This window comes from Miscanthus floridulus, chromosome 7 (assembly GCF_019320115.1).
Source record: "Miscanthus floridulus cultivar M001 chromosome 7, ASM1932011v1, whole genome shotgun sequence".
NCBI lineage: Eukaryota > Viridiplantae > Streptophyta > Magnoliopsida > Poales > Poaceae > Miscanthus > Miscanthus floridulus.
Window position 1 is genome coordinate 106,508,916 of NC_089586.1, and position 72,089 is coordinate 106,581,004.

The 72,089-nt window shown below is 47.1% G+C and overlaps 2 protein-coding genes across 2 annotated transcripts; one reads left to right on the forward strand and one right to left on the reverse strand.

Annotated features, from left to right (window-relative positions):
• Positions 1-15,823: 15,823 nt before the first annotated feature.
• LOC136464145 (uncharacterized) lies at positions 15,824-31,601 on the reverse strand. Its single transcript, XM_066463105.1, has 3 exons — positions 31,502-31,601; positions 16,145-16,369; positions 15,824-16,042 (listed from the first exon to the last, which is right to left on the reverse strand). Exons 1-3 carry the CDS (start codon positions 31,556-31,558, stop codon positions 16,001-16,003), a joined length of 324 nt encoding a protein of 107 aa, XP_066319202.1. The 5' UTR covers positions 31,559-31,601; the 3' UTR covers positions 15,824-16,000.
• A 503-nt stretch (positions 31,602-32,104) lies between these two features.
• Positions 32,105-36,316, forward strand: LOC136467487 (serine/threonine receptor-like kinase NFP). The gene is made up of 2 exons (XM_066466204.1): positions 32,105-33,595; positions 35,299-36,316. The coding sequence occupies exons 1-2, from the start codon at positions 32,387-32,389 to the stop codon at positions 36,046-36,048; spliced, it is 1,959 nt and encodes a 652-aa protein (XP_066322301.1). The 5' UTR covers positions 32,105-32,386; the 3' UTR covers positions 36,049-36,316.
• The last annotated feature ends 35,773 nt before the right edge of the window (positions 36,317-72,089 follow it).

The following is a 72,089-nucleotide window of genomic DNA, read 5'->3' on the forward strand; positions in this document are numbered from 1 at the left end:
AATATCGAAACTACTTTAGGCATATAAGATATACTATAGGGATGCATTTGTGTAGGCATGGTTTTAAGGAAGGCTATGAAACTTGGACTGAGCATGGTGAGGGACTGATTTCACATGATGGATATGATGGTGTGGAAAATAGATAGGGCACTGATGAAGTTGATAAGATGGATCAAATATTGGTTGACCATGCTGGGCACCATCCACCTATACTAGATGCTGAACCAATAGCATATGACAAAGCTTTCTATAGGATGGTTACTAGTGCAGATGAGTTGGTGCATGATAGAACCGCACACTCACTCCAGTCTGTTGTAGCTCGCTTGTTTGCTCTGAAGTCACGGTACAACATGTCCGTCGCAGAATATGATGATATACTAGGCATAGTACATGAACTCCTTCCTCCTGACTCTAAGTTACCTAATGACTTCTACCAATCTAGAAAATTATTAGAGGGTCTTGGTATGCAATATATCAAAATTGATGTTTGCTGTAACAATTGTATGCTATTCTACAAAGATAACAAGGACAAAGAAAAATATGATTTTTGTGGTGCTAATCGGTATGTGGAAGGGCGAACAAAGGTTGTACGCAAAGTTTTGCGCTATCTTCCAATCACAGATGGGCTGCAAAGGCTATATCTACATGGGGAGACAGCCAAGTTAATGAAATCATATAGTCCCACAACATGTGGTAAGATGGTGCACCCTTGTGACGGAGAGGCTTGGCAATAATTTAATGTGGACCATCTAGAATTTGCAGAGGAAAAAAAGAAATGTGCGTCTTGCAGTAGCAACAGATGGTTTCCAACCATTTGATGTGAATGCTGCGCCTTACTCATGTTGGCCAGTCTTTGTGACCCCATTGAACCTACCTCCTGGTTTCTTCAATGTTATGCAACATCTCATCATACATCTGCCTTATGAAGCACGATTAGGTGGTTCTGTCCTAGCACGTTGGTGCTATCCATATGAGAGGTAAATCTAGAAATATTCAAATAACTAGTTTATTTATGTCACTCATCGTAAGTTAGCTATCTGTAATACATTGCTCTCACTTTGTAGGTGTATCCAAAAACTTAGGAAAAAAGTAAGAAATATGGCTCATGTTGAGGCATTTCTTGTTGAAGAGGCTGCAAATACACTAAGTCTATATTTTAGATCCCATGCTCCATCTGTTAGAAATAAGGTGCCTCACTATGATGATTGTTCATCTTCATTTCAAGGTACATGTGACCTTGACATTTTTAAATGCCTGGGTCATTGCATGAGCCCTAGAGGCGTTCGTGAACTCTCAAATAAGGAGTACAAGGTTGCTTTTCTATACATATTGACAAACATGCCGGAGATGGATGCTTTCTTCACGTATGTTCTGCCAAAAATGTCATTATTGTTCTGTTATAGAATTTTTATTATCTAGGCATAACAAGAATTTTGTTCATGTAGACACTTTGATAATGAACAATGGAAGAGCCATATAGCTCCCATAGACTAGCAACGTCGTGATTTAAGGTTAAATGGTTGGGAAAATAGCCATGGTATACAATCTGGTCTAATTTTTTTTATTAGTTAAAAGAGCAAGTAATTTTCTCATACACTTCAGCCTTTGTTCTGTTCCAACATTGTGAATTATGATAAAAAAAACTTAGCACATAATTTGTGTCTTTTCAGTGCTTGAAATCAGCTAGCATTCACAATGCTCTGTTCCAAATGTCCTATGGTTACTGCCATCGAGTTAGGTCCTATGGGTGTTATGATGTCAATGGCTATAGATTACGTTCAAAGAAATATGAGAGTGGAAGAGTAGGGTTAACAACTATCAATAGTTTTGTGTAACTTCTTTTGATGAATCAGACAATGCCCTAGAGTATTATGGAATCATAGAAGATATAATTAAAATTGAGTGGGAAGGCAGCATGAAACTAGAGTTGGTGTTGTTTTATTGCTCCTGGTTTGATCCAACACCCAATGGATTAAGGCGTACTGAAGATCTAGGCTTGATAGAGATCAATCATACATTAAGATTATCAAATTTTGACCCATTTGTGATGGCTAATCAGGTTACTCAAGTGTACTATCTGTCATACCCGTGTAAGAACAGGGAGTTGTCTCCATGGTGGGTTGTCTATCATGTTGCTCCACATGGATGTGTGCCTATGAATGAAAGCAGTAGTGAAGCTATGAATATGGAAGGGGTAGTGCTGGATGTCTACCAAGCAGATGGTTTGGATGGCACCTTTGTCATTGATTTGAGTGATGCCTTTGACTCCATAATTGCAACGGGATCAGATGAGGTTACTGACCCAAAAGACTTGGAAGCAATACAGAAACAAGTTGTTCTAGATGTGGAATATGATGAAGAAGCTATTGAAGAAGAGGAAGAAGAGGAAGAGGTTGATGAAGCAATGGATGAAGAAGATGAAGAAACTTATGATCCGAATGATTTTTGAATATGCGGTCCAAAATATATGTTTTAGTTATGCTATTTGTTATGCATAAGATCCTATGTAACTATTTTTGAATATACAGCCAACAGTCTAGTATTATTAATATAGCAGTTTGCATGTGTGCTTCAGTATTACTAAATCTAAATTCATGTTGTTTTCTCTCCAATCCTTTATCTAATGCAATATGCAGTCCAAGTATATTTAAATATATGCAGTCCAGTATTTTTTGTGAATATGCAGCCATCAGTCCATAATTATTGATATAGCAGGTTCCTAGTTTGCTGCCCCTCCAATAATTTGTTGTCTGATGCACTATTTGTTTTAAGATGGATCTAACATATTGTATCAACTGCAGATGGTCTGTACACGCAACAAACGTGTACCCAGTTATCGTGCAGCCAAAAGGAATGATGGTTCTGAAAGTGCAGGTGGTTCCATGGTCCATTCCATTCGACACGCACGCCGTGTAGCCAACAACAATGCAGCTCAAACAAATGAAGTTTTTGAAACTACAGGCGATGCCTCACAAACGACAACAGCGGTTGAAGCTCCCCCAATAGAGGCACCCAAAAAAAGAGGAAGAAAGCCAGGGTCTCGAACAAAATTTAAACAACCTCCATGTAGTGTTAAAGTGGCTCTTAAACCAAGTGGTGACGAGTGAGTGCATGCTAATCTTATTGGCTTATTAGTACTCTATTTTACTAATTTCTAAAAGTATGTTAATATCTTGCTGTTCACAAAGGCAACAGAACATATGTACACCAGTTCAGTGTGTTGTTTAGTTTCAGGTTTGCACTATGCAATTTGATTGAGAGCAGTAGCTTGGCATGCAATGTTTTTATTTTGTGAAATGTCATTTCTTGCTACAGCAGCATCAACTTTCAGTTATTCCAATGCTGAACATTTTGGTTCTTTGGCTCCTGATCTATCACTGTCTCAGTTAAGTGTGTAGTTTTTTTGTATCTACTAGCAGCTGCACATGATGTCCTTTTACTAGCATATGCACATAATCCTTGCAGCCAACCTTTTGTGCTGACATTTTACTATATAATATTTATTTACAGGCAATTCAGTTATATTTACTACCTGCCACCTTACAAATACACTACTCAGCTTGGGGTCATACTTAAAATAGAATATCCAGGTATGATTGTAGAGGTGGATGAGAACGTTGATGAATTCAAGCGCCCAGCTCTAGATTGGGCTGATTATTTCCATAAAAATCCTGTTGCTAAGGGAATGACAAGGGGGAGAAAATGTGGTTTCCAAATTTTGGGTAAGATGCTCAATCTGAAATTTCTGAGCAACATCTAAAACTCGAAATTTCTGAAATCTATACAATCTGAAACCTATGTTCATGGTTCTGTACACATGCAGCGTTTATTCCAAGTTACAGCAGGAGATTAGCAAGATACAGACTGTGTTTTAGAAGGCCTTTTGAGGAAAAGGGTGAAGGACATTATGTATCAAGTCCGTGTGGATGCTGTCAAGCAGTACTACAGGTTAATAAAACACATAGAATTCAAAGATGCAATAGCGTGCCATATTGACCTTGAGTATGAGCAATACAAGCAAGGAAAGCTCGAGTGGTTGAATGATGAGGTGTGGCTCCTCCTTTGTGCTTATTGGTGCTCAGATGACTACAAGGTAAAACGTAAGAGGGGGCAAACATCTCGCTCAAGTAATGAAGATATTTCTCAAAACCGAGGAGGATCTAGACCATTCACAGAGACACAACAAGTATTGGTATGCATGTGTATATTCTTTAATGTCTTTTTAGGAACTTAGTAGCCTATCGTATTTTCATATCTCATTTGAAAATTTACTATTTTTTAGGAAGCTAACTTTGGATAGCAATGGTAGATGTGGTCCAATCAGTAGCCGCAAAGCACAAACACGGATGGTATGTATGTGATATCTCGTTATGAAAATTGACATCTGTGCTGAATATTTCTGCTTGTATAGTTCTAGTGTGTATACTACTTCGAGTATTTAAGTGACATCTTTTGTGGAACTTCTTAATACAAAAATTGTAGATAATTCAAGTATCTTCACTGTCCTAAAATTTCATGACTTCAGGTCGTCAGGTTTGGGAGTTACAATTTTCTGAAGTTTCCTATCAGGTTATGTTCATATCTGTGCAACAATGCTTCTTTGTGCTTTTTCACCCTGTTAACTTAAGAATCAGGTCTATGTTATAACTAGAAAGATGTGAAGAACTTCTTAAGCTTTGAAAGTGTTAAAGAACATAATTTTCTATGATCTAGAACTCTAGTTATGATTTATTTAAGTGACTATCTTGCTGCTGTCCAGAAAATTCAGAATACTTCATTAGCATGTTTTGGCTATCTGTAGAACATGTTTCCTTGATCTTGTCTTTGTAGGATGACTACCTTGCTGCTATTAAGAGGATAGAATGTGCAAACATAGAAGATGGAGATGCTGCAGACATGGAAGTGGATGGGCATGAGGTTGAGCAGCAACAATATTTGAATGAAAAGGCGCTATATGATGTGTCTAGTGGTGGCCCGAGAAAACACGGGTGACTTGCCATAGCAAATGGTGCGGTTAAGTCTTCAGATGTCAGGGCAGCCGGAAGGGAAAGAAGTGTGCGTCCATCAAATTCAATGACTATGCAAAACATGTCTTGTGAAATAGAACAACTACGTCTTGCAAATGAAAGGCTAGAGCAAGAGAATCACGAAAAGGACAATGCACTTGAGCAAAACAAAGTTCTTGTAGACTTGGTACTGGTATGTGCACTGCTCCTATAAACACTTCACTAATATTATATGTGAATTATCTAATGATTTGAATTTGAAATATCTGTGCTTGCAATACACTTGTAGAAACTTTATCAGGACTCAGGAAGGATTGTACCAGAAGAAGCGTTACGACGCTTGTCCGCTACGCAAGCAATTGTGAGTATATCTTCATTCTGCTATCAACATGTTTTGTAGCTGTCAGATTCATCACTTAGAGATTTTAATATGGAAAGGAAGTAGAAACTAATTAGTATTTTGTGGGGTACTATTAAGAATGGCAACACACAGTGCAGTAGTGTGGAAGTGGCCTCATGTTGATTATTGTATAGCTACTACAATGAATTTGCATGGCTATTGCAGTGAGGAAGTGGCCTTATGTTGGTTTATAATGTTTCACACCTTGAAAATCAGCAGTTTGAACACTTTACACCTTGTCCAATTCATGGTACCACATTCCAATGACTTCTAATCAAATTTAGAGGCTTTGCTAAAAGTGTTATATTGTTGGGGGATCATTCCACTTACTGTTGTAACTTTGTTCACATTTAGGCAACTGGTTCTTCTCATGCTGCCTCACAATCTGCCAACAATGCTAATGATGTTGGACACACTAATGGGGATCTTCATGCTACAAACATTGGCAACAAGCAAGGTTCTTACAACAATGGAGATCATGCATCGATAATGTGATGGTTGTGTTTAGTTGCAAAACATGGATGCGGTGGTGGTTTCTTCTTTTGTAGAGTTGTGCTTTTGCACATTAACTAGTAGGTGGCTCTAATCTGTTAGCTTTAGTTTTAGCTATAATATGACTCAATGATGCATGCTGGTATTTTATTCATCTCGGCTGAGACTTGAACTGCTGAGTTGAGATGGTAATGCTTTTGAATGTATTGATGTAGGACCATTTATACATCATCTATATGTAACCCAGATGCTATGAATGAATGTGCTAAACATTTGGAACTTTATACGTATGCTATTTATTATGTTGTGATGAAATTACTGTATGGATAGTCCATATTTTAATATGTTGTTGCTACTGTTTCTATATAATTATTGTATCCAATTTGCTACATGGGTAAGTGTATTTATTCTATCAGTAGTATGTTAATGCCCCACTGCGTTCATCTTTAACCGACAGAAAAATACAATTTTCCTCTGAATGCACCTCTGCAGCTCTGTCGGGACAAACACATAGAAAAAATCATTTTTCTGTTGATTTTTCTTTTTCTGTGAGGATTAACATATGAAAAAATTATTTTTAATCTGGGTGAACGCAATTTTTCTGTGCATGTGAGACCCACAGAAAAATTGTTTCTGATGGAGCACCCACGGAAAAATTCGATTTTTCTGTCATTCTATTTCTGTGGGCTATTTTCTGACGGTACACCGTCAGAAAAATATTTTTCCGTGGGTATTCATATTTTTCTGTGGATTTTTGCATACACCTTTCCAGTAGTGTTGACGAAATCACCATAGTATGGACATATCATCTATTACTTAAAAAACAATGGTCAAGTCGAGGACTTAGAGTTAGGGAGTGTTTGGATCTAGTGACTAAAGTTTAGGAGGTGTCATATGGAGGTATCGTATGGGATGTTTGGATACTAATAAAAAAACAAATTACAGAATCCGTCAGTAATCCACGAGACAATTTTATTAAGTCTAATTAATCCGTCATAAGCACATGTTTACTGTAGCACCACATTGTCAAATCATAGACTAATTAGGCTTAAAAATTTTGTCTCGCAAAACCGTTTTAATCTATGCATTTAGTTTCGTAATTAGTCTATATTTAATACTCCATGCATGTGTCCAGATATCCGATGGGAAAACGACTAAAGTTTAGGAGGTAGAACCAAACACGCTCTTAGATTAGCAGGCACCCGAACCAAGTTGAGAACTTAGATCTGGATAAGTAGGTTGTATTGCAAAGAATCTAACCAGCCGAGTCCGTGCCAGAAGCCGGTAGTCCACTTCATGAAGCTAGAGTCGTCGACTCGTCGGCATCCTCGGGTTCGTTGAAGGAGAACAAAAGCAAGCTGATGAGTTGTGAGTTTGACCTTGTGTTTGCCGAGCTCGAGTGGAGGCATGTACAGTTGTATTTGACAACGACCTTGGGGAGGTGACGAGTTAGGCCGCCGCGCCTCTCCTACCCGGCGGAGCTCATTGATGCCAGAGTAGCACACATCACTGGAGCTGCTTGGGCCGCCCAATTTGCGCACCATCCACCTCAGCAGCCTATACTGCCTGATTCGCACCAGAGCAACATGGTTCAATTCGCCCACCCTATTTGCACCGCCCGCCGTAGCCGTGTTATATTCCATGGCCGGTCACGCGGCTGTAGAGACCTCCACTGACGCGCAAATCGCCATGGCCAGTCACTGTCGATGCTATGTTGTAGCACATCTATACATGTAGTATAGGAGACGTAGAGGAGGCATGTCAATTTCCTTCGGCTTAGGCTAGCCCGCTAGGGGCAACAACACCTGCGGCATGCTAGTGATGGTATATGATGCTCGCGTTCTCCCGTTCTTGCGTTGTGTGGCTCAACTCAAAGCGTGGTGGAGGGAGATGACGGCATGAGAGAAGAGAGCAAGGAAGAGGCATTGGTGTGGGAGAGTATTGCCAACCTGGACATTGAGGATTGATGATGGCCGCTGACCGGCTATGGCGGCGGGCGAGAAGCCATGGCCCAAGCTCCCAATTAGAAATGTACCTAAGGACCTATTTGGAAGTTTGGTTTTGTGTCCAAAAACTAGTGTAAAATACCAACCCACATATTTTCCAGGCTAGACCTAAAAACACTACTTGGATGGCCTATAGTGCAGACCGGTAGGTATCCTTTACACCCAGAAAAAAATAATCGCCTCACCAACCCACGATAAATATACTGTCGGCACGAAATTTCGTCCCGTGCCGAGGGCACACGAGAAGCCGGAAGGGTCCGCTTGATAGAGCTGTAGATCCGTCTGGCTTCAACGCAGGGATGGTCTGTACTTCTCCCAAGACGTGCCAGTCAATTTGACCCTGCAATTGACAAGGAGAGAAAGCTAATCAGTAATTTAAGGCGGAACATGCCAGTGTTGCCAGACAGTCCCGAATGTGTGGCTCTTAGAGCCGATATGGAAAGAGATCGACTAAATAGTCGATTCTAGCATACTCATAAGAATAAATAAATTAAAGCTCGTGGAGTTATGGAAGGAAAATCGATTATCATTCAAAATGAATCTCATTATTTAGACAAATATTGATCAATGGTAATAGGGTGTCAACAATAATCAGTTTATGCTAAGCCAATGACTGTAAGTAATCGAATCCCTTTTTATATAAAAGAAGCAGCTCATCATCATTTAACCATTTAATAAAGATAAATATAATGAACATATTAGGTCCAAAATATCGAAATGCAAGCTTGTTTGATGATCTGGTTGCAATATGGCTGAAGCTTCACATAAACAGAATCACCAGAGAATTCTCGGAATGTTCTCTTTTGATCTGCATGATGTTTCATTTTGTTCTGGGCCCGAAGCAGATGCTGATGAACAACCTGCTGCATAAGATCTCTTTCATTGAGCCGTTGTTGCAGATCAATATTTTTGCAAGTATCAGCTACATCAATACCCATTTGAGTAGGATCATGACCATAGAGCACCTTGAATGGAGTTTGACCCAGTGATGAATGGTAAGACGTGTTATCCCAGAATTCAGCAAATGGCAGCCAAGAAGACCATTTAGTTGGACAAGAGTGAACAAAGCATCTTAAGTAGGTTTCTAGGCATTGATTGACCCTTCCGTTTGTCCATCGGTTTGAGGGTGGTAAGCACTACTCATCAACAACTCTACCTTGAGCAGCTTAAAGAGTTCCTTCCAAACCTAGCTGGTGAATATTCTGTCCCTATCTGAGATAAGAGCTTTGGGTAACCCATGCAATTTATAAATTTGTGTGATATAAAGCAGGGCTACTTGAAATGTTGTGTAGGGGTGAGATAGAGGGACAAAGGCATATTTTGAAAATTTGTCAACCACTACCAAAATGCTATTATATTTGTGGGACCTGGGTAATCCTTCAATAAAGTCAAGAGAAATAGTTTGCCAAGCTCCACTGGTAATAGGTAGGGGTGCTAAGAACCCAGGATAAGCTGCTCTATCATATTTTGCTTGCTGACAGATAGAACATTGAGATACATATTGTTGGACAACTTGTTTAAGTTGTGGCCAAGCAAACAACTGTTTAACTCGATGGTAAGTTGCTTCAATACCTGAATGTCCACCAGCAGGACTAGAGTGGAGAGCTTGCAGGATTTGTTGTTGAATGCTCTGTGAGGTTCCCACCCAAATTCTAGTCTTATAATATATAATGCCTTCCTTCAATGAAAAATGACCAGATGGAGACTTGATAGCCAATTCTTGTAGTAACTGACAGGATTTGGGATCTTGAGCATAAGAAGCTTGAAGATCAGCAAGCCAAGTTGGCTGGAAAACAGATACTGCAACTATCTCTTCTATGTCAGCATGCGAAGTTCTGGATAATGCATCAGCCACTTTGTTTTCTTTACCTTTCTTGTAGACGATTTCATAATTAAGCCCCAACAATTTTGTTAGTGCCTTGTGTTTCCAAGGAGTGTGCAGTCTTTGGTCATCCAAATGGATGAGACTCTTCTGATCAGTCTTGATAGTGAACTTAGACTACAATAGATAAGGTCTCCAATAGTCCACTGCTAAAAGAATGGCCATGCACTCCTTTTCATAGGTTGATAAACTTTGTGCCTTGGGACCTAGAGCCTTGCTGACAAATGCTATTGGATGTCCATCCGGTTGGAGTACAGCACCAATTCCTTTATCTGAAGCATCAGTTTCAATAGTGAAGGCTTTGGTGAAATTTGGTAGAGCAAGAACAGAACTGGTAATTAAGGCCTTTTGAGGGTTTCAAAAGAATTTTGATGGTCTTGAGTCCAAACATACAACTCCCCTTTCTGAGCAGGTTGGTTAAGGGCTTGGAAAGAAGACCAAAATGCCTCACAAATTTCCTATAATAACCTGCCATTCCAAGAAAGCTTTTGAGGTCTTTAACACAGTTTGGAGGTGGTCAATCTGCTATAATTTGAACCTTTCTTGGGTCAGTTGCCACACCAGCAGAACTGATAACATACCCTAGATAGTGTAGTTGTTGCTTAGCAAATGAACACTTGGTCAATTTGACATACAATTGATGTTGTTGAAGGAGCTAAAAAACTTTGGTGATGTGGGATAGATGTTCTTCCCAAGTCTTGCTATAGATAAGCACATCATCTATAAATACTACCACAAATACCCTCAAGAATGGAGCCAGGAGATCATTCATAATCCCCTAAAATGTTGCTGGCCCTCCAGGGACTCCATAAGGCATGACACAATACTCATAATGGCCATTGTGAGTTTCAAATGCTGTTTTATATTCTTCACCCTTTGCCATTCTTATCTGGTGGAATCCTAAGCACATATCCAACGATGTGAACCATGAAGCTCTATTTAGTTCATCCAGTAATTCATCAATGACAGGCAGTGGGTATTTGTTCTTTATAGTGAGTGCACTTAATCTTCTATAGTCAACACAAAGTCTCCAGTCGCCTGTCTTCTTTTTGACAAGAAGTGCTAGGGAAGCAAATGGACTAGAACTAGGTTGTATCAGCCCTTTTTGCAGCAACTCCTTGATCTGTCTTTCTATCTCGTTCTTTTGGAAGGGATTGTATCTATATGGTCTCAACCTAAAAGGTTGTGCTCCAGGTATGAGAGGTATAGTGTGATCTCCACTCCTGGATGGGGGAAGTTGTGGCAATGATTGAAAAATGGTATGGAATTGGTTGATCATAGTTTGGATGGTAGGTGGAATGGCGGTGGTGGTGGTGGTGGTGCTGTCAGAGGTATCTGATATAGTGTCCTCAACAGGGTTGAGCTGGATGATGTACAAGATAGACTCTCTTTTCTGCATAGCCTAGAGCAGTTGAATAGTGATAGGTAGCCCCGTGATAGCTGTAGGCTGAATGCCATACAGTTTAATGGGTTTAGAATCATGGTAAAATTGGAGCCATTTTTGTGCCCAGTGAACCTGCATTGGGCTGTGCTTAGAGAGCCAATCCATTCCGAGTATAACGTCATAGCATCCCAAAGGAAGGACCTTAAATGTGCTCTGAAATGTATGTCCTTGTAAACTCCAAAGCATATTAGGTATCTCATGTGAACAAATAATTTCATTACCATTAGCCACCCTAACTTTAGCAGTTTGTTCCAGTGCCTTCCACCTAGGCAACCCAACAATAGTCTGCTGACTGACAAAACAATGAGAACTTCCAAAGTCCAGCAACATATAGATCTCCTTGCCCTCCAGATAACCTCTAAATCTGATGGTTTGAGATCCCTCAGTACCCCTTAGTGCTTGAATAGATATTGCCATGAGATCATCACTAGAGTCCTGTTCATCACAATCAACAACATGATTTTCAGAATGATCATCATAGAGATACTGCCAAACTTCTTCCATGACATGGAGTGAGATATTCGGTGGATATTTGTGTCCAGGGACCCACTTCTCACCACACTTGAAACACAATCCCTTGGATCTTCTATAGGACTTGAGAGTTGACAGTTTATCATCAGGTGGCTTGTATCTTGACTCATCTGCCTGCTTCTTTTCTTCGGTATTGAGAGTCAGCTATCTTGGTGGTGTATACATTGTTCTAGCCTTACTTGTATCACTATGCTTGTAAGAATCACTAGAATACCTCATGGAATGATCCCATTTCCTCAGCTCTTTATTGGAAGAATCCAACAGAGCTTTCTCCTACAAAAGGGCAAGGGAACTAGCAGTATCCAGGCATTGAGGCCAATGAACCATTATAACTGCACGTATTTCTTTCTTTAAACCATCTACAAAACGGTTGGCAATAACAGAGGAGCCTAAGCCCAGATCATGAACAAGCAGTTGGTGTAAGATGTCACTAAACTGCTCTATATACTCAGTAACATAGGCACTCTACCGTATGTGGAAAAAGGCTCTGAGAAGCTGGTTATGTTCATCCTTATCAAAACGGAGACAAACAGCAGCAACAAATTTGTGCCAGGACAAGGTCTCTATTGGGTTTTTCAGGGTATGAAACCAAAGCTTGGCAGATCCCGCTAAATTCATGGAAGCTATCTTAACCCATTTGCTAGGCTCAACAGAAAAGACATCAAAGTAAGTCTTTTTTTTTACGGTCAACGGGGGGGAGGCATTCCCCACCTGATTTATTTGATTGGAGAGGCTCTGAACGTCCTCATAATTTACAGATATAGTTTTTGAAGGAGGAAAAACAACATCGAAGGATTGCCCCGGCATTAGGGCGAGAAGTGGCAGAACCACATACAACAACACAGCACTACCACCACCGAGACACATGAACTCTACGACGATGCCTCCAAGGAGGTGAACAACGCCGCAACGTAGTCATCGTCAGCCAAGAAGCTTGGCAGGGCTTTCGCCCGAGTCATGTGCCAGTGCTGAGCGGGTCGAACCAGGAGACTGCAGCAGGAGCTGAGGTTCTTCAATGACGCCTTCAGGAAGGAGATCTCGTCACTGGCTCAGATTGAGCTAGGCTTTCGCCCAGAGCCTTTCAAGTAATCCCGTTGACTCGCCCAAAAGGCGGTGGGACGCACGCCGGCATGGACGCGGAGGGAGGGGTGAGGCCGGTTGCCTCCACACCTCATGGAGCCAAAGCCGGACTCGCCCGCGACAATGGGAGGCACGCACCGGCTGCGTCCACACCTGGATGGAGGAGGGGGCCGGGGTGCTTGCCAGCCGCCACCACACCTCGCAGAGCCGTTATCGGACTCGCCCGCGAAAGTGGGAGGCATGCACTGGCAAGCGATCACGCCAAGACAGAGGGGGTTGCCGGTCACCGCCACACCACGCGGAGCCATTCCTGGACTCGCCCGCGATAGTGGGAGGCGCGCACCGGCCAGCCTTTGCCGGCCGCCGACACACCGTGTGGAGCCTTTCTCAGACTCGCCCGCAACGGTGGTAGGCGCGCACCGGCAAGACAGCCACGGGCATGCAGCCCCGCCGTCGGCAAGCCCGCGGCCAAACTATGCGCACTGCGCCGCTGTTGTCCCTGCAAAAGAGAGCGAAGGATGCGCTGCCTCACCGCCGGCAAGCCCACGGCCAAACTGCGCGCCTCGCTCCACTGCATGACCATCCCAAAAAACTGACCGTCGATGCCGCGGGAGGCGTGACCAGCGCAGCAGCACTATCGGCTGCAGGTCAGGACCGCGCGACGGACAGCCACGGTCCCTGGCCCCCAGTCGAGGTGCGGGGTCGGAGAGGGGCGGATCCAGTGGAAGGTGCAGCAGATCCGAGCCGGGACGGCCAGATCCGGCCGCCGACCGCCGGATACGAAGGGGAGAGGAAGGGCGTCGCCATTCGTGTCGTCGTCGTCATGCTGATGTTGGGGACGCAGGGTCCGCACCACTGCCCAGGCAGAGGCTCGCCAGCCTCCACCTGAACGCAGGCGAACGCGAGCCCGGCCGCCGCTGACACGTGAAGGCCGGCCCGGTAGGCCGCTGCGCGGGGAAGAGGAGCACCTGACCACCACACGCATGGATCCGGTCAGGGAAACGGCGGATCCGGGCACAAGGAGGCCGGATCCGCACTCTGGCCGTCGGAGTTTGCCGGAGGAGGAGAAGAGAAGCGCCTGGCCACCGGGCTCATTCCCCGCACGGAGAGCTTGCGACCTGCCTTCGCGAAGAGCCTCGCCGCCGCCGTCCTAGGGGGCCGCACGGGCATCCCGGCGGCAGCACCCTCTAGCAGTGGCGAGGAGAAGGGAGGGGAAGGAGTTGGGGCGGCGGCGGAGAGTTTCGCCCCTCAAAGTAAGTCTTAGCTCCCTTAACCCGCAGCTTAGGATTCAAACCATCGAATTTGGGAAATTCAAGGTTGGGCAGAGCGCTAGATGGAAGCAGGTTAATAATACTCTGGTCACGGTGCTTAATATCTTCTCCCTTAACAGTAAACAGCGGGCGGGGATGAAAAATTTTCGCACCTGTGACCGAAGGCGGATCTGGAGTGGTGTAAACCACCCCACATCCGGCGCTCCGATGCTGGGTTTCATGGTGGTGGCCAAATTGCCCAAACGATGCCTCGAAGGAGGTCAACCCTAGATGAGCATGGTCCGTCGTCTTCTTCCCCAAATCCAGGTTAGGATTTGGATCGGGGTGCTCGATCACCGGTTCACCGTCGGAGATTGGATGCTTGGAGGAATCCCTGAACAGCGTCTCCTTGCGCTTGCCGAGGTAATTCACCTCATGCTCGAGGTTGGCGATGCAGGTGTTCACCTCCAGCTTCCACTGCTCGAAATCCGCCTTGGCAGAGGTCACTTGCGCCATGGATTGCTGGAGGTCAGCAATCCCCTTCGAATTATGGGTCAACAGCACCAAAATTTGCCCAAGCTATTCTTCAGGCGATGTCATTGTTATCTGGCTCCTGGTGCAGTACGGATGAAACACCAAGATTTTAGCTCTGATACCAGTTTGTCACTGGAATTAGGGGTAGATAGTGGTAGTGGAGTTTGTTTGGTAGATATCGGTCGTCGGCAAGCCACCTAACGATGCCGCCGCCATGGCCATTGGCCGGGTTCAAAGTACAGAGATGATCAAACTCAAGTTTGCTATCTCTCGTCTTCCCCTTTTACAAGGCAATCGATGCCTGGCCCGTTACATGGGCTGCCATGGGCCGTCGGTCTTCATTTCCATTCCGTGCCAATCACTCTCCTGTTGGGCTTCAGCGCTCTTCTGGCTCGCCTACGCTCGTCAGCTCTGATGTCTTCTGTTTTAGTGTTTTCTTCTCCAGCTTCAGCAGGTGCCGCCCTTCCATGGTTGGTGACAATCTTGTCCTCCTCCGACTGCTTTTTCATGTTCGTAGGCCATTGTGTTTTCAGATTTGTTTTTCATGAATCATTTCCTACAGACTATCAAATAGCAGGCCATGATTTGGCAATCGGACAGCACCAGCAAAAGTATAATCACACGATCCTTGCATTGTTCTTCATTTTTCTCTGTATCCAACCTATTATGTCACAATCGTATCACACGGCTGAGCCCTAGAATTAGTTTCTACCCAAACAGTAGATCACAAGCACAAATAGTTTCCTAGTGCACAAGGGATTACAGGTGCTTAAATTTTCATTTGTAAAATTTACTAAGTTGCCAAACAGGCCCTTAGTGCATTAGTGTCATTCTAAAACCCTCTCTTCCCTCTCCTAGGCTAGATTCTATATTTTAATAGGTTGAATGTGTGGCAGACCAAATTGCGTTTTTACAGTATGCTAAAATCAATGAGTCCAGTGTGTTGTGCACAAGATCAAGGCCCTTTCAATTTTGTAAAATTTGAGTGACATGGCTATGAATAGACGAATTGTAATGCCATTTATCTGAATATAGGCACATTTGCAATGACATGGATCAAATTAACCCTAGAAAAATATGGTGTCCAACATGCCATTGATATGGTAAATATTAGTGGCCTTCTATGGCAATTGACGCAGCCATGACACTTACACAAAGGTTCAATAATAAGATTGGACACAACTGTGCTGAAAGAAAATAGAAATTCATTGCATAATGGACTACTGTAGACCGATGCAGCAGCATAAGAAAGATCAGAGATAGTTTGTCCTAGAGAAATTCATCAAAAGAAAACAACTGATATATTTGGTCTCAGCATGCATTTAACAATAAAGTTTCAAGCAGTCTTCATCGCAGCAATCCCCCTGGCATGCATTTAATGATAAAGTTTCAAGTAGTCTTCATCATAGCAATCCCCCTGGCAAGAAACAAAAACCATACATGTGAGTCAACTGTAGCATGAGATTGATATCTCCATGGAGTAAAATCAAGATCATATTTTTCAGAACATACACCATACCATGTAGTTGTTATCTTGGCTTTCAGCGACATCATCATCACTCTCAGAGGCCATTTCAATTTCACTGCTCTCCGCATTTCCCCACGCATAACATGGTTCAAGCTCATCAAACTTTCCCCACACAAAATCTAAGGCAAATTGTCGAATCTTCATGGAGGTACTAATGGATTTACCAGAATTACACTTCAAGTTCTCAATCAACCACTCAGGCTCCTTTCTGATACCCTGATGGTGCAAATAAATTGATCAAAGTCATGTAACACAAACTTCAGACAAGTGTACCAGAATGTGGTTACGTGAAGGCAGGCATGCACGCACCCGAAGGGCAGCAGCAATATGAGAAGATCACTTTCGACAGGTAATAAAAGGTTCAGCGGTAGCATCCCGGATGTTATGGCACAAGGTGTACTCATCATCGGTAAAAATACGGCGCCCACGCCTCAGCCATTCACAAATCAACTCAGCCTCCTTAGCAAGACACTTGAAACCATCCATCATTTTTTTGCAAATAACCAATACAAGAAACTAGTGAGCCTCTCTTTCAATCATTAAAACAAAATCAATATGGTAATGAATCAATCAAACTAAATAGCCAGGAGATTGAGATGTACCTCAGCAGCATCGAAGGCATATGGATGTTCTATTTCACCTTTATCTTTAATCGCAATATGCATATAGCTAACAATGCATTTATTCACTATGGAACCACGAATACTACTACAGGCGTGTGAATTCACCCACAAGGACGTCATGCTATTCTCCTTCTCCAAATACTTTCAAAGAAAGAAACCATCGTTACTTATGCATATCATCCCCAATAAGTACTTCAAATATAAATGGTGTAATTTAAGTGAATCCTGCTGTGCATATAAAGGAAGGAGATACGGAGCAATTACAAAAACCGCCTCCCATGGGCGCTGAAGTTAGCGTCACAACATTTCAGCCCAATGAATGAAGCAACAGGGCTAGGCATAGGTTCAAACGCTTAAAAAAGTGAAATACCCAAAGAAAAGCCCCATTTGGATGGGAGGTTTATGTACAGAGAGTATTCCGCATTGGAAGATTTGACTGTACCCAGAATAGGCCTTTTCTCATCACAGTCTAATTGTAATTATTTGGTTCCTATTTATTCACGAAGAGGCACAAAATGGATCACATAGTTGCATCATGAGTCCATAACAGTACGTTAACAACAGTTAAAATCATGTTTGTTAACACTTAGACAGTTGGTATGAATTTTATATTAGAGTCATCAGTAAATTTGTATTGGACAAATCCAATGACTTACTTTTTTAGCATAGTTTCTTTAATAGAAATACAAATTTCGGAGAGAGTTTCGTGACTCAACACAACAACTTTGTACTGATTTCGTAGAGATAAGCAGAGAATTGAGCGAGTTACCATGGAGGCAGTATCAGCAAGGGATGCAACAGGAGCAGGACCTCTATGAGAGTTATAAAACCAGTAAAGGTAGGCATCATACTACTGCAAGGCAGTTGGACTAGTGTTTTTAAGTCACAAGGAAGTAGTCTGTGTTGGTCCCAAGATCTCCCGCATGGGTGAGTCGACCGGTATCGGTGTTCTCGCTCATTATGGCTAGAGGTAGAAGAAGGGAGGGAGAACAGAGCGCGCGCACACACAGCACAAGCACCAGCGTTGGCCGGAGCTCTGTAGAGAAGATGGTAAAACTAAACTCGCTCTCTTTACTGAGTTGCAGTGGGAAGCTATATATACAACTCTACCCATCTAATTCTAGTACATAGACATGTCAGGCTACCATGCTGCTATAGTGATTAGATGTGACAGTAGGGCTGACTTTGGCGCCTGCCCCTGCTGTGGCTACAGTGCGGCAGAGGAGCCTTTTGGTGCCTATCCCTGCCGTGGCTATAGTGTAGCAATAGGGGAGCCCTTTCGACGCCTACCTTTACCGCGTGTATAGGGAGCAGTAGATTACTTTACAATTCTTCCCCTAATCCTGTTGCTAACCCTAGAACCTCCACCATGCCGATCATCTTCTTCAGCTCCGTGAACCGAAGATGACCGAGCGGCTTGGTGAGGACGCCCACGAGCTGCCGACCAGTTTCGACGAACTTGATGACGATCTGCCCTCCATCGACACAGTCACTGAGGAAGTGGAACTTGGCGTCGATGTGCTTGCTCCGGTCATGGAGAAATGGATTCTTCGCGGGGGCGATGGCGGACTAGCTATCCACCATCAGTGCTGGTGGGTGAGCTTCCACACCAATCAGCTCGCCCAGCAGCCAATGCAACCACACAGCTTGGCACGCCGCTGTGGTCACTGCCACATACTCTACCTCGCACGTGGACAGCGCCACCACCTTATGTTTCAGCGACAGCCTTGAGATTGGAGCCCACCCAAGGAAGACGAGCACGCCAGAGGTGCTCCGCCATCCGTCGATGTCCCCCACCATGTCTGCATCGCTGAACACAGTGAGTTGTAGCCCACTTTCGCTAGTCTTGAGAAAGACGATCCCTTGATCCACCATCCCCTTGACGTAGCGCAGCAGCCGCTTCACCGTAGCCCAGTGATCCTCTCAGGGATCCTCCATGAAGCGGCTGACGTAGCCCACGGCGAGTGCAATGTCCGGCCTAGTGTAGACTAGATAGCACAGACCACCGATGATGCTCTGGTAGAGTGTTGCATCTACCTTCGCCACGGTACTGGCCTTTGTTAGCTTCAGCCGCTCCTCCATCGAAGTCACGCATGGCTTACACTCAGCCATGCCGCTCTGCTCCAATAGCTTCGAGGCATACGTGCTCTGATCGAGCGTGAGCGTCTCCTTCCCCTATCTTACCTCGATGCCGAGGTAGTAGGAGAGCATGCCGAGATCGCTTATTCAAAAACAAGCCACCATCTTGCGCATGAAGCTATCGATGTCCTCCGCACGCGCGTCGGTGATGATCAAGTCATCCACATACATGCCGACGATGAGCTCCTCCTTCCCCCATCGCCGCATTAGAGCACGTGCTCGGTTGCGCACCGCATGAACCCAAGCTCGCCTAGCGTGGCGTCAAGCTTGGCGTTCCACTCTCGCGGGGCCTGCCGCAGCCCGTAGAGCGCCTTGCGCAGTTGGACAACCCTATGCTCCGCTCCCTTGATGGCGAAACCAGGAGGTTGCCTGATGAAGACCGTCTCCACCAGCTCGTCATTGAGGAAGGCCGATTTTACGTCCAGGTGATGGACGCGCTAGTCCTTCACTGCTGCCAAAGCCAGTAGCAATCAGATAGACTCTATGCGTGCTACCGGGGCAAAGACTTCCTCAAAGTTGATGCCCTCACACTGGACAAAGCCTCGGGCGACGAAGCACGCCTTGTGCTTGACAATGGCATCACGCTCGTCCCGCTTGACCTTGTACACCCACTTCAGGCCGATCGGATGGTATCCTGGAGGTAGATCGACGGGCTCCCAAGTCTTGTTTTCCTCGATCGCCTTTATCTCCTCCAGCATTGCCCGTCGCCAATTTGCATCACGCTCGGCCAGCGCGAACATGGGCGGTTCCTCTGCACTGATGAGAAGCAGCTCTAGGTCATTGAGCAGCCGACCCACCAAGCCTAAGGACCCTGTGCCACCGATGATGTTGACCAGCCTATGGAACCGCACCTCCTCACCATCATGGAAGGCATCCACGAACTCAGTGATGTCGCTTGGAGATGAGGCAAACTCGATCGATGTCGATGGAGTCCCCTGTTCCGCTAGAGTGGTTGGCACAGCACCTGGAGTGCTCAACACCCTAGCTGTAGTGCTCGGCACCACTGTAGGAGTGCTTGGCAATAGTCTTGGAGTGGTCGGCATCACTGCAAGACCTCTCGGCTCCACTACGGGAGCATTCAGCACCCATCCTAGAGTGGTTGGCACCACTATAGGACCACTCAGCACCACTCCTAGAGTGATCGACACCCCTCCCAGAGTGCTCGGCACCGCCCTAGGAGTGCTTGGCTCTGTTGCTGGAGTGGTCGGCACCTCCTCTCCAGTGTCTCCATCACCGTGGATGACCAAGTGCTCGATGACGAAGGTGCTGGTGAAGCTGCCAGCTTCCCCCGTGCCTAGACTGTCCTAGTCCTAGGCCACCTTCTCATTGAACATGACATCACGCGAGACAACCACCTTGTCTCCACGTGGGTCGTAGAGCCGGTACACCATGGTACCTTTCTCGTAGCCCAGGAGCACCATCGATGTGCTCCTGTCCTTCATCATGGTGAGGACCGGCTTTGTCTTCCTAACATGGCCAATGCAGCCGAATGTCTAGAGGAAGGACACGCTCAACTTGTGCCCATACCAAGCTTCGAATGGCATCATGTCCTCCAGGGCCTTTATGGGCGTGCGATTGAGGATGAACACCGCCGTGGTCACCGCCTAACCCCAAAACCTTGCTGGCATGCTTTTGGCCTTCATCATGGATCGAGCCATGCCGACCACTGTCTGATTCCGCCGCTCCACCATGCCATTCTGATGTGGCGAGTACGGCGTGCTGTGGTGCTGCACAACACCCTGATCCACGTAGTACGCAGCGAACTCCACCGAAGTGAATTCTCCGTCATGATCAGTCCGTAGCACGCATAGCTTCTTGCCGCTCTCCACCTCCGTGCGTGCCTTGAACTTCTTGATCACCTCTGCCGCCTCGTCCTTGCTCGTCAGGAGTTGCAGCCACATATAGCGACTACAAGCATCCATGAGCAGGAGGAAGTATGTTTGACCACCATTTGTGGCTGGCATGATTGGCCTATAGAGATCATCGTGGACGAGCTCGAGAGTGTCCGCCATGCGATACTTGGCTGCCTTTGGGAATGACAGCCTCCTCTACTTCCCGGCCAGGCAGCTATCACATAGCTCGCCTATGTGCTTGATGTGGGGTAGACCTCGGACCATCTTCTCTAGCCGACCAAGCGTGTCAAAGCTGATATGGCCAAACTGGGCATGCCACAGCCACGGCTCCTTGGTGTGCCATGCTGCCACGCACATCAGCTGCTCCACCTTCAAATCAAGTAGGTACATCCAATTCTAGTACCTCTTCACCTTAGCAAGAAGCCGCTACTCCCGGTCCCTGATCCTGATGCCTGAAAGCTCTAGTTTGGTTTTGGTGAATTGATGAAACCCTAAGTGCTAACCTAGTTTATCAAGTGATCATGAGATAGGTAGCACACTTCAAGTGGAGAAGCTAATGAAGATCATAACATGACAATGGTGATGGCATGGCAATGATCAAGGGCTTAAACTTGAAAAGAAGAAAGAGAAAAACAAAAAACTCAAGGCAAAGGTATAACTTATAGGAGCTATTTTGTTTTTGGTGATCAAGACACTTAGAGAGTGTGATCACATTTAGGATTGATAGCCGTACTATTAAGAGGAGTGAAACTCGTATAGGAATGCGGTTATCAAAGTGTCACTAGATGCTCTAACTCATTGCATATGCATTTAGGATCTAGTGGAGAACTAACACCCTTGAAAATGTTTGTGAAAACATGCTAACACATGTACACAAGGTGATACACTTGGTGGTTGGCACATTTGAGTAAGGATGGAGAAGTTAGAAGTGAAATGGAGTTGGTCGCAATGATGCTGGTGTCGGTCAACTGACCGGACGCTGGGTCGCTCTACGACCGGACGCTGAAGGGCTACGTCCGGTCGAGTGGTCGGTCGGCACAGTAATTAGGGTTAAGCACCGGATGCTGGGCTGTGTCCGGTCAAGCATGACCGGACGCGTCCGGTCGGCAAAAACACATTTTGGACCCTTACTGTAAACGACCGGACGTTGAGGGTCCAGCATCCGGTTAGCTCTGTCGGAGCGTCCGGTCAACTCAGGCGCAGTGTCCGGTCAAGGCAAATGACTATTGAAGTCGAAACACGTGGCTGACTACGAGCGACCGGACGCTGGGGGCTCAGCGTCCGGTCAACTGACCGGAGCGTCTGGTCAGCCCACGTTATGCCCAGTGAAGGGGTATAACGGCTCTATTTCATGGGGGTTCTATTTAAGCCCCATGGCCGGCTATAGCTCACATCTTTGGCCATTTTCATTGACATAGCAACCTTGTGAGCTTAGCCAAAGTCCTCCCACTCATCTCCATCATTGATTCATCATCATAGTGAGATTGGGAGTGATCCAAGTGCATTGCTTGAGTGATTGCATCTAGAGGCACTTGGTGTTTGTGTTTCGCTGCGGATTTTGCTTGTTACTCTTGGTGGTTGCCGCCACCTAGACGGCTTGGAGCAGCGATGATCGTTGAGCAGAGGGTGGTGATTGTCTCCAGCTCCGATCATGGTGATTGTGAGGGGTTCTTGACCTTTCCCCGATGGAGAGCCAAAAGGTACTCTAGTGGATTACTCGTGGCTTGTGTGATCCTCATCTTGTGTTGGTTGTGATAGTATCACATTTGGTGATAATGGCAAAGGCAAGGTCAAAGGGCTTGGTAAGATTGCAATATCCAATGACATGAGCATATCAAATGTGTTGCTAGTAGAGAGCTTGAATTTCAACTTGCTATCCGTGGCTCAATTGTGTGATCTTGGATTCAAATACATATTTGGAGTAGATGATGTAGAGATCATAAGTGTAGATGGCTCTAACTTGATCTTCAAGGGCTTTAGATATGAGAATCTATACTTGGTTGATTTCAATGCTAGTGAAGCTAAATTATCTACATGCTTGTTCACTAAGTCTAGCATGGGTTGGTTATGGTATAGAAGGCTTGGTCATGTTGGAATGAAATAATTGAATAGATTGATTAAGCATGACTTAGTTAAAGGCTTGAAAGATGTTGTGTTTGAAAAGGATAAGCTTTGTAGCTCTTGTCAAGCCGGCAAATAAGTTGGAAACACCCATCCAAAGAAAAGCATGATGAACACTAGTAAAGCATTTGAGTTATTGCACATGGATTTGTTTGGGCCAACACAATACACTAGTATCGGTGGAAACAAATATGGTTTTGTGATAGTGGATGACTACACTAGATACACATGGGTATTCTTTCTAGTGGACAAAAGTGATGTGTTTGCAACATTCAAATCATTTATCAAAGGTATTCACAATGAGTTTGAAACAACCATCAAGAGAGTTAGAAGTGACAATGGTAGTGAGTTCAAGAACACTAGAATTGATGAGTTGTGTGATAAGTTTAGAATTAGACATCAATTCTCGGCCAAGTACACACCTCAATCAAATGGCCTTGTTGAGAGGAAGAATAGAACACTCATTGATATGGCAAGGTCTATGCTTAGTGAGTATAATGTGAGCCAATCTTTTTGGGCCAAAGCTATCAACACGGTTTGCTATTGTAGCAACCGCCTCTATTGTCACCGATTGAAAGAGAAGACACCATATGAGCTCTTGAATGGTAGAAAGCCCAACATTGCATATTTTTTGGTCTTTGGTTGCAAATGCTATATCTTGAAGAAAGGCACAAGATTGGGCAAGTTTGACAAGAAATGTGATGAAGGATTCCTACTTGGCTATTCCACTACAAGCAAAACAAATAGAGTTTGGAATTTGGATAATGGTACCCTTGAGGAAGTTCATGATGTTGAATTTGATGAAACCAAGGGTTCACAAGTAGAGGATGAAAACTTGGAAGATGTTAAAGGTATTCAACTTTCAAATGCCATGAAGAACATGGATGCTGGTGAATTGAGGCCTAGGCAAGTGAATGATGATGAAGATGATCAAGTGCAAGTGCTCTCTAACTCAAATGTGCAAGACGATACAAATCAAGTTAGTACAAGTGGCTCTCATGATAATGAACAAGATCAAGTGGCTAGTACATCAGCTCAACCCAATGATCAAGCAAGTGCAAGCAATCAAGTTCCAATCCTCCAACCAACCAATGTTGCAAGAGATCATCCTTTGGACACTATAATTGGAGATATTTCTAGAGGTGTACAAACAAGATCAAGATTGGCATCATTTTGTGAACATTTCTAATTTGTGTCATCCATTGAACCAAAAAAGATAGTTGAAGCATTGAAGGATGTTGATTGGGTGAATGCTATACATGAAGAATTGAATAACTTCACAAGAAATCAAGTATGGGAGTTGATAGAAAGACCAAAGGGACACAATGTGATTGGAACCAAATGGGTCTTTAGAAATAAGCAAGATCAAGATGGGATAGTAGTAAGAAACAAAGCAAGATTGGTAGCACAAGGCTATACACAAGTTGTAGGTCTTGACTTTGGAGAAACATATGCCCCGGTTGCTAGATTGGAAGCAATTAGAATCTTGCTAGCCTATGCTTGTGCCCACAACATCAAGCTCTATCAAATGGATGTTAAGAGTGCATTTCTAAATGGCTACATCAATGAAGAAGTATATGTTGAGCAACCTCCCGGTTTTGAAGATGATAAGAAGCCCAACCATGTATACAAGTTGAAAAAGGCATTGTATGGCTTGAAGCAAGCACCTAGAGCATGGTATGAGAGATTGAGGGACTTCCTCCTCTCTAAAGGGTTCACAATGGGTAAGGTTGACACCACTCTTTTCATCAAGAAGATTGGAAAAGATCTATTTATATTGCAAATCTATATAGATGACATCATATTTGGATCAACAAATCAAGATTTTTGTGATGAATTTGGGAAGATGATGGCTAATGAGTTTGAGAATTGAGCTACTTCCTTGGTGTTCAAATCAAGCAATTGAAGAATGGTACATTTGTGAGTCAAGGCAAGTATATCAAGGACATGATCAAGAAGTTTGGCATGATTGATAGCAAAGTCATTAGCGCACCAATGGAAACCAATGGAAACTTGGATAGTGATGCAAGTGGAAATATGGTGGATCAAAAGTTGTACCGGTCTATGATTGGAAGCCTACTCTATGTGACCGCATCAAGGTCGGATGTCATGTTTAGTGTATGCATGTGTGCAAGATTTCAAGCCTCACCAAGAGAAAGTCATTTGAAGGCTACAAAGAGAATATTGAGGTACTTAAAGCATACACCAAATGTTGGTTTGTGGTATCCCAAAGGAGCAAAGTTTGAGCTAGTTGGTTACTCTGACTCGGATTATGCGGGATACAAGGTTGAAAGGAAGAGCACATCGGGCACATATCAATTGTTGGGAAGATCACTTATTTCATGGTCATCAAAGAAGCAAAATAGTGTTGCATTATCAACCGCCGAAGCCAAATACATATCCGCCGATAGTTATTGTGCACAAGTACTTTGGATGAAGGCCACCTTGAGTGACTTTGGAATCAAGTTCAAGAAAGTGCCATTGCTATATGACAATGAGAGTGCAATCAAGCTAACCAACAATCCGGTGCAATATGCAAGAACAAAGCACATTGATGTCTGCCACCATTTCATAAGAGATCACCAACTAAAAGGGGACATTTGCATTGAGAGTGTAGGCACCGAAGATCAACTTGCCAACATATTCACCAAGCCATTGGATGAGAAAAGGTTTTTCAAGCTAAGGAATAAGTTGAACATATTGGATTTCTCAAATATGTGTTGATGCACCCCCACTCATATGACATGCCTCTCCTTCGAGCAATCCAAGGTAAAAGTTGATTGGCATGGCATACATCCTTGCTAAGGACATGTTTAGTGCATCTAGTCATATTTTCAATCTTATTAGGACCTTTCAAATGGTTCTATTTTATTAAGCTCATTCATGAAAATCAAATGATTTTGATGTCCATATGGTATCACTATTGCTTCTATGCTTGACTTGATCTAGTGATGGCATATGGCATGTTTATGGGCTTGTAAACCTAGTGTTTAATCTAGAAAATGAGCTATAAGTGTTTAACTCAACATGGTAAAAGATAACCCTTATTTGAGGTGTGAAGAAGCTTGTCCTTGGATCAAACCGAGTTAAATATCTTTGGTAAATGATCTAGACTAGACCAAATTTGGGAAAATAATCCTCACTCCATTGATTGACATTGATAATCTCGACCCTACAAGTAATACTATATATATTTAGAACCTTTGTGGTCATTGATGACAAAGGGGGAGAGAAACAAAGATAGTGAAAAAGGGAAAGAAATATCATAAAGGGAGTGAAACATAAAGATATCTTGATATATGACATAGGGGGAGAGATATAACAAAGGAAAGGGATCAATTAAAATTTTAAGCACGCAAGTAGGGGGAGCAATCTCATGAACTTGTATGGTGCATTTGAATATGCATTTCATATGTTTGCTTGCATGGCACAAGTATTAAATTTAAACATCCATGCTTGTGTGATGAATGATTAGTTGTAAGATTGAATGATGAAATGAAATCACTAGATAACTTTCATTTCCAAGTAAGTCTTTACAAGTGGTATCTTTCCAAAGTATGTTTCCAAGTGATATTGAGCTAACCATGGTGCTAATGATGGTATATTGGTGCACTCCGATTGGTATCACGCTTCAAAGATCCATCTTTTATACCTTAGCATCATTTGGTAGACATTGACTCTTATATATCCTATCTAAGCATATGTGCAAGCTTCAATCCAAACTCTTAGCATATATGTAGGGGAGCAATTGCTATCATTTGGGGTTCATGAAACTTGTCCATATCCTTTTACACATGGTAAATATGCTTGGGCAAGCAACATGGATTCAATTGAATTTTATTTCATATCTTTGTATAAGGGTTGTCATCAATTACCAAAAAGAGGGAGATTGAAAGCTCTAGTTTGGTTTTGGTGAATTGATGAAACCCTAAGTGCTAACCTAGTTTATCAAGTGATCATGAGATAGGTAGCACACTTCAAGTGGAGAAGCTAATGAAGATCATAACATGACAATGGTGATGGCATGGCAATGATCAAGGGCTTAAACTTGAAAAGAAGAAAGAGAAAAACAAAAAGCTCAAGGCAAAGGTATAACTTGTAGGAGCTATTTTGTTTTTGGTGATCAAGACACTTAGAGAGTGTGATCACATTTAGGATTGATAGCCGTACTATTAAGAGGAGTGAAACTCGTATCGGAATGCGGTTATCAAAGTGCCACTAGATGCTCTAACTCATTGCATATGCATTTAGGATCTAGTGGAGAACTAACACCCTTGAAAATGTTTGTGAAAATATGCTAACACATGTGCACAAGGTGATACACTTGGTGGTTGGCACATTTGAGCAAGGGTGGAGAAGTTAGAAGTGAAATGGGGTTGGTCGCAATGATGCTGGCGTCGGTCAACTGACCGGACGCTGGGTCGCTCTACGACCAGACGCTGAAGGGCTGCGTCCGGTCGAGTGGTCAGTCAGCACAGTAATTAGGGTTAAGCACCGGATGTTGGGCTGTGTCCGATCAAGCATGACCAGACACGTCCGGTCGACAAAAACACGTTTTGGACCCTTACTGTAAACGACCGGACGCTGAGGGTCCAGCGTCCGGTCAGCTCTGTCGGAGCATCCGGTCAACTCAGGCGTAGTGTCCGGTCAAGGCAGATGACCATTGAAGTCAGAACACGTGGCTAACTACGAGCGACCGGACGCTGGGGGCTCAGCGTCCGGTCAACTGATCGGAGCGTCCGGTCAGCCCGCGTTATGCCCAGTGAATGGGTATAACGGCTCTATTTCATGGGGGGTTCTATTTAAGCCCCATGGCCGGCTGTAGCTCACATCTTTGGCCATTTTCATTGACATAGCAACCTTGTGAGCCTAGCCAAAGTCCTCCCACTCATCTCCATCATTGATTCATCATCATAGTGAGATTGGGAGTGATCCAAGTGCATTGCTTGAGTGATTGTATCTAGAGGCACTTGGTGTTCATGTTTCGATGTGGATTTTGCTTATTACTCTTGGTGGTTGCCGCCACCTAGACGGCTTGGAGCAGCGAGGATCATTGAGCGGAGGGTGGTGATTGTCTCCGGCTCTGATCGTGGTGATTGTGAGGGGTTCTTGACCTTTCCCCGGTGGAGAGCCAAAAGGTACTCTAGTGGATTGCTCGTGGCTTGTGTGATCCTCATCTTGTGTTGGTTGTGCGGCACCCTATTGAGGGTTTGGCGTGTAAAGCCAATTAGCGCGTGAACCTCCAAGTGAGTGAATCGCCACAACGAGGACTAGCTTGCCGGCAAGCAAGTGAACCTCAGTAAAAAATCATTGTGTTCATCATTGATTCCGAGGTGATTGGTCTTCATTGTTATTCATCCTTGTGATTGATTGGTTCTTTCGTCTACATGGCGGTATAACCCTCTTGATCACTCTCTTTACTTTACCGCAAACTAGTTGACAAGCTCTTTAGTGTAGCTAGTTGTGAGAGTTTGCTTGTTTGGTTGGTGTGGCTCTTTAGTTAGCCTTTGAGAGCACACTAACATAGGGTAGTGTCATAGCTCTTGTGTGAATCAACACTATCTAAACTAGAATTGTGGTAGGTGGCTTGCTTTTTGAGTAGGCTAGCGCAACACTTGCTTCGCCTCATAATTATCTAACTATTTTGTTGAGTGTTGTTGTAGAAATTTTTATTAGGCTATTCACCCCCCCCCTCTAGCCATTAGGACCTTTCAACGCCGCCGTCCTTGATCAGTACCTCGTTGCCACGCTCATCTAGCTGGCTAATGCCGATGATGCTTGAACACAGCTGCGAGATGTAATATACATCCATCAGCGTGCGGTGCTCGCTGTTCTAGCACCTGAAGATCATGGTGTTGCGCCCTCGGATCGCCACCCTTGAGGCATCACCGAACTTCACCGTACCGGTCACGTTGCCGTCGAGCTTGGACAAGGCTTGCTTGGAGCCCGTCATGTGGTTGCTGGCGCCGGAGTCTAGGTACCACCATTGCTCCTGTCCGTCGCCCACACGTCCGAGGTGGACTTGGACGCGCGGTTCATCGAGGTTGACAGCCTTCAGAGCCTTGTCGTGCCCTTCCACCGCCATCACCTCTCCCTTCTCCTTGGCCTCAATGTCGTGCAGTGCATAGAACATCACCATTAGGAGAGTGGCCTCATCAGCCTGTGCTAAATAAGCCTCAGCCTTCTTCTCCTGCTTATGATTTGGACACTCCTTTGCCCAATGACCTATCTTCCCGCAGCGTCGGTAGGCGTTGAGGTTGACCTTCTTCTTCTTCTCTGAAGAGCCTTGCCGTGGCGCTTGCCATCGTCACCGCGGCTGGAGGAGACTTCCCTAGACTTCTCCTTCATCCGGGCAGCCTACTCCTCGTCTGTCAGCAGCAGCTTACCACTGTCTGTCGTTGCTGTGGCCTGCTCCATGCTCTTGTCCACCGCTCACAGCCATCCTATTACATCCTCAATGGTGAGGGTGAATAAGTCCAACATTGTCTCTATGGAGAGAGTGATCTGGATGTACTTCACCGGCATGGAATGGAGGTACTTGGAGATCGCCTCTTCTTCATCGATGGTGATGCCGTGTCTCCTCAGCTTGCTGATGAGCGACTGCAGACGGAGGGAGAAGTCCTCCACTGACTCACCATCCATGAACTTGAGGGTGGCATACTCCTGCTTCAGCAGCTGGGCTGTCGCCTTCTTTGCGCAGTCAGAGCCGACATGCATCGCTGCAATGGCCTCCCATGCCTCCTTAGCAGAGTTCTTCGCCCCCAACGGCTCTCTGTACTCCGCTGGCACAGCAACGAGGATAGCCTCCAACGCTGACATGTCGTCATGTTCATTGTCGGTGCCTTTGTCAATGGCATTCCAGAGCCGTCGGGCTCTTAGCTTGACATTCATGGTCACCGCCCACTCGCCATAGTTGGTGCGAGTCAGCGTCGACCAACTGGTGCCACTGACCTCCCGCACCATGCGCACAATGACCTCCTATCGTGGCTGGACAGCCACAGCAGCTCCGCTGCTGTCGTCCATCTCCAAACCATCCTCATCGCCAGTGCTTAGTCCGGCAACAGCGCTTGTACAACTCTGATATCACTTGTTGGTCTCGAGATCTCCCGCACGGGTGAGCCGACCGGTCACCGACGTTCTCACTCACTATGGCTAGAGGTAGAAGAAGGGGGGGGGAGAACAGAGTGCACACACACAACACAAGCATCAGCTTTCGCCGGAGCTCTGTAAAGGAGATGGCAAAACTGAACTCTCTCTCTTTACTGAGTTGTAGTTGGAAGCTATATATACAACTCTACCTATCTAATCCAAGTACACAGACATGTCAGGCTGCCATGATGCTACAGTGACTTGATGTGACTGCATGACTGACTTTGGCGCTTGCCCATGCTGTGGCTACAGTATGGCAGAAGAGTCTTTCGGCGCCTGCCCCTGCCACGGCTACAATGCAGCAGCAGGGGAGCCCTTTCAGTGCCTGCCCCCGCCGCGCGTATAGGGGAGCAACAGATTACTTTACAGTCTATCCGTTTCCAGTGATTTGAACTCATTTGATTTTGCCGTCGGGAAGCCACGAGAGGACATTTGAGGGGAAAAACAGTTAACGTGGTGAACGGTAGTGGAAAATTAAACAAACCAAATGCTCAAATAACGAATCATTAGTTACCAGGGCAATTTAGAAGATCCAGCGGCGGTGGGGAAGAAGAACCTCTGTGCGTCGCCTCAAAATTGGAGACTTGGGCGACTTGGGCGACTTGTCCTGGACCGCCTGATGCGCCTTAGATGGGATTGGCGCACGATATTGACGCAACTTCGACCTTGCTTGAGGAGGTTAGGGTTTGACAAGTGCGGCGCGGGGTGACACGGGAATGACCACACTTAGGTTTATTGATATTCTCCGTGGGCGCCGAGCACCGGATCTTGCGTCCCCTCTCCCCCATTCGCAGTCGCACAGGATGGGGATGGGAGAGAATGAAGCGGATGAGGCGAGCGATAGGGAGAGGGAGCGGAGGAAGGAGAGGACGACGACGGCGGGACGGCTTCACCATGGACGCCGACTGATCGAGTGCGTGTGCGTCTAGTCTAGGCCTCTAGGGTGTGTCGTGTTTGGATGGGCGCATGTGCCCAACCTGAATGCGCATGGGTATAAACGCGCAGAGCAAGGCGTTTGGTTGGCCTGCTGCACTGTATGCGCCGATGCAAAGATACGGTGGCATGCAGGCTCGCTCCAGTGGCGGTCCATCGGCCCTGTTCGCTATTTATAAGCTTGGCTTTTGCATCGATTGGAATCTCAGGGCTCTGTTTCAGTGAATTTATCAAAACTGGATTTAATTTGCACAGAACGAAAAATAACTGCTAAAAGAAAAACACACACATATAGGGGCTCACATGTATTCGCTCATATAAAAACAAGGACACACATATACTTACTTTGTGAGGACATCTAAGAGATTGGACTAGTAGATTGTGCAATTAACAAAATTAGTTTAAAGAACAGTTAGCAAATGAATCGAATCAACAACTTTAACCTAGGTCGTTTTTTACCGGAAGGAACCTAACCTCAGCTTGCAAAAAATTGATCACATTTGAATGGAGAACAAACAGATTTGAATTACCTCTTCCAATACAGGCATTCCAGAAGTTGAGACTTCAAACTGATGGGAGGACAACATTGAAGATTTCAATTTTCTTCTCCAAATGAAGCCGATGATTGCGGTGTCTCCAACAGAACTTCTCCTCTACGTCGGGGACGTTGACCGTCCGAATCTGTCAAAGTGTCAATCCCCTCTTTCACGTTAGCGTGATACTGAAACGGTCACACTGGCATCACCCTCAACATCAGCACCAACCAATCAGGCAATCACCACATAATGGTCTTGTTTCTTGTACCAGCGAGAAAGAGGCTAAGGTCCTGTTCGTTTATGCTGAAATTTAGCTTATGCTGATGTTTATGCTAAAATGTTGTGTGAAAAAAACGCTCAAGAGTAGCTCAAGCGATCAGGGTCTCGAATTCACCAAAGGCACCGAGGAGACTGGAGACCTCACTTCCCCAGGTCCAGATCCGTGTGTGCACGGTTTCCTGGTAGGTGGTAAGAAACAAGGAAAATTCATGGACCCGGGCCGATCTGTTGCTAGTCGAAGCGCAATTACGAAAAGCAAACAGGCTCCACGGGAACTAGTCGTCCCTGATCGCGACCGGAGTGGGAGAGACTCCACTACAGAAAGAAACGAAAAATATCACGGCCACGGCCCTCGCAAGTCAAGGGTCAAGGCCGGCCGGGGAAGGATCCCGACGAGGAAGAACGCAAGCGGCCGCCCACGCTTGACGATTCCGCCGCTCAGGACAGCAGCCGAACACAACACAGGTGAGGTGACTAGCGCGGCAGCCTGGCGCATATATATCAATCTCCACCAACAGAACCCACATCGATTTGCAACTTGCTTAGCCACCACCACCAACCCAACGCGGGCCCCGGTGCCTATCCACAGCGAAAGCCACGATGCGGCGGCCGCCAGCGCTGAGGCTGAGCGCACTGCTGCTGCTGTTCTTCCTCTGCCTGTGCGCGTTCCCCGCCCCGGCGCGGTCGCAGAACACGACCACGGCCTCGCCCGCGCCGGCGTCCGTCGAGGGGTTCAACTGCTCCGCCAACCGCACGTACCCGTGCCAGGCGTACGCGCTCTACCGCGCCGGCTTCGCGGGGGTGCCGCTCGACCTCGCGGCCATCGGCGACCTCTTCGCCGTCAGCCGCTTCATGGTCGCGCACGCCAACAACCTCTCCACCGCCGCCGCGCCGGCCAACGGGCAGCCGCTGCTCGTGCCGCTCCAGTGCGGCTGCCCCTCGGGGTCCCCCAACTCCTACTCGCCGATGCAGTACCAGATCGCCACGGGGGACACCTACTGGATCATCTCCACCACCAAGCTGCAGAACCTGACGCAGTACCAGGCCGTGGAGCGCGTGAACCCCACGCTGGTGCCCACCAACCTCGACGTCGGCACCATGGTCACGTTCCCCATCTTCTGCCAGTGCCCGGCCGCCGCCGACAACGCCACCGCGCTCGTCACCTACGTCATGCAGCCCGGGGACACCTACGCGTCCATTGCCGCCGACTTCTCCGTCGACGCTCAGTCGCTCGTCTCCCTCAACGGGCCCGAGCCGAGGACGCAGCAGTTCGCCGAGATACTCGTGCCGCTCCGCCGCACGGTGCCGGAGTGGCTGCCCCCAATCGTGCTCCGGAACAACGCCTCCGCGACGCCAGCGTCCCCGCCGCCCTCGGCTTCTCCCAACGCGACCGTGGTGAGCGACGACCGAAACGGCGTGGTCACCGGGCTTGCCGTCGGGCTGGGCGTCGTCGGCGCGCTCTGGCTGCTGCAGATGCTGCTGCTGGCATGCTTGTGCAGACGGCTCAAGGCAAAGGGACCACGAGGTGACGCGGTGGCGAGCGGCGACGGCGTCGAGGGCGGCAGGTTCGCTAAGACCTCGTCCGCCGCCGGCGCCGGCGCCGGGGAGAGGTTCCTGGTTAGCGACATATCTGAGTGGCTGGACAAGTATAGGGTGTTCAAGGTGGAGGAGCTGGAGCGCGGCACCGGGGGATTCGACGACGCGCACCTCGTCAACGGCAGCGTGTACAAGGCCAACATCGACGGCGTGGTGTTCGCCGTGAAGAAGATGAAGTGGGACGCCTGCGAGGAGCTCAAGATCCTGCAAAAGGTACGTCCCCCTGTTTCTTCCCCAAGTGAATTGCTTGCCTCGGCTTTGTTCGGCTGCTCCCGTCTTATCAGACATGGTATGAAATAGTATTTTTCTCTTCTAATAAATCAGCGGTACAAATCGAGCACGAACAGATTATGGACCAGCCGAACAATCAGTGGCAGTGCTATCACAACTTATACTTAAAAAAAATGCTTTGAATTATTTTTGTTCTCACTAACCAAGAACGGCTAATCGCTAAGGCTTGCTGGCCTATTGATTATTGGTCTGATGACCATTACAATTTGTGCATTTCTGATTGGGACAGTATGGTTAGATAGAACGTTTGTGCTGATATCCATTTTTTTGGGAGAGAAAACAAAGGAACGCACTTCTATAATTATTCTCTTCCAAATTATGGATCGCAGTGGTTAATTAAATCATTAAGTGGACTAACAACAGCCAGCAGAACTAGTCGAAGTAGTGATGTAGCAGTATTTTGAAGTCATGTTTGTGCCTGAGTTTCCTTTTGTAAGGCATGGGTCATTGGTTTGGAATCTTGCTACCGACATTGACATCAACTGGCAAGAGATGCATCTCTCTATTGGTTGATTCATCTTCCTTTTGGTTGATTGAAGACATAAGCGAAATTATTGATGGTAGTGCCGTAGTGGATTTAGGAAATTCATTTTTAGATTTCTAGCTGAGAGTGTCATCAGATGCCATGTATTCAGACCGCTCTGCAGGGCAGCACTTGGCAGCGGTGGTACTAAAGGATCGCACGAGCCATAGAAAAGTACAAGAACATCCAACCATAGATCAGCCAACAACTGGATAACAGTATTTGTTTAATTATCCTTTCCTTCTAATGGAGAGGTCCATTTGTTTTGGACTTTTGCTTATGGTCTTCTCATAATAAATCCTTTTTTTTAGGGTTCTCATAATAAATCCTAATGGACCTGCAACCTGTAGACGTATCGTGTAGGGTCACGACGTATGAATGGGATGGTGTAGAGGGTTGACTGCCGACTGTGGGCGGGTCTTGATCACCACCTCCGTCTCAAAAAGATACCATTATAGCATAGTGTTAACTCTCTTAAATTTAATCAAATTTAGATTGGATAAAAATATACTGGCATTTATTATCGATAACTTAGAATTACGTCTTTTTGAGACGGATGTATTATTTCTTGAAAAAAGATAACTCGACGTTAAGAGAGGGAGATAGTCGAGGGCTCGAGGTTATAGATTGCTCACCATCCTCGCAAAAGAGTAATAATATTTGCCCGTCACTTCATCAGTCACCACCCACCAGCCAGCCACCCCAGGGCATAGGGATCTTGTGCAAGCCAGGGCATAGTCAAGTGCATTGCATTTGGTTGGCGCTTTTGCTCTGGCCGTCGATCACATGCGCGACTAATGACGCCGCGCATCTACACGGTGGCATCAATACATGAGTCTTCTCACGCTGATGTACGACGTTGAACTATTCGCCAATTTTCAACGAAGTCTGCTGTCCTGACAGCGGAGAGCCGACACGTAGAGGTGCAGTGACTAGGTCGTTGAATTTTTCTTCGAATCAGCATCATCACCAACTCGTCAACCCATGACGCTTTGTGGCAAACAAAGATGAATGGCATCTGTGTGAACATTTTGCCATAGATGCGGACACTGCATGAATTTTGTTTTTTTGCAACATGTGTAATTGTATATTTCGTGCGCAGGTGAACCACAGCAACCTGGTGAAGCTGGAGGGGTTCTGCATCAACTCGGCGACGGGCGACTGCTACCTGGTGTACGAATACGTGGAGAACGAATCACTTGACCTGTGGCTGCTGGACCGCGACCGCGCGCGGCGCCTGAACTGGCGGGCGCGCCTCCACATCGCGCTCGACCTCGCCCACGGCCTGCAGTACATCCACGAGCACACCTGGCCCCGCGTGGTGCACAAGGACATCAAGAGCAGCAACGTCCTCCTGGACGGCCGCATGCGCGCCAAGATCGCCAACTTCGGCCTCGCTAAGACGGGCCACAACGCCGTCACCACGCACATCGTGGGCACCCAGGGGTACATCGCGCCCGAGTACCTCGCCGACGGCCTCGTCACCACCAAGATGGACGTGTTCGCCTACGGGGTCGTCCTGCTGGAGCTGGTGTCCGGGCGCGAGGCCTCGGACGAGAACGGCGAGCCGCTGTGGGCGGACGCCGAGGACAGGGTGTTCCGGGGCCGCGACGAGGGGCTGGAGGCCCGCGTCGCGGCGTGGATGGACCCGGCGCTCGCGGAGCAGACGTGCCCGCCGGGGAGCGTGGCCAGCGTGGTCAGCGTGGCGAGGGCGTGCCTGCACAAGGACCCGTCCAAGCGCCCCAGCATGGTGGACGTAGCCTACACGCTGTCCAAGGCGGACGAGCACTTCGCCGACTATTCCGGTGAGAGCGTGTCGGTTGACGGCAGCGGCGAAATCGCTGCTCGGTGAACCGTCCTTCGTTTGGCTAGCACTCCTACTCAGTAGTAATAGGTTTCTTAGCCATCAGTTCGCGTTGTAAATGTTAAAGGTCTAGCGAGCGGAGGATGAGTCAGAATTGAGTATATTGAATAATAACGCCGGCATTCTGCGAGCCTGTGAGGTGCGTGAAATCTATCGACTTGAGTCTTGAGGTGTATATATACTCTTGTTTTTTTTTAACTGAGTATAATCTCATTAGTCAACTGCTAACAAATCTTTAGCAACAATTACATAAACATTTTTCAGAGGTGGAACTCGTGACTTTCCTTTCTAGGATTACACAAATGACCCAACACGGCCAGCTCATAAGCGGCTTTGTTACAATCCCTACTCTTAAAAGAGCACTTGAAACTAATAAAACAAAGAAGACACTAGGGACTTACTCTTGTAGTATTAGGCAGATGAGGATTAATTCAGGAGTAGAAAATGGGTTACCAACGAAAGCAACTTATGCCTTGGTGTCGTATGTTACTCTTTTTTTTTAGATACTAGCTCCTGGATGTTCGGACATAAGCGTGTCTCCGGACCTCACGCCTCCTCCGTCATGCACACTCGTGGAAACGCCGTGTCCGCCGCTCCTTCCTCCCTATCCCCTTCTCTCTCTCCGCGAGTCCGAACGTCGCGTCTCCTCCCCGCGCGCTCCTCCCCCCCCCCCCCCCCAAACCCCCTCCTCTCTCCGCACGAGCGGGACTTAGGAGCAGGGATGAGGATGATTGGACGAGCGCGCCCCATCTGCACGACCCTAGGTGCATTGCACACCTCGACTGCCAGCCCCTAGCACGCCCCATCCGTCGGCCCTGGCTCGCCGCGCCCCATCCTGCAGCGTCCGGGCCGTGTCCCATGACACTCTACCTCTGAAATATGAAACACTTGGATGCATACATACGTCTGAAGCAGATGAAACATTTGGAACTTACACTTTAAACATGCGTGTGAAACATATGCAACATCCAGATAAAACACTTGCAACTTGCAACATGAAAACACTTATTGCAACATAAGACTGAAACGGGTGAAACATTTCGAGCATACTCTTACGACATATATGTGCGAAACATATGCAACGTCCAGGTCAAAACGCTTGCAATATACGTCTGAAACAGATGAAATATTTTGAACAAACGCTTACAACATGTCTTTGAAAAACTTGCAACATGCCTCTGAAACACTTACAACACATTCCACACCCCGATCTATTTTTGCAACATCTGCATAAAACACTTGCAACATACCTCTGAAATACTTGAAATATACGCTTGCAACCAGCGGCGGACCCAGAAAATATTTCAGGGGGCTGAACAACACTGTTGTTCGATCTTAAGTCTCAGCCCCCTATACTATAGAATTTTGCCTAAAAATTCATGGGGGGCTCCATAGGGGTTCCACTGCTGCGAAATGGGTAGGGGGCTTGAGCCCCCCCGCCCCACCGCTGTGTCCGCCCCTGCTTGCAACAGCGCTTTCAGCGCATATCTCCTTGTTGTTTCGGAATGGAGGCTCGTCGGCATGTGGGGGTTCACCGATGTAGAGCTCGTCGATGGCACGGAGCTCGACGCTCCGGTGGAGAAGACTACGGCAGGTCTGGTGGAGAAGGCCGCGATGGGTCCACGCGCTATAGAAAGTCGTGGCAGGTGAGAGGCGTGGTGGAGAGGGAGAAAAGACGGGCTACGGTGCTCTAGCACGGTAGAGGTGCCACCTGGCGGAGTGGAGGCGCGGTGGAGAGCGCGGTCACCGACGTAGTGTGGCGGAGCGCGGTCGCGGTCTCACGGAGACCTGTCGCGATGCTGCAATGAGGCGAGTTTTTTTTAGAACGGTGGTAGACCAGTGAATGAGCACATAAAGGAGCGGTCGTTGGGCTGACGTGGACGGATGCCCTACACGAAGAATTACCGTTTTTTCTATTTTTTGAGTGGATGGTGTCGTATGGTTATGTTGGTGACGGATGGTGTTTCAGAAGCGAACATCATCGTTCGTTGGACGTCTAGCCCATTTTTCCTGACTCCTGAATTGGGCCTATATATCTGCCGTCCGAAAGCAGCTACGAGCAATGCAGCCCACTAAGAACCGTGAATACTGCTGTCCGAAAGCACCTACCAGTAATGCGGCGCAATATAAAGGGTCGTGGCCCACAAATATCAGGAATTGTTTTCTTGGCCTATACATTTGCTGTCCGAAAGAACCTACCAGTAATGCCGAGCAATATAAAGGGCTGTGGCCCACGAACATCAGGAATTGTTTTCGTTTCATTTTTTCACTTTTTTCTTCTCTTATAGTTATATTATAATTATTTTTAAGGGAAAATTGGTTTCATACCACCGAAAGAACACGACATTCGAAAAATACCATTAAAAGTTCATCCTACTATAAAATACCATTGAGGCCCGTTCGCTGATCTGAAACATGGCTGAAACTGGCTGGTTTTGTGAGAGAGAAACACTGTAGCAGTGTTTTGTGAGGGGAGTCGGCCGACTGGTCTAGACCATCCAGACCAGCGAACGCGCCCTGAAAGTGAGCATCCGTTCCGGAATCCAGCACTCTGTTCCTTTCGTTGTTAAGGTCGTTTGTTGGCCTTCGTCCGATGCCTCCGCTTCACTCCAAATCGAGCAGGAGCCATGGGAGGACATGGAGAACAACCTGTACGCCCGCATCAACCTAGGCAGGCCCGCAGCACAGCAGCAGTAGAGCAAGGACATGCCTATGGGCCTACTGCTGCTGAACGGCGCGACAACCATCGTCGGCCGGCCGCCACATGGGCTGCTCAGCTGGGGCTTCATGTTGCAGCTGGTCCTGTACTCGCCGCCGACCACCATGACCATGCACAGGTACCTCCATGAACCAGTGGCTTACTAGCTTCTAATCCAGTTCGTAACTGCGTTCACCAAAAGAAGATCGACGGACTCGCCTGCCGCCCGGGATGAGTAGCTTGAGTGTCGGCGTGTCGCACTCCGCGTGACCACGTCCACGCTCTCGGCTCTCCTGCATGCCTGGAATTCTCATTCCAGCTGCAACGTCGCTACTGCAGCAGCACAGCTGTCAATCAGTTGATGATCGTGGAGGCGATGGAGAAGTTTTTGGGATTCCTGTGATACATCCATATGAACCAAAAAACTAAGCACATGAATCGATGGAAAGTAAACACGAATTTGAGCCAATATACTCGAGCACGAATGGATATATGTGCAGAGGATCACTCACGTGCGCTTGAAGCTAGTCATGAACCTCAGACAGTCGACCATCGTAGCTGCTAGGAGAACTCACCGCCGCGGGCACACCGAGGAGCGCGGCAGAGCAGCGGCGGCTGTCGCATTACACGGTGACCTATTGCGTTGTTGCTGCTGTAGCTATCGATGGGGCCTGTGGCCCTGATGCCTAGGGTACACGCTGCCGAGAAGCTATGGCGTGCGTGTCGCCCGTGGCCTCTCCTGTGTGGCACATCAGCACTCTGCCCTCCTAAAAGGTCCTTGTATGGTTTTGGTAATTGAGTGACAACCTAGGTGGACTAATTGTGTTTATGTGAGATACACAGGTGATTAGTCCACAGGTACATGTGTGTGAGCAACATATGCCATGAAGGTAAAAATGGCTTAGAGATGTTGCAAAGCTCACACATATGATGATGAAGGAGCTCATTGCACATGAGACATGACATTGAGTCATGTGATCAAGGTGGAGAAGATCAAGACAAGACTTGGCTTGATGGACCAGTTGCAAGCGTGAAGGGCAAGTCAGAGGCTTTGGAGCGATGGACCACGTGGCGGTGAAGCTTGAGCAAGACTTGGCGCCGATGGACGAAGGCAATGGTGAAAAGCAAGTGATGTCAAGATCGATGAACCAATATGATCACGTGATGATATGAAGTGGATCATATCATTGTTGATTGTGTTGGTGCATGTGTTGCATCGACATTGGAGGAGATGGAATGGAATGCGCAAGGCAAAGGTATAACCTAGGGCATTTCATTTCACCGGTCATAGGTGTGTAGAGAAGTTGATGACCGGGTTTAGGATAGATTGCCGTACTATCAAGAGGGGCAAACTTGTTTGCATATCGGTCATCTAGTGCCACTTGAGTGATCTAACTTTGCATCATCGCTAGGATCGAGTGGCGTGGCAAGTTGAGTGGCTAACACCCTTGAAAATGTTTGTGAAAATATGCTAACACATGTGCACATGGTGATACACTTGGTGGTTGGCACATTTGAGCAAGGGTGAAAAAGTTGGAGGTGAAAACGAGTTAGTCGCGCTGGTCACAGAGTGACCGGACGCGTCCGGTATGGAGATCGGACATGTCCGGTATGTGGCTCAGGACTAAACTGCATAGTGCGACCGGACGCGTCCGGTGTGAATCAACAAAGACGGTGTTCGGTAGTACAGTCGATCGGACGCTGGCAGCGTCCAGTCTGGTGTGACCGGACGCGTCCGGTCGTCCGTGGGTGCTTACTGCACTCGACCAGACGCTGAGACTCAGTGTCCGGTCAAGTTCTAACATACGCGTCCGGTCAGCCCTAGAGGCTTACTGGACTCGACCGGACGCAGCGGCTGAGCATCCGGTCATTTCGTGCTGAGCGTCCGATCGTCTTGTCAGAGAGCCGTTGGAGGCAACGGTTGGACACGTGGCTGTCCGACAGCTCCTAGACACGTCCGATATAGCGACCGGACATGTTCGGTATTCATGATCGGTGCGTCCGGTGCAGCGTCCGGTTGACCCAAAAAACGCCCAGTGAAGGGGTAACGGCTCTATTTGTTCGTGGGGTTATAAATAGAAGCCATGGTCAGCCTTAGGCCGGTGAGAGAGCACACTAGAGCCTTGGTGGCTTGTGTGGTAGTGCTTGGGAGCCCTCCATCTCACACATACTTGATAGTGATCATCTGATTGTATGAGTGAGCGATTCTAGTGCGATTGCATCATGAGGTTGCATCGAGTGGCACTAGGTGATCGAGTTGCAAGCTAGTGGTGCTTGTTACTCTTGGAGGTTGCCACCTCCTAGATGGCTTGGTGGTGGTCTCCGTCGAAGCCCTCAAGAAGCTTGTGCGGCGCTCCGGAGAGGTGCTTTGTGAGGGGCATTGTGCTCGCCCCGCGGGAGCCGCGAAGAGCAACTTTAATAAAGCGTGTCATTGAGCTACCCTCACTTCCGGGGTAGGTTCTTGCGGCGCCCGATGTGCGGGCTTGGCGGGTGATGCCAATTAGCCACCGAACCACCAAGTGAGCGGTCGACACAACGGGGACTAGCGTGTTGGCAAACACGTGAACCTTGGGAGAAAAATCACCGTGTCAACCTTGTTCTTCCCATTGGTTTGCAATCCCCTTCACACAAGCTTGTGATTACTTTTATATACATTGTGCTTGTGTAGTTGCTCTTATAATTAGTTAGCTTGTGTAGCTTTCTAGTTACCTTCTTGCTTATGTAGCATAGAAGTAGCTCCCTTGCGTGGCTAATTTGGTTTGTGTAACCTTGTTAGTCACATTGCTTAGTTTGTGTAGCTAAGTAATTGCACTCTTTAATTTGGCATTGGTTGCCTTGTTAGTGAGCATTGCTAGTGAGCATTAGGTGGCTTTGTGCTTTTGCTTACTAGCATGTGTAGGAGCTCCCTTGTAGCTTAAAGTACTAGTGGCATAGGTTTGTGTGACCTTGCTTCTAGAATTGGTTAGGAGAGTTGTAGCTAGCCCGACACCTTTGTTGCTTGATTAGTATCTTTGCAAGGTGCTAGTGAACATAGATAGAGGGATGTAGTCTTGGCTAGACCGGTAGTTTTAATTCCGCACTTGTTTCAGTTAGCCAACATGATTAATCTTAAAAAGGACTATTCACCCTCCCTCTAGTTGCCATCTCGACCCTTTCACCTCCCGGCATCTAGGAGGAGGGAGCTACTCCTAGTGCAGTAGCTCTTTCCCATAGCCGTCTCCTCCGGCAAATGCCCGACACGACGAGCCCGGTGCAGGGTGTGGCCACTGGCTAGACAAAGCAACGCGTCATATCCCAAGTGCTCGGCAGTGGCGGTGAATCAGCATGAAGGATTAGAGAGAGAGGGAGCAGGATGACGAGTGGGTCCCTTTTGTCTGCGTGAGGTGGAGTGGACTTTGGTGGATGCCGTTAACAGCGAGGAAACATAATGCTAGATTCAGGAAAGGAACACCACTTTCAGTGGTATTTTACATAACGACGAACTTTGGATGGTATTTTCTGGATGTCGTAATCTTTAAGTGCTATGAAACTAATTTTTCCTTTTTTTAACATGCATAAGAGTTGTGTATCTTCTATTAAGATGTGTCTGGAGCTATGAACATATTATGACACTATTATTTTATTACATTCAATATTTTGAACAACTTCGTCCAACATTTTTAAAACTAGACATTTTAAATATACTGTTTCACATTCTCACGTGAAATCTTAAACTAATTTTCTTTTCCAATGTTTATTTTTGACGTTGAAGGATTGATGCAACATTTTTTCGTACCAAATTCAAAATTTTAAAAATACAATATCACAATGTTGTTTACAGGTCCAGAAATGGACCAGTGTGCACCTTTTTATAAGTTTAGTGATGTGCGATGTACCAGTACCACTTAACAAGTTTAAGGACCCCGAAATGCATTTTCAAAGTTTGTTAACCAAAGTGTCACCTCCTGACAAGTTTAAGGGTTGCTTGTGCATTTAACTCTTTATTTAGTTATATTTACAAGAGTGTTACACACCTTTATGAAGACGAATGAAGTACAAAGCCAAGACCCAAATTGACACGTACACCCACAACATCTGCCGCATACACCAACCCACATAGACACACAAAGAGAGAAGACAAAATGCATTGTAGCATGTAACTCATAGCCGACGATGCCAATGTTGATGGGCTCGCCACCATTGACTACATCAGCTAAAGCACCAGGGAAAAGGTGCCTCACTACTTTGAAGAGCTGAGTTTAAAGGTGGAAATAAGTAGATCCAGGTTAATGAAGAGGTGAAAGAGTGGTGAATCCGATTAGATCAAATGAAGGAAGGAGAAATGAGGTGATGGATTAACCTTATTGGGACTTAACTTTCTTCGCAACCCCCATCTGCAGGTGTTAGGCTCAAAGAGGTTGCGGTGATAAAACTGGAGGGGTGAAAGCTTAGCAACCACCGGTCAATGCTTATCCGGGTGCCATCTAGTACCTTCATGTAATGGAAGGGGGGAACCGTAGGGCTAGCCTGCCTCAGCCCCGCTACCTGTGAGGGAGGGGAAGGGATGGAAAGGAGGAACCCTAGGTCGCCACCACTACAGTAACAACTAAGGAGTGGGTGGAGAAGACGGATTTTAGAATTTTGGACTATTACAAATTAGAGTTGAACATAGATATAGACATCATGAGTGTCTATATCTATTATATTGACCAGGACTCCCTAGCAGGCCATTGTTAATGTCGCACGTTAGTGGATGGGGCCACCCTCACCTCTCTTCAAGCTGGCAATGAGGTCGTTGATCAATTTTTATTTCGAAATCAGTTGTGCCAACCTTTTTTTAATGATGTCGGTGCGAAAAGTGACCAACAAGTAAATATTTGTAGTTTTGTCGTGCGTTGTGATCGGATGTGGTCTAGAACTCAATGACACATGGTTTATACTGGTTCAAGCAGCATGCTATACGTCTAGTTTTAGTCGGTCGGTGACTTTATTCCTGAGCCTAGGTGCTCGAAGTTTGCTGTGGAGTTACAAATGAGTGAGAATAAGAAGGGAGTATTAAAGGTCTGGTCGGGCTCTAGACCGAAGGGCCAAGAGTGATGGGAGCTCCAATGTGCGCTAAGTACTGGAACATATGCTCTGTGTAGCTTTTAAAGTTCTAGAGCCATGAAGTTGTTCGAGTGCTCAGAATATCTAAAGCTTAGTAGAGAGAGAGTCGAAATGACCGTCCCTTGTTGGCAGAGAGCACATCCCCTTTATAGGTGAAGGGGATGGCATTACAAGTTTTGAGAGAGAGAAAGAGAGTGTGCTACCTAGTCTTGTTACCCACACCATCGGGTACAAGACAGCCTATCGGCGTCCACAATATTGTTTATGTCAGACGCCTATGGCAGGTTTTACCGTGTTCGCCTGGTATGGCAAATGACGGCACCCACAATACTGTAAGGCAAATGTTGGCGCCTATAACACTGTTTGGGCTCTAACATGCCTAGAAGGTTGTAAAGCACCCTTCTGGTATGTCCTGGCGGTACTGTCCTATCAGTGTGCAGGGCACGGTCCTCGGTATTGCGGTTGACTTGAGTGCCTTGTCTTATCTGCTTCAAGTCATTCTTGGGTCCTCACCAAGCGGGCATCCCCGGTCGGTTGTTCCTAGTCGGCTCCGACTATGTCAGTCGGGGAAGAGCTATAAGCAGAGGTTCACCGCATTTCCGATCGAAAAAGCGGGTTGGCTTCGACTGTGTCGGTCGGAGAAGAGCTGTAAGCAGAGGTTCGCCGCATTCCTGGTTGGAAAAGCAGGTCAGAGTTGAAAGCGAGCGTCGTCCTGTCCTTGACCAGGCCTTCTAGTCGGAGACTAGATCGCTCTTCTGGCCTGTCGTTAGATATCTAGGCTGGCCTAGGAGTCGCAAGTTTTTGTAATGCCATCTGCTGGGCTGAGCTTTTGCTGGAAAGCGGGCCCATTGGGGACCCTAGGTTTATGAACCCAATAGGAGCCCCCGAACCCTTTTGCAACTTTTGCGAAGTCGTGAAGGGGTTGTTTATACTCATTGTACGAGAGCAACAGATGGGTGCAAGATCGTGAGTCGCCGTTGGGCCCGATGGATCACGGACCCAGGCGTCGGACCGATGAACCAGCGTGCTAATCAATGGTCGTATAGGGTGTAGGTAGCATAGTGACCATGCACCCATCACTATAGGTCGATGTGAGTCCCTTGGAACGTCATGTCATGGAGACGGGGTGTGCTGAGACATGACCGCTCCCTGCACGATGCTAGAAGTTTGACTTAGGGTCATAGTGGTTGGTGGCGGCATGAGCTTCCGTTAGGAACCGTGTCTGAGGGATCAGGCGAAGCGGGTGTGGCAGAACCGCCTAATCTAATGCCTCTCAGGAGTACTCATCTTCCATTAGACACTAAGCACTCGAAGGAGAATACCAAATTACTCGGTTCCATCGGGCACACCCCAGGGGAGAACCTAAAAATCCACATTTTTCATCAGGATCACAAATGAGAGAGTAAAGCTTATATCATTCTTAACCATTTCTTACATCACTGGTAATACACATCAGAGTATAATAGTTATTGTATAACAACGGAATGTAATCATATTATCAGAGTATAATATTTATTATTTATAATAGCGGAACATGAACATGTTATTAGAGTTATGAACAATTTAATTTAACAGTGGAATATAAACATGTAATCAGAATTTTAGTGGAAATAATTATCTATTCATGGCATGATGAAGCAGTGATATGTAAACTATGACAATAGATTATAAACTTTCAATTATAAAAACATTTAGTGAGAGTTATAAATAAAAACTATGATCGTTGCGTAAAGGAAATCCTCTCTGAGCCCACCAAGAGGAATTCACACACAAAGGTCAGCTCTAGCCTCCACCTATCACCTACAACAGGAGGAAATAAAACCCTGAGTACTCAATTGTACTCAGCAAGACTTACCCGACAGGAGGAAAGAAAAGACTCCAAGGATATGCAAGGCTATCTGGCTTGTGGGTTTATTGCATATGTAGAAAGCATTACTAAGCGTGCGTCCTTATATTTGATTTTTATTAGCAGTGCATTAGTTCATTAACTAACCATCCTATGTAAGCACCGATACTACTTTCAAGCAGGTAGTAAGCAATCAGATTTTCATTTCCTCACCTTTCATCTTTTAGTTCTTACTACGATGCTAAACCATAGACAAGCCATACCGGATCGTCCGGCGATTCACGAATCAATGCCCCCAGCTGGATACCCTGAAAACATATGCCCCGCTTGTACCTAAGGCACAAGCAGGACCAACCCACTACCCTCCTATCATCGGGTCCAGGTCCTCATCCAAACTGGGACTCCAAGCCCCCACCCCTGAGTCCCAGACTCGGTGCGGTGCAAGGACCTCCTAACCTAAAAACCACCAAGACAGTCGGTCCGAAAAGAGCCAGAACCCATGACAAGAGAGTAACAAGTCTTCCAAGCGCCCATACCCAAGTATGTGCTCGGGATAATAAGTCTGTGACTTGCCTAGAGCCTTATGCAACGGCCGGTCCTTAACCGACACAGATAGGGAAAGTAGTGTAACCAAGCTATGCCCCGCGCCCATGGCGACACAACCTCTTACACCCACCAATACCCAAACCATATCCCTGTCCAGTCACCATTTTTCCTTTCCACCATTTTTATATATTCTAAGTGATAATAATCCAATAATATATTTCCTATCTCTCGCGAGTGACAACCATCACTCGACTTCTATCGGAGTCCTATAGCATAGCATTCTACATGATCCTGCAATACTAGTAAGACTCATAGGATATATATATATATATATATATATATATATATATATATATATATATACATACATATATATATATATATATATATATATATGCAATTGGGTTTCATTCAACTTCTTAAACTTAATGCACAAATATAATTTAAAGTGCAGCAAAATAGGGGTTATGCACCGGGGCTTGCCTGGGTAAGATTTAATAATAAGTTAGCATTCCATCATGACGACCGATCTCCAAAAGCACCATTTCTCCAGCAACTCCCGATGACTCCGTGATCCATAGACGCCCCTATTATGATATGCAATGCAATGCGATGCAAAGACGTAATTAATCAACTGTAACCGTGATTCATAAAATACTTAGGCTACATATCCATGTTATCCAATAAGACGTTATTTCTCAACAAATATTTTAGTTATACAAACCCAAGTTGTCTCTTTATTCCATTCTATCGATTTAATCTTTAATCGAAATAGGGCATCATTAACTACTCTAGTAAACTAATTATTCTGAACTACAAATATTATAGTGAGTACCTAATATTGCTAGGAGCCTACTATAAAATTTTCAGATCCAATACTATTATCAATTTATCACAATAATTCCTACAAGTTTATATTTTTACAATATTAAGTACCTTAAATTAATTATATAGCTTCCAATAATATTATTACACTATGTGAACAAAATATACTAACAGGTAGATCATGATTTTAGGAGACTAACAAAATTGATTTCATCATTTTTGGACATCTACATAATTTTATTTTGAATTTACAAGTTTACTTTACAAGCTAACTTAGAATTCGCTCTATAAATCAAAAAGGCTGGAGGCAACGACCTCGGCCCAACAACCCAGCACGACCTGGACCATCGGCCAAGGCAGGGACGCGTGCGTGTGGCCCAGTGGAGACTGGTGGCCCGCGCAGACACGCAGCGCAAGCGTGGCGAGCGTAGCCCATCGCAGAAACGGGGCCTAAGTGGCCCAGCGCGGTAGACCGGCCCACGTGCGGATGAGCACGGCCCAGTGCGGCGCAGGCGGCAATGGCACATTTGCAAAAGGGCCCTTAATCTTACCTAAAATTAACTACACCCTTATTTGTAAACCTATGAGTCTAGCATTTTTATAAAATGAACCCAATAAAGACTTCTATTCGCTTCCTCACCTTTTCAAAACAGAGCACTGAGCAGAGCCACCGGTCCGTGGCGGCGGCAACGGCGCTGCAGGACCGAGGAAGGCACGGTGGTGATGGAGGAGGTGTGCAGGGGCAACGAGGGCACCAGCCGCTCCCGTGGGTGCTGACGGCATGGCCATGGGTGGCCCGAGGCAGCCTGGCCACGCACCCATGCGAGCGACCACTGGGCTAGCACGGCGCAACCCGGCAAGGCCTATTGGAGGACACGTGGGGCAGTGATGGGCAGCCATGGCACACCGGGGGGCTATGCAGCTGACCCGGCTAGCACGTGGTCGACGACGACACGGCCCACGGCACGGCGACTGAGGTGAAACTGAGAGAGGATGAGTAGTGCGCTATGGGACAGCGGCTGGTCGCGGTCTGGCTGGATGCTCTGTAGTGGCGAGGAGCAGGGAAGGGAGTTGTGCGTGGGCTTGGGCGTGCCTGCACATGCGGTGGCCAAGCAGCGGGAGCGGCTACGGTGGATGGGAGGTGAACGGCGGTGGTGCTGCGAGGCCGCAACAGTGGAGGGGAGCGGCGCGGGCAACGTGGCGGGCGCTCTAGGCGCGGCGGCGTGTGACCCCCGGTGGATGTATAGTAGGGCAGCGCCTCGGCACCAGCGGACATAGCCATGGCGGGGCGCATTGGAGGGCACAAATTGTGGCTCCAGAACAAGGAGGAAGGGGACGGCTTGACGAGGCGTCGACGCCGGCCAGGTCACGGTCGTGGGTGGGTACTCACGCGAGGCAGCAGGAAGGATAAAGGAGGGGTGGTGCTGTGGGCACACGGGCACGGTAGTAGTCCAGAGCGGGGATGTGGCGTGGGATTTGGTGCACCTACGCGCTATGGCCGATGATGGGCAGGGAGGGAGAGTAGCACAGTGGAGCGCCGTGGCTCGGGCACGCTCAAGATGCGCCTTGACGGTGGTGAGGGCATCGGCGCAGGACGCGGTGATTGCTGTGAGCGGGCGTGGGGCGCAGCATCTGCGGTGCTACACAAGCTTTGGAAAATTTTTCTTAGGCTTAAATCACGGTGCTAAACAAGCTCATAATACCAGGAGTGTTACAGCGGGGCTAGCTCCCAGACATCATGTGAGGCAGAGCCAACCTTTAGGAGTCGAACGAGGCAGAGCCCAGCAAGGGGTGTGGCCTTGATGGTCCTAGAAATCACCTGGGGGATTTTTTTGACTTGCCAGCGGGTGCGCGCGAGTGCACCTGGTGGGTGTAGCCCTCGGGCGATTCGGGTAGAATCGCCTAGGGGATTTTTTGACTTTATCATCTGGCGCGCCCGGGGGGTTGGGCATAATGGAGTGGGACCCAAGTGCCGAGCATGGCCGAGGGGTTTGTCTAGTTTCGTGCGTTACCCATCCATGGTTTCTGCAACCAAAGGGGCTAAGCTAACATCACTTACCTCGATGGCTCGAGTGACATGCTCGGTGGGCTCTCTAACAGGTATGTCCGAGTGGAATCTAGGTTCGTCGTTCGTAACAGGGTTGGCATAGCCCTCATGTGGCATTCCACTACTCCTTAACCTGCCTCTCGGCAGATGCCTGAGTCATTTCGGAGACCGACTCAGGTGGCCCGCTGGCCTCCCCTCGATGGATATTCGGTGGTCATGGCTCGAGGCTAGGATCAAATGAGAAGGTCGAGATGACCCTGTTTGCTTATGAGCAGATCAGGCGAGGGCCGCTAGGGCTCATCTTCATTTTCTCCCCTGGCTCTATTTGACGTGAGGTGGCCTTGAGCCCTTCGCGGGCTGGCCTTTGAACCTTGGCTAATCGACGCTCATGTCTACCGCTTTGTGATGCAACACAAAGCGTTGTGATGCATCAATTGCATATGCAATGCTTTGGATGAATGTGATGAATGAATGATTGCATGGACGAATGTGTGAATGCGTGTATGAGAAAGGATGAATGAATGATCATGTATTAGAAAATAAAATAAAGTAAGAAGGTTTGGTAACGATACCTTGATCACTCGAGTGGTGGGTTTGAGGAGCTTTTTATCGAATATGTCCGAATGGGATCCGTGTCCATCATTCGTGATGGAGTTGGCATAGCCCACATGGGGCATCCCACTACTCCTTACCTTTTTCTCAGTAGTCGCCTGAGCCGTCCGATTGACTCAGGTAGCCCGTTGGTCTTTCCTCGATGGAGATCCTATTGGTGGGCCCTTCCAAACCCTGCCTAGGAACATGAAGGGTCGTTTTCATGCGGTTGCACCTTGTTTCCTGTGCCTGGGTTGTGGTTGTGGTGGGCCCTACCTAGGCCACGTCCCGTTTTAATCGGGTGACATTTCGTTAGGCAGGGCGCATCCCATTGGTCAGGACATGCCCCACCGTATGCCTATCTACATTAAATAGGGGAAGGGAGAGGGTTTTTGTCCGCTTCCTTCGCCTTTCTCCACCTACTGCCTCTCCTCCTTCTTCCTTCTTGCTAAGCCCATTCGTGTGCCATAGCGGTTTCTAGGAGATAGAGGGTAAAGCGAGGGGGAGGAGAACTCACAAATTTATTCATGAATCCAGATCACGATGTCGAACTAGAGACCATCCAACATAGGCGAGACAATGCTGGCCGCCTTCGCTGAGAAGGGGCTGCTCCTACCAAAGGAGGTGGCGCATTGGAGGGCTTCCACGCTAGGGGAAGCTGTTCCACGACCATGGGTCAACGAGGTTGTCTCCTTCCTCACCTTTCATGAGCGTGGGCTTGGATATCCCACGCACTGGTGAAAGGTCCTAATATAGCTAGAGGGGGGGGTGAATAGCCTATTTAAAAATCTACAAATCAACTAGAGCAATTTGATTAGTATAACAAATAGTGAAATGCAAACTTGCTCTAGCTCTACAAGGGTTGTAAGCCACCTATCCAACAATTTTAGTTACTATGATCATTAGACACATAATTTTCTATGTCACTACTCACTAAGAGCTCTCACACTTGCTACACTAAAGAGATCCACTAGATGAACTCAAATTACAAAGCAAGCTCTCAATTTTAATTATACTAAAGAGCTTGCTATAACTAGTTTGCGAGAATATAAATGAGTGAGTAGGATGATTATACCGTCATGTAGAGGAGTGAACCAATCACAAGATGAACACTAAATCAATCATTGGGAGAATACCAATGGGCAAGAGACAACCAATTTTCTCCCGAGGTTCACGTGCTTGCCAACATGCTACGTCCCCATTGTGTCGACCAACACTTGGTGGTTCAACGACTAAGAGGCGTTGCATGAACCTCGTCCACACAATTGGACACCGCAAGAACCTACCCACAAGTGAGGTAACTCAAAGACACGAGAAATCCATTAGGGTTACCTTTCGGCACTCCGCCGGGGAAGGCACAGGTCCCCTCACAATCATCGGAGATGGCCACGAACAATCACCAACTCATGCCAATCCTCCTCTGCTGCACCAAGTTGTCTAGGTGGTGGTAGTCACCAAGAGCAACAAGTGAATCCCACAGCGAAACACAAACACCAAGTGCCTCTAGATGCAATCACTCAAGCAATGCACTTGGATTCTCTCCCAATCTCATAAAGATGATGAATCAATGATAGAGATGAGTGGGTGGGCTTTAGCTAAGCTCACAAGGTTGCTATGTCAATGCAAAATGGCCAAGTGCCTGAGCTTGAGCTGGCCATGGGGCTTAAATAGAAGCCCCCATGAAATAGAGCCGTTGGCTCTCTGATCTCTAAAAAGTCAGGGCGACCGGACGCGCTGGTCAGATCGACCGAACGCAGGACCTCAGCGTCCGGTCGTGCGATACACGCCACGTGTCCCTGCTTCAAACACTGATCGCCTAATCTCAATGGTCATCAGTACATTTAAGTTATGACCAGACGCGTTGCTTGATAGTGAGTGGATGCAGGACCCCAGTGTCCGGTCATTTCTAGTAAGGTACCAGTCGTGACCGGACGCGTCCTGTCACGCCCTATCAGACTCACTAAGTGTCCGGTCATTCTCCCTCTTCTCTGTGCGCTGCCACATCAGTATGACCAGACACACCCCATCAGCGTCCAGTCGAAGACCGACACCAGCGTCTTCACTGCTTGCACTGACAGGATGCTCCGGTCTGCTTGCACTGACCGTCAGACTATCCGCACTCTACCGGTGAAGTTTCGAACCCTTGCCCCCAAGTGCTAAACACAATGTGTATCCCCTTTGTGCATGTGTGTTAGCATATTTTCACAAATGTTTTCAAGAGTGTGAGCACTCCACTAGATCCTAAATACATATGCAATGAGTTAGAGCATCTAGTGGCACTTTGATAACCGCATTTCGATACGAGTTTTACCCATCTTAATAGTACAGCTATCAATCCTAAATATGATCACACTCTCTAAGTGTCTCGATCACTAAACCAAAAAGCTCCTATCAATTTCACCTTTGCCTTGAGCCTTTTGTTTTTTTCTCCTTTTCCAAGTCCAAGCATTTGATCATCAACATGCCATCACCGTCATCATGTCATGATCTTCACATGCTTAATCACTTGGAGTAGTGCTACCTATCTCATAATCACTTTGATAAACTAGGTTAGCACTTAGGGTTTCATCAATTCACCAAAACCAAACTAGAGCTTTCAGTCTCCCCCTTTTTGGTAATTGATGACAACCCTTACACAAAGATATGAATTGAATTTTAATTGAATCCATGTTGCTTGCCCAAGCATATTTACCATGTGTAAAAGGATATGGACAAGTTTTATGAACCCCAAATGGTAGCAATTGCTCCTCCTACATATGTGCTACAAGTTAGGATTGTAGCTTGCACATATGCTTAGATAGGAAATATAGGAGACAATGTCTACCAAATGATGCTAAGGTATAAGAGATGGACCTTTGAAGTATGATACCAATCGGAGTGCACCAATATACCATTCTTAGCATCATTAGTAACTAGACATACATAAACACTAGAATACCCTGTGAGATCAACATTAGGAATGAGGGTCTAGTTTCCATAAAATGAACATAAGTCTAGTTACTTAATCTATGCATGCTAGTTTTTCATTTCATCATTCAAGCCTATAACTAGCATACACCACACAAGCATGGATATTGAAATTTAAAACTTGTGTTATGCAAGCAAATATATGAAATGCACATTCAAATGCAATATACAAGTTTATGAGCTTGCTCCCCCTACTTGTGTATAATGTTGATTGATCCCCTTACAATGTCATTTTATTTGTTTGCTCCTCCTATCTCACTATCTCTATGAATTTCTCTCCCCTTTGTCAACAATTAGCACAAACGGTGAGATCAAATTTAGATAGGTTGGGGTGAAACCATGTGAAGTGAGGATTATTTTCCCAATTTAGTTCAATCTAGATCACTTGCAAAAGATATTGAACTCGGTTTGATCCAAGGACAAGTTTTTTCACACCTCCAAATAAGGGTTATCTTGTACCATGTTGAGTTAAACACTTGGAGCATATTTTCTAGATCAAACACTAGGTTTACAAGCCCACAAACATGTCATGTACTACCACTGGATCATTTTAAGCATACAAGCAATAGTGGTACCATACAAGCATCAAATTCATTTGATTTTCATGAATGAGCCTTGGACATGATAAGAATGACTAGATGTACTACACAAGTCCTTAGCAAGGATGCATGCCATGCCAATCAACTTTTACCTTGCTTTGCTTGAAGGAGAGGCATGTCATATAATGAGGGGTGCATCAACACATATTTGAGAAGTCAAGTATGTTCAATTCATTCCTTAGCTTGCAAAACCTCTTCTCATCAAGTGGCTTGGTGAAGATATCGGTAAGTTGATCTTCGGTGCCTACACTCTCAATGAAAATGTCCACTTTTTGTTGGTGATCTCTTATGAAATGATGGCGGATATCAATGTGCTTTGTTCTTGCATGTTGAATTGGATTGTTGGTTAACTTGATTGCCCTCTCATTGTCACATAGCAATGACACTTTCTTGAATTTGATTCCAAAGTCACTCAAAGTAGCCTTCATCCAAAGTAATCAAGCACAACAACTACCGGCGGATATGTATTTGGCTTTAGATGTTGATAATGCAACACTATTTTGTTTCTTTGATGACCATGAAACAAGTGATCTTCCTAACAATTGACATGTGCCTGATGTGCTCTTCCTTTCAACCTTGCATCCCGCATAGTCCGAGTCGGAGTAACCAACTAGCTCAAACTTTGCTTCTTTGGGATACCACAAACCAACATTTTGTATATGCTTCAAGTACCTCAATATTCTTTTTGTTGTCTTTAAATGACTTTCTCTTGGGGAGACTTGAAATCTTGCACACATGCATACACTAAACATGACATCCGGCCTTGATGCAGTCACATAGAGTAGGCTTCCAATCATAGACCGATACATCTTTTGATCCACCATGTTGCCACTAGCATCAATATCCAAGCTTCTATTTGTCCTCATTGGTGTACTAATAGCTTTAGCATCATCCATTCTAAACTTCTTGAGCATGTCTTTGATGTACTTGTCTTGACTCACAAATATGTTATTCTTCAATTGCTTGATTTGAAGACCAAGGAAGTAACTAAGCTCTCCAATCATGGACATCTTAAACTCATTTGCCATCATCTTGCCAAACTCCTCACAAAAATCTTGATTGGTTGACCCAAATATGATATCATCAACATAGATTTGCAATACAAACAAGTCATTTTCATGCTTCTTAGTGAAGAGAGTAGTGTCAACATTTCCCATCTTGAATCCCTTAGAGAGTAGGAAATCCCTCAATCTGTCATACCACGCTCTTGGTGCTTGTTTCAATCCATACAAAGCCTTTCTCAACTTGTAAACATGGTTGGGTTTCTTTTCATCTTCAAAACTAGGAGGTTGCTCAACGTACACAAGCTCATTAACGTACCCATTGAGAAATGCACTCTTCACATCCATTTGATACAACTTGATATTGTGGGCACAAGCATAGGCTAACAAGATCCTAATTGCTTCCAATCTTGCAACCGGGGCATATGTTTCTTCAAAGTCAAGACCTTCAACTTAAGTGTAACCTTGAGCCACTAATCTTGCTTTGTTCCTTATTACTATCCTAGCTTGATCTTGCTTGTTCTGAAAGACCCACTTGGTTCCAATTACATTATGATCTATAGGCCTCTCAACCAATTCCCATACTTGATTTCTTGTGAAGTTATTCAATTCTTCATGCATAGCATTCACCCAATCAACATCCTTTAAAGCTTTATCTATCTTCTTAGGTTCAATGGATGATACAAATGAGAAATGTTCACAAAATGATGCCACTCTAGATCTTGTTTGTACACCTCTAGAAATATCACCAATTATAGAGTCCAAAGGATGATCTCTTGCAACATTAGTTGGTTGAAGCACTTGCATTTGATTGCTTGCATTTGATTGATCATTTGGTTGAGATGATGAACTAGCCACTTGTTGTTGATCTTACACTTTGTCAAAACTAGCATTTGCTTGATTTTGATCTTGAGAACCACTAGCTTGTACATTTGAGTTAGAGAGCACTTGATTCTTGTCATCTTCAACATCAATCACCTCTCTAGGCCTTATATCACTAATGTCCATGTTCTTCATTGCATTGACTAATTGAGTGCCTCTCACATCATCTAGATTCTCATCTTCCTCTTGAGAACCATTTGTTTCATCAAATTCCACATCATGAACCTCCTCAAGAGTACCACTAGCCAAATTCCAAACTGTATATGCCTTTCTAGTAGTGGAGTAACCAAGCAAGAAACCTTCATCACATTTCTTTTCAAACTTGCTTAATCTAGTGTCTTTCTTCAATATGTAGCTTTTACAACTGAAAACCCAAAAGTTTGCTATGTTGGGCTTTCTTCCATTCAATAGCTCATAAGATGTCTTCTCCATCATGGGATGACAATAGAGTTGGTTCCTATAGTAGCAAGCTGTGTTGATTGCTTCAGCCCAAAATGAATAACTCACATTGTACTCACTCAACATTGATCTTGCCATGTCAATCAAAGTTCTATTCTTTCTTTCAACTAGATCATTTGATTGTGGAGTGTACTTGGCCAAGAACTGATGCCTCATTCCAAACTCTTCACACAAATCATCCACTCTTGTATTCTTGAACTCACTTCTGTTGTCACTTCTCACTTTCTTGATGATTGTTTCAAACTCATTATGAATTCTCTTGATGAATGTCTTGAAGGTTGCAAACACGTCACTCTTATCAACAAGAAAGAACACCGTGCATATCTAGTGAAATCATCCACAATCACAAGTATTTATTTTCATTAATGCTAGTGTAAGTGGTTGGTCCAAACAAGTCCATGTGCACCAACTCAAATGCCTTGGATGTGCTCATCATGCTCTTCTTAGGATGTGTGTTACCAACTTGCTTTCTGGCTTGACATGCACTACATAGCTTATCCTTCTCAAATGTGACTTCTTTCAAGCCTCTAACTAAGTCATGCTTGATCAACTTGTTCAATTGTTTCATTCCAACATGACCAAGCCTTCTATGCCATAACTAACACATGCTAGACTTAGTGAGCAAATATGTTGATAATTGAGCTTCTCTAGCATTAAAATCAATCAAGTATAGATTCTCATATCTAAATCCTTTGAATATCAGGTTAGAGCCATCTACACTTATGATCTCTACATTATCCACACCAAATATATACTTGAAACCAAGATCACACAATTGAGCTACCGATAATAGGTTGAAGTTTAAGATCTCTACTAGTACCACATTAGAAATACTTAAGTCATTAGATATTGCAATCTTACCAAGCCCTTTGACCTTGCCTTTGTCATTGTCACTAAATGTGATACTATCAATCTTATTGCTCTTGTTTTCATTGATTGAATTGAACATTCTTGGATCACTGGTCATGTGTTGTGTGCACCTACTATCAAGCATCCAATGCCTTCCTTCAGCTTTATAATTGACCTACAAAAAAGATTAATTTCTTTTAGGTACACAAACTTGCTTGGGTCCTTGAAGGTTAGTTACCAAGGTCTTTGGTACCCAAATGGCCTTCTTCTTTGGGCCCACAATTGATGTACCAATGAACTTAGCCTTCACACCATTGGCACCCTAAACAAGCATATAACAAGAAACAAATCTAATTGAGGATACATTAGGTTGCTTGTTCTTGTTAGTCTTACAATATTGCTCTATATGCCCAACTTGCTTGCATCTATTGCAAAATCGACCATTGCCCTTCACAAAGCTAGCTTTGGGAGTGACAAAGGCTGCCTTGCCTTTCTTGGGGGTATAGCCTAATCCCTTTTTGTTGAGAGAAAACCTTTGGCTACCCAAGCACTTTAGCAAGTGGGCATCTCCACCATAGGCATTGCCTAAGGCACGCATGAGCTCATTCACCTCCTTCTTGAGGGTCTCATTTTCCACCATTAGTGAGGCATCACAAGTGGAACCATCACTCAAAGGTGAAGTTAAAGTGGAAGTGCTACAAGAAGTGTTAGTGGGAGCAACTACAATGGGCTTATCAAAAGATTCATCAATAATATCATATGTTAGTCCCACATCACAAGACATAATCACTTGCTCCTTCTTAGCTTCCTCTATTTTGACTTGCTCAATGAGAGAGGAGTGAGCCTTTTTAAGCTTAGAGTGAGCTTTGCCAAGCTTCTCATGGGTTTCCATTAGCCTCTCATGAGTGGCATTGAGCTCATCAAGAGATTGCTCAAGAAATTTGACTTTCTTGTGTAATTCTTTGCACTCTTTTCTCTTCATCTTAAAGCAAGTGTGCACTTGCTCACACATGTCCATGAGCTCCTCTTTGGAGTACTCTTTGTCATCATCATCACTCCTACAAGCATCACTTTCACATTCATCATCATCACTCACATCATATTTTACCTTGGTAGGCTTTGCCATGAGGCATGTCGATGGAGTATCGAAGATGGAGGGCTTGTTGTTGATGACGATACTTGCTAGTGCTTTCTTGTTAGATTTCTTGCCATCATCACTAGAGTCATCACTATCCGAAGAGCCATCACTATCCCAAGTGACCACATAGCCTCCACCCTTCTTCTTCTTTTGGAAGGTCATCTTCTTCTCCTTCTTGTGCTTCTTCTTTTTATCCTCATCATTGTCACTATTGTAGGGACAATCCGCTACAACATGATCGGGGCTCTTGCAATTGTAGCATCTTCTCATATATTCTTTGCTTTTAGTGTGATCTCTTCTCTTTCTTGCACCATAGCCCTTATTCTTCATGAATTTGCCCATCTTACGCACAAATAGAGCCATGGCTTCATCATCAATATCACTAAGATTGTCATCATCACTTGATTTTTTCTTGGACTTGCCCTTGTTCTTGGATGATGAGCTAGCCTTGAATGCTACACTCTTCTTCTTCTTATCTTCATCTTCTTTCTTGTCATCCTTGTCAACCCCTTCCCTTTCCACACGGTATGTTTCTTGTGTTATGACCTCACCTAGTACTTGGTTCGGGTTAGTCTCCTTCAATCCTCCTCTTATGATAAGCAATCTCAACATCTCAAATCTTGGAGGTAAGCACATCAAGAACTGATAAGAGACATCATCATTCTTGATCTTCTCTCCCAATGCCTTCAAATCATTGATAATTACTTGTAATCGATGGAATATCTACAGAATGCTCTCATCTTCCTTCATCATGAAGCTTGTCAACTTATCCTTGAGAATATACAACTTGGCACTCTTTACCTTCGGTGTGCCCTCATATATTTCTTCCAATCTCTTCCATACCTCATTAGCTCTATCACAATCTTTGATTTGCTCAAGCACCTTGGAATCAATGGTATTGTATATGGTGTTGAGAGCCATTGTATTGCATTGCTTGTTGGTCTTGTCTTGGTTGGTGAGATTGTTGAGATCAATGATAGCATAGTCATTCTCGGTCACATCCCATACTTGATCATTGATTGAACCAAGATACATCTTCATCTTTCTCTTCCAATAATCATAGCTTGTGCCATCAAAGAATGGTGGTTTGCCCCCCACATGGTTGAACACAACTTGAGTCATAATTTGACACCGAGGTTGTTAAGCCTTCAATTAAACGGTGACCATAGCTCCGATACCACTTGAAAGATCCTAATATGGCTAGAGGGGGTGAATAGCCTATTTAAAAATCTACAAATCAACTAGAGCAATTTGATTAGTATAACAAATAGTGAAATGCAAACTTGCTCTAGCTCTACAAAGGTTGCAAGCCACCTATCCAACAATTTTAGTTACTATGATCTCTAGACACACAATTTGCTATGTCACTACTCACTAAGAGCTCTCACACTTGCTACACTAAAGAGCTCCACTAGATGAACTCAAATTACAAAGCAAGCTCTCAATTCTAATTACACTAAAGAGCTTGCTACAGCTAGTTTGCGAGAATATAAATGGGTGAGTAGGATGATTATACCACCGTGTAGAGGAGTGAACCTATCACAAGATGAACACTAAATCAAATACTGAGAGAATACCAAAGGGCAAGAGACAACCAATTTTCTCCCGAGGTTCACGTGCTTGTCAACACGCTACGTCCTCGTTGTGTCGACCAACACTTGGTGGTTCAGTGGCTAAGAGGTGTTGCACGAACCCCATCCACACAATTGGACACTGCAAGAACCTACCCACAAGTGAGGTAACTTAATGACACGAGCAATCCATAGGGTTACCTTCCGGTGCTCTGTCGGGCAAGGCACAAGTACCCTCATAATCATCGGAGATGGCCACGAACAAGCACCAACTCATGCCAATCCTCCTTCGCTGCACCAAGCCGTCTAGGTGGTGGCAACCACCAAGAGTAACAAGTGAATCCCGCAACGAAACATGAACACCAAGTGCCTCTAGATACAATCACTCATACAATGCACTTGGATTCTCTCCCAATCTCATAAAGATGATGAATCAATGATGGAGATGAGTGAGAGGGCTTTGGCTAAGCTCACAAGGTTACTATGTCAATGCAAAATGGCCAAGTGCCTGAGCTTGAGCCGGCCATGGGGCTTAAATAGAAGCACCCATGAAATAGAGTCGTTGGCTCTCTGATCTCTAAAAAGTCAGGGCGACCAAACGCGCCGGTCAGATCGACCAAATGCAAGACCCCAGCGTCCGACCGCGCGATACACGCCACGTGTCCCCTGCTTCAAATGCGGATTGCCCGATCTCAATGGTCATCAATATATTTAAGTTATGATCGGACGCGCTGCTTGAAAGTGACCGGACATAGGACCCCAGTGTCCGATCGTTTCTAGTGAGGTACCAGTCGCGATCGGATGCATCCGGTCACGCCCGATCAGACCCACTGAGTGTCCAGTCATTCTTCCTATTCTCTGTGCGCTACCACATCAGTATGACTGGATGCACCCTGTCAGCGTCCGGTCATGAAGTGACCTAGTGTCCGGTCGAAGACCGACGCCAGCGTCTTCACTACTTCCACTAACCGAACTCTCCGGTCCAGTTGTGGCCAGCGTCTGGTTCACTCTATGAAACCCTGTCTTTTCTATATAGGGTGTCGGTGGCACCGTTGGACTATCCACACTCCACCGGTGAAGTTTCGAACCCTTGCTCTCAAGTGCTAAACACAATATGTATCACCTTTGTGCATTTGTGTTAGCATATTTTCACAAATGTTTTCAAGAGTGTTAGCACTCCACTAGATCCTAAATGCATATGCAATGAGTTAGAGCATCTAGTGGCACTTTGATAACCGCATTTCAATGCAAGTTTCACCCCTCTTAATAGTACGGCTATCGATCCTAAATGTGATCACACTCTCTAAGTGTCTCGATCACTAAACAAAAAAGCTCCTATTAATTTCACCTTTGCCATGAGCCTTTTGTTTTTCTTTCTCCTTTTCTAGGTCCGAGCATTTGATCATCACCATGCCATCACCATCATCATGTCATGATCTTCACATGCTTAATCAATTGGAGTCATGTTACCTATCTCATAATCACTTTGATAAACTAGGTTAGCACTTAGGGTTTCATCAATTCACCAAAACCAAACTAGAGCTTTCAACTGGTTCTTGCGCGGGCTCCTCAACGAGTGGGGCCTAGAGCTGTGGCACCTCAATCTAACTAGGGTGCTGCATGTTGCTAGTTTTGTCACCGTCTATGAGGCCTTCCTCAGGATGGAGCCGCATGTGGACCTCTTCCAGTGGATCTTCACTGGGCAAGCCTTGTCTAAGGGGAAGCCACCTAGAACTGCACTGGTTGGGGGCTTCACTTTGTAGAAGAAGCCGAGGCCATCGGGCTCCTACCCCACATACTCCCCCTATGACTCCAATCAGGGGTGGCATGGTGAGTTGTTCTATATCAAGAATCTAGCGGAGGCGCCATTCCTGCCGTTCACCGGAAGAAGCCCAAAGAGGCAGGAGAGCTGGTCATGGGGTCCCTCTAGTCGGCAGAACAAGCTGGAGGTCATCGAGGCTGAGCTTTAGAAGCTGGTGTAGCATGGCCTCGATGGGATGTAGGTCTTCCACACCTTCTTACACCATTGAGTCACCCCACTAGCGGAGAGGAAGCGGCCGATGTGGGCATACTCTAGCCCAACGGATCCTAACCGTGTGTCACCGAAAGAGTTGCCAAAGGATGAAGTCTAGAGTCGACTCGACTGGGTGCTGCAACTGAGGGACAAAGAGTCCCTTGAAGAAAAGCCTAGACCTCTTCACGCCGCAAAGCTATCCAATCTGGTATGCTCCCCTCTTCTTATTCCGTGCCCTTTTTCCTCTTGCTCTCCTATATTTTGACTTCCAATCATCCATTTTGTAGGGACTCGCGGGTTACAAATCCCAGCCACATCTTCCGAGGGTGCCAGAGGCCATAGCTTGGCAAGCCGCTCTAAAAGAAACAACGCTTGCCAAAAAGAAGAAGAGAGCTGAGAAGGCCTGGAGGTGGTTCGAGAAGGAGAAGGAGATCGGCTGGCGAGTCTGGGGAGGTCAAAATCAAAGCAACATGGAGGTGGAGCTCTAGTCAGAGGAGCCCACAGATATGGATGCTGACACGAGCACCTCCGAGGATGAAGGAGATAGGGGCATCGTTGCAACCTCGGTGGAGCGTCGTGAGCGTGTGGCCACGTCTGTCGGTGGTGGGTGGGATACGGAGAAGCGTACCACGAGCGAAGACGCCGCCATTGAGTGAGTGGCGAAGCAGGCGTAGTCGCCACGCCCTTTAGAGGCATCATTGGCTTCGCATCCCCTGCTCCGAGCATGGTGGGGCACGTGGGCCTGTTGGAGGAGCACGCTCGTACACCCACATCTTTGGGATCGGTGCATGTGCATGACCCACAATGGGGAGATCCCCATCAGTTGCTCCGGTGGGTGCGCCATGAGTCGGTGGTCGTAGCCATTCATGGGCTGATCGAGAACTGGTCATGTTGGCTCCTCCCTCGGTCAATACGATGGGGCATGGGTCATGACCCATTAGCGGTCCTCATCCAGTGGGCTCATCGCTAGTGGGTTAGGGCTTTAGGGCCCTACCGCTTTGTCTAGGTATGCATCTATGTTCCTTTTTGATCTCACAGTTGAGTTCTTTGAGCGTGACTAACCTGTACTTATTTGATAGCAGCCAGGGACTGATGGGGCTAGGCATCGCCCCGCCTCTCGTGCGGGAGGAGTGGAGACCTAGCCTACAGTGAGTTGCATTGAGCGGTGAGGAAAGCAGACTAGCGACGGTGTGACCTTCCCTTCTGGGGGTTGCGTCCTCCTGGCCGGTCATGAGTACGGTGGCAGTGGCAGCAGTGATGGCGGCAATCCCTGTGGTGATGGTGGAGGTTGTGTTAGAGGTGACCCTTGCGATCCCTCCCCCAATAGCTGTGGTGGAAGAGAGGAGGGAGACCGGGCTCCCCGCCTCACCCGATGGTGGAACACATGGTTCACCCTCCTGGTCGGAGCTAGAGGGGTCAGGAAGAGACATGGCTAGACTAGAGGTAGAACATCTACCTGTGAGCCATGGAGTCGAGGTAGTGGAGATCCCCTCCTCTGGCGAGGTAGGCACTGTAGAGGAGCTGCCAGCCATCCCGCCATCATAGGAGTTAGTGATGATCTGGTCATCGCACAATATTACGATGGTCGGATCTTCCAGCGGGTCAGGGGTGACCCATGAGCTAGTGTGGCCTAGCGCTGATGACCCAAGGAAGGCTCAGTTCGTCCTTCACGATGAGGAGGAGGTGGGGCTCTGGCAGTTGCTTAAGGAGAGAGGACCATCAATGGAATCCGATCTCGCCCAAACCAAGGCGAGGCTCAAGGAGACCTTGGAGCAGGTGGAGCTCTTCCATTGGGCGGTTTCAGTTGACATGCCTCGCATTGCAGAGGTAAGCTTTCTACATTTTTAGCATTTGTCCTTGACTCCTTGGTCTTTCACTAGTTGTTTCAAAATGTTTGCTTCTTGCTTTATAGGATTTAGAGGCGATGTCGATCCACAAGTCTCATTTCCTTCGAGAGGAACACGGTCCGATGGGGTGAGAAGCTGTGGTGTCACAGTGGGTTGATGAGGTTCAGCACCAGCTAGAATCCGCCTGCCATGAGCCCAAAACCGGGCGGTCGAGGCAGCGGGAGCGTGGGCGATGGAGCAGCTTTGCGGTGGAACAAGTGATTGCTACCGAGTGGGGACTCGACGCAGTGAAGGTCCACTTGGAGGAGACCGAGGCGGTGCTCCAAAAGTCCTTAGAGGCTCTAGAGTCAGAGTGGAGGGCCCGATCAAAGGCTGATCAAGAAGTGCTCACACTCCGGGGGTAGGTGCTTGGGGTGGAGGAGTCGAGCGTTTGACTGCTCGAGAAGGTGACCCAACAAGAGGAAGGACTCTCCATCCTCGAAAGCACCCACCTTGGTATGTATCTATTCCACCTTTGGCTGATGCCTTGGTTTTTCCTTTCCTTTGCTTTTAAACTTGTCGTCCTTTTTCCAGAACTAGGTGGAAAAATTGATTCTCTAGAGCGAGAGCTGGAGACAGCCAAGACGGCGATCGGTCGGAGCATGGAGGCGCTAGCCAAGTCCCTTGAAGAGCAATGTGCTCTCGAGGGGGAGCTCAACTAGATTCACAACGTTGCCCAGGTGGTTGTATCCAAGGTGTTTGGGTTGGCGCCGAGCACCAGTATGCCCGCCATCCAGTTGGCAGAGGTCCTGAGTGAAGTTCGGGCGCTCATGTCCGACGTGATGTTCTATGGGACATCGGGGGTGCTGACCTTAGTGGCAATGCACCACCCAGACCTAGACTTCACTGCCATCTATAGAGGGTACGCTGATGGCTAGAGCACGGATGCAATCCATGTGCTTTGGGAGAGCTTGGTTCCATTTGCACAGATGGTTGCCGAGCAAGTCTCCATGCAGTGGGTGATGGAGGCTCACCGTTCGAGCATGGCTAAAGGCATGCGCTAGGAAGACATCATCCAGCCTATGGATGGAGTGGAGACTAGGTCGGAAGCGAGCGTCATCCCGCCTCCAACCGAGCTGAACATCATCCCATTGGAAAGCGAGCAACATTTATCCTCATCGATCGTGCCGTCAGCCGATTCCGCCGGGCGGCCACAATAGAATTTAGAGTAGAGGCAGTCAGTATATGTAAAAGATAAGTTCGTAGGGGAGCCCCTGTGTGAATAGTTTTTTTTACATTCGTGAATACTTCAATTTTGTTTTGTGATGGAATCACTCGTAAGAGGAAGCTTGTCCCATCCATTCCTTGTTTTTACCCTAGCATAGCTTTGTTTTTTATCCTTTCTTTTTTGCACCTACCCATTTGACCCATAGGCTACAACCTTAAGAACTCGAGCATGGCCCACGAGGCTCAGCTGCTCGTAACCGTAGGTCGTGGTGGGGTGTGATCGGTCAGGAGTTTAAAACATAAGTTACGTAGGGTAATTAAAGGAATGGACTACCCTTTCATTTGGGTGAAAAGTATTTACAATATGATAGTAAAAAAGAGAGGTGGTATTGCACCCTCGTGGAGTCCCCGAGTGACCCAGGCCGAGAGTGCTCGGGCTGGGGTGCTTGTGGGAGCAAATGTTGAATGAAAGAAATGGTAAGACCGAGCTTTAGGGGAAGAAACGACATAACTATTCGATGTTCCATGTGTTGGTGAGAACGTTGCCATTGTTGTCCTTTAGTCGATAGGTGCTTGGTTAGATCATCTCTGTCACCATATAGGGTCTTTCCCATGGTGGAGAGAGTTTATGTTTCTCCTTGGTTGATTGGGTTCTTCGGAGCATGAGGTCTCCTACCTCAAGGATCCTCCCTCTGATTTTTCTTTTATGGTACCTACGGAGAGTTTGCTACTAGCGAGTGGAGCGGATGACGGTCATCTTGCAAGCCTCCTCGAGCAGGTCAACCGTGTCTTGCTGAGCCTCCGTGGCTCGGTCTCGATCGAAGGCCTTCACTCTTGGGGCACCATGGTCGAGGTCAGAGGGCAACACTGCTTCAGCTCCGTAGGGTAGGAAGAAAGGTGTGAACCTTGTGGATTGGTTCATGATTGTTCTCAGGCTCTAGAGGGTCGCTAGGACCTCTACAACCCATCGACCAACATACTTATTGAGTCGGTCGAAGATTCGTGGCTTAAGTCCTTGGAGGACCATGCCATTGGCTCATTCGACCTGACCGTTAGTACGTGGATGTCCGACAGAGGCCCTATCGATCCTGATGTCGTATCCATCATAGAAGTTTAGGAACTTCTTCCTAGTGAAGTTAGTTCTATGGTCAGTGATGATACAGTTAGAAACACCAAAATAATAGATGATGTCATGGAAGAACTTGACCGCCTCTTCCGAGTGAATGTTGGTGATGGGCTTTGCCTCTATCCACTTGGTGAATTTGTCCACCGCTACAAGTACATGAGTGAAGCCACCCAGGCCCTTTTTGAGGGGTCCGACCATATCGAGGCCCTAGACCATGAATGGCCACGTGATGGGGATGGTTTGAAGCTCCTGTGCCGACAAATGAGTTTGTTGAGCATAGAACTGGCATCCCTCACACCTACGGATGACCTCCTCCGCATCTCATAGCATAGTGGGCCAGTAAAAACCTTTGTGAAAGGCTTTTCTGACCAGCGACCTCAGGGCCATGTGATGTTCGTAGATTCTGACATGGACCTCGAGGAGGAGCTATTTCCCTTGGTCGATGGGGACACATTTCATGAGAACTCCCGATGGACTTCACTTGTAAAGTTCATTACTGAATGTGATGAACATCTTGGCGCATCAAGCATTTCGTCGTGCTTCAGTCCTTTCTGGTGGGAGAATCTCCTCGAGGAGGTAGGCGAGTAGCGGTGCTCTCTAGTCGGCTTGATCGAGTGCTACCACGGCGATGTTGACAGGCGACATCGTCATGGAGCCACCAAGGTTGGAGCCCCCGAGTGCTAGATTGGCATCGGAGTATGTCTGGATTAGACCTTCTAGGATGTGGGCAGACGGTTCATGAAGGTCATTAATGAAGACCCCATCTAGGGATAGAACCTGCCTGGCAGCCAATTTTGTGAGAAAATCGGCGGCATCGTTGTCCTTTCGGGGGACATGATGTAGTTCGATCCCCTAGAATTTGTCCTCGAGATTACGCACCTCCTAGCAGTATGCTACCATGAGGGGGCTTTTACAAGAGGACTCCTTCATGACCTGGTCGATGACCAACTCCGAGTCATCACAAACATTTAGCCGCATAGTGCCGAGCTCAATGGCGATGCGCAGTCCGTTGATGAGGGCCTCGTATTCTGTGGTGTTGTTTGAGGCCAAAAAATGGAGGTGAATCACGTAGCAGAGCCTGCTCCCATCCTAGGAGATCAGAACTACTCTAGCCCCCGAGCTAGGTGCCATTATGGACCCGTTGAAGTACATCGTTCAGTACTCATGGGTGATGTCTGGGGTTGGTAGTTGGACCTCCGTCCATTCGACAACAAAGTCTATGAGAGCCTGAGACTTAATAGTAGTGCGGGGGATATACCTGATGTTGTGGCCCATTAGCTCAAGTGCCCACTTGGAGATCCATCCCATGGCGTCATGGTTGCGGACGATGTCTCCCAGCAGGAATGAAGTGACAACCATGACTTCGTGGTCGGTGAAGTAGTGCAGGGCTTTTGGGTCGCCATTAGCACGGTGTATAGAAGTTTCTGCACCTAGGGGGTACCGGACCTTGGCATTGGTGAGCACCTCACCGACAAAGTATACGGGTCGCTGGACCTTTAGGTGGTGCCCCGGCTCCTCCCTTTTGATGACTAGGGTGGCGCTTACCACATGGTTGCTTGCTGTGATATAGAGGAGAAGGGGTTCTCCCCGTTCGGGAGCGATGAGGATTGGGGCCAACATCAGTGATGCTTTGAGGCTTTCCAAGGACTACTGTGCCTCCTCAATCTAGACAAACGCATCTGTCTTTTTGAGAAGTTTGTAGAGAGGCATCCCCCGCTCGTCTAGCCAGGAGATGAATTGGCTTAGGGTGGCCAAACAGCCGATGAGCCTCTGTACACCCTTGACATTGCGTATAGGGCCCATGTTGGAGATGGCCGTGATTTTTTCGGGGTTGGCCTCGATGCTGCATTCGGACATGATGTATCCAAGCAGCTTCCCCTTTGGAACCCTGAAAACACATTTTTTGGGATTCAATTTAATGTTGAACCTTCGGAGGTTTGCGAACGTTGCTGCCAAGTTTGCGATCAGGTCGGAAGCTTGAGCCGTTTTGACCACTATATCATCTACATAGACGGCGATTGTTGGTTTTGGCCGCTCAACTTGATCAGGTTGGTTGAGCAGGTCGATTTGGTCGGTGAAGCATTGCTGCATGCACCATTTATATGTGGCACCAGCGTTCTTCAGACCGAAAGACATGGTTACATAGTAGTACGAACCATACGGGGCGATGAATGAAGTTGCGAGCTGGTCGAACTCTTTCATCACGATCTGGTGATAGCCTAAGTAGGCATCTAGAAAGGAGAGGATTTCGCATCCTGAGGTGGAGTCGACTATCTGGTCTACTTGTGGCAAAGAAAAATGGTTCTTTGGACATGCTTTGTTGAGGCCAGTATAATCAATGCACATTCTCTATTTCCCAGCCTTCTTTCTAACAAGAACAGGATTGGCTAGCTAGTCAGAGTGGTATACATCCTTGATGAATTTGACTGCCAGGAGTTTGGCAACCTCCTCGCCTATGGCCCTGCGCCTCTCATCGTCAAAGCGATGCAGGCGTTGCTTGGCGGGGTTTGAGCCCAGAACAAGGTGTAATGCGTGCTCGAAGACCTCCCACGGTATGCCTGGCATGTCAGAAGGTTTTCATGAGAAGACATCGCGATTGGCGCATAGAAAGTCGGTGAGCTCGCATTCCTATTTGGTCGGGAGCTTGACCTCGATCCGCACTGTCTTGGTTGGGTCATTGGGGTCGATCCTCACCACCTTAGTTTCCTCAAGCTGGTGGAAGGTAGTCGAGGAGGTTGGCTTGTTGCAGTCCAGGACTGCTGGAGTCGATGAATTTTTGAGCTGAGGGAGCTCGGCTAAGTTGATGATGGCAATGGCGAGCTCGTAATGCTCGCGGTTGCATGTGTAGGCATGCGAAAAGGTGCTACCCACAGTGATGTCACCGTTCGGTCCTGGCATCTTCAACTTGAGGAAGGTGTAGTTGGGGATCGCCATAAACTTGGCATAGCATGGCCACCTAAAAATGGCATGGTAGGACCCTAGGAAGTCCACTACCTCGAAGGTGAGGACCTCCGAGCGGAAGTTGGCTCGATCGCCAAACATGATGGGTAGGTCGATCTGCTCGAGCGGGTATGCCTGCGTCCTTGGGATCATGCCGTGCAAGGGAGAGCTCACTAGGCGGAGCTCCAGTCGGGGGATGCGCATGGCGCCAAGGGTATCAACGTACAGGATGTTGAGACCACTGCCTTCGTCCATCGGCACCTTGGTGAGGCTCTTCTTATGGACAATGGGGTTGACGATGAGCGAGTAGCGACCCGATCTGGCGATGTGGGAAGGATGGTCCCTCTGATCAAAAGTGATTGGAGATTCTAATCAGCTAAGGAAAGAGGGGACGACCGTTTTGGCGACGCATGCCTCTCTATAGCGCACTTTGTGTTGGCGCTTGGAGTAGATGGCATTGGATCCCTTGAAGATCATGAGGCATTCCTCAAGATTGGGAAAGCCATCCCCATCCTTGCCCACCACACCTCCTTTCTTAGGTGCGGCCTCCTTGCCCTTTCCTTCTTTCAGTCCGCCGGTCTATCACAGAAAGCGCTTGAGAAGTTCACAGTCCTTGTAGAGGTGCTTGACAGGGTAGGCGTGGTTGGTGCATGGGCTCTCCATGAGCTTGTCGAAGTGGTTGGGATGGCCCTACTAGGGCTGCTTGCCCTCACGATCGGTCGCAGCGATCAAAGCGGAGTTGGCCGGTCGGTGCCGATCCTTCTTGCTCTTTTTGCCCCTTTGCGTGGAGGGGCCCTCGTCTTGGTCCTTGTGGTTGACCTTGCCCTTGTCCCAACCTCCACTAAAGACCGCTCTGACTGCCTCCTCACCGGAGGCATGGTTCGTGGCGACGTCGAGTAGGTCGCGGGTGGTATGGGGCTTCAGACAACCAAGCTTATGGATCAAGGACTCATAGGTTATCCTAGAGAGGAACGCGTTGATGACGTCTGTGTCAACGACATTAGGAAGGGAGTTGCATCGTCTTGAGAACCTATGGATGTAATCCCGCAGGGACTCGTTAGGCTCCTACTGGCAGCTCTTGAGGTCCTAGAAATTCCCAGGATGGACATATGTCCCCTGAAAATTCTTGATGAAGATCCTCTTGAGATCCGCCCAGTCGCGGATGCTGTCAGGCGGGAGGAATTCGAGCCATGCTCGAACATGCTCCCCCATGCAGATGGGGAGGTATTGAATGATGAAGTGGTCATCATCCACTCCTCTAGCTTAGCAGGCGAGCCGGAAGTCTTCGAGCCATATACCGGGATTCGTTTCCCTGGTGTATTTGGTGATTTTGGTAGGTGGACGGAAGTGATGTGGGAACGGCGTTTTCTAGATGTGATAGCCAAAGTCCCATGGTCTTGGGCCGTCCGAGCTAGGACTCCGATCGTCTGGTTGGCGACCATGCCTGGGGTGCGTTTCCTCGCTCCCCTCGATGGTACGACCGGGGCCCGTGCTGCCTGCTCTCACCGCCCCTTGATGGACGTCATCATCATGCCAAGCCATTCACGCACAGGTGGTTGGTGTGGAGTGGGCACCGGGTCAGGTCATGGTGTAGCTGCGGCCTCCTGCTCCACGCTCGGTGACTATAGTGGTGAGCGGATGGAGGGATTCGACTGGTGCGCCCCCATTCCCCCCGTAGGGAAAGAGGCTGTGAGCCGGTGTCGCGACATGGAGCTCTCTGCCTATTCAACAGCGACGGTTTTCACCAGCACCCGAAGGTTCCGGTGGATCGCCTGCTCCTAGGGGTCAATAGGCTCGGGAAGGCCGCATAGAAGCATCGTAGCAGCGGCGATGTTCTGGCCAGCCCGAGCGAACTATGGGGGATCATTTCCTCCGTCCATGATATTGCGTTGGACCTGATGGTCCCGACCCCAGGCGCCACTCGCTAGGTTACGCACGTGTGGTGCAGCGTGCTACGCCGAGCGCGCCAGCGTAGGTGGTAGTTGGCTTTGCCGCCTTTATCGCAACTCTTCGCCGTGCTCTTGCGCATGAGCGAGGGCCTCCGCACGAGGGTCTAGAGGGGTGTGGGTCTGTAGAGACTTTGCTACCACCGGCGACTGTGCTGGAGCGTCCGCCATAGCGCACTCCCAGGACAGAGGGTGGCTAGGTGCCACGACATCGCCGATGCTAGAGCCATCGCTTTCAACCTCATCATCCACAAGGTCGTGGAAAGAGGCGGGAGTGTAGCCCGCCATCCCCATGAATTTGGATGTGAGAGGGGGCGGTGTCAGCATCTTTCGGAGCCCCCGTGCGTACCCGTCCATGGGGGATGCGAGGCCATAGGGGAACCGGTCGCACGGTGGTTGCAGCAGGGGCAACGGGCCCCTTTCGGAGAATCGGCGGAAGGTATTCAATAGTGAGTAACGAACAATATGTACGTTACTCACAGTTGGGTTTGAGCCTAGCTTGGGCTTGAAGCGAAGTGCGGGTGCCTCGTCGTTGAGGTCGTCGGGTGGCCCGGAGCCGACGGAGAGCGCTCCTCCTCCAACGGGCGCTGGGACAAGTGCCTCCTTGCAGGGGCGAAGCACGTTGAGCTAGTCGACGATGAAGTCCAGGCTTCTTAAGAGGAAGGTCTGGGATGGCTCGAAGACGGGAGGAACCCACGTCCCAACAGGTGGGAGCGTGGGAAACTCTAGCGAGCCGAAGCGAATCGTATCGCTTGAGCCCGTCATGCCAAAGATGGTGAAAAGGTGGGCCATCCGATGACTAAAAGCGTGAACGCACGGCGTTCTCTCCACGGACGGCACCAACTGTCTGTGCGAAAAGTGACCAACAAGTAAATATTTGTAGTTTTGTCGTACGTTGTGATCGGATGTGGCCTAGCACTCAATGACACAGAGTTTATACTGATTCAGGCAACGTGCCCTACGTCCAATTTCAGCCGGTCGGTGACTTTATTCCTAAACCCAGGTGCTCGGAGTTTGCTGTGGGGTTACAAATGAGTGGATATAAGAAGGGGTATTAAAGGTCCGGTCGGGCTCTGGACCGAAGGGCCAAGAGTGACGGGAGTTCCTACATGCGCTAAGTATTGGAACATATGCTCTGTGTAACTTTTAGAGTTCTAGAGCCGTGGGGCTGTTCAAGTGCTCAGAATATCTAAAGCTTAGTAGAGAGAGAGTCGGAATGACCGTCCCTTGTTAAAAGAGAGCGCATCCCCTTTTATAGATGAAGGGGATGGCCTTATAAGTTTTGAGAGAGAGAAAGAGAGTGTGCTACCTAGTCTTGTTACCCACGCTGTCGGATACAAGATAGTTTGTCGGCGCCCACAATATTGTTTATGTCAGACGCCTGTGGCAGGTTTTACCGTGTTCGCCTGGTATGGCAAATGATGGCGCCCACAACACTGTAAGGCAAATGTCGGTGCCTACAACACTGTTTGAGCCCTAACATGCCTGAAAGGTTGTAAAACACCCTTCTGGTATGTCCTGGCAGTACTGTCCTGCCGGTGTGCAGGGTACGGTCCTCGGTATTGCGGTTGACTTGATCGCCTTGCCTTATCTGCTCCGCCTGATTCCCGGGTCCTCACCGAGCGGGCGTCCCTAGTCGGTTGTTCTCAGTCGGCTCCAACTGTGTCGGTCGGGGAAGAGCTGTAAGCAGAGGTTCGCCGCATTCCCGGTCGGAAAAGCGGGTCGGCTCCGACTATGTCGGTCGGAGAAGAGCTGTAAGTTGAGGTTCGTCGCATTCCTGGTCGGAAAAACGGGTCGGGGTCGGAAGCGAGCGTCGTCCCCTCCTTGGCCAGGCCTTCCGGTCGGA

Bases quoted from the DNA above. Each gene is read 5' to 3' on its own strand.
- LOC136467487 (XM_066466204.1), top strand. From the start codon at position 32,387: ATGCGGCGGCCGCCAGCGCTGAGGCTGAGCGCACTGCTGCTGCTGTTC. The intron at 33,596-35,298 runs GTACGTCCCCCT...TTTCGTGCGCAG, and splicing joins AGCTCAAGATCCTGCAAAAG to GTGAACCACAGCAACCTGGT.
- LOC136464145 (XM_066463105.1), bottom strand. From the start codon at position 31,558: ATGTTGTCCTCCCATCAGTTTGAAGTCTCAACTTCTGGAATGCCTGTA. The intron at 16,370-31,501 runs GTAATTCAAATC...TTGCACCATCAG, and splicing joins GAATGCCTGTATTGGAAGAG to GGTATCAGAAAGGAGCCTGA. The intron at 16,043-16,144 runs GTATGGTGTATG...GTTTCTTGCCAG, and splicing joins GCCAAGATAACAACTACATG to GGGGATTGCTATGATGAAGA.